Genomic DNA, 72,089 nt, shown 5'->3' on the forward strand with positions numbered 1-72,089 from the left:
TTAATTCCTGTTATGTGTTACTGACAAAAAACACCTCAATATGTATTCAACAACATCTCCTGAGTACAGTGATACCACCCATGTATAGGTGTGTTGGGTTCTCTGGGGGCTAAAATGCCTTATTTTTAGGGGGCACATTCCAGTTTTTCAACTTGGAATTTTTACATCCCATGCACCCATGTCCTATTTAGGACATTTCTAAAGCCGGACAATGTAATTTACCCTCATCAAACCATATATTTTTTAAAAGAAGACACCCTAGGGTATTTGAAATGCTGGTATTTTAACACTTTCCATGCACTAATTCAACCACCAGTCTTTGTCAAACTATTGGGCAGTAATTTTTTTGTGTTATTTTTCACACACATTGTACTTTAGGCATGGATTTTCAGCTCCTGTTATGTGTTACTGCCAAAGAAGACCCCAATATGTGTTCACCAACATCTCCTGAGTACAGTGATACCACCTATGCATAGGTTTGTTGGCTTGTTTGGGGGGTGCAATGCCAAACGCCTGACATGTGTTTGTGATTTTTTTTCACATTTATCAGATCTTCTTTGCCTATCATCTTTTTGGGGGCCTTTATACATACCCAAATGTATTTATTTGCCATGAATGTGCATATATTTGAAAAGTTGACACCCCAAGGTATTTTATATGTAGTGCTTTGATGCAACCGTTTTAGCCAAATACATTGGAGAAAGTGTATGGTGGTAATTTTTCAATTTTACACACACATTGCATTTTGACTATGATTTAGGAGAACTTGTAAGTTATTGCAAGAAAACACTCCAAGTCCTCTTGAGTACGCCCATGCAAAGGTTTGCCAGGATTTTGGGAAGGTTCAGTTACAATTGTATGACTTGTAATTTGAGTTGAAAGTGAGAGTATTTCATCTGATAGGCCTATCTTTAGTTTGGGGCCTATTGCATACCCCAGTTGTATTTATTGCCATGAAAGTGTATATATTTGAAACGTTGACACCCCAAGGTATTGTATATGGTGTGCTTTGATGCCTTTGATGCAACCGTTTTAGCCAAAAATATTGAAGAAAGTGTATGGTGGTAATTTTTAAATTTTCATTTTTACATACACATTGCTTTTTGACTATGATTTAGGAGAGCTTGTTGTAAGTTATTGCAAGAAAACACTCCAGGTCGTTTTCTGCAAGACCCCCTGAGTACACCCATGCCCCCCATGCATAGGTTTGACAGGGGTTTTGGTAAAATACAGCACCAATTTAAGAACTTATAAAAAATAGAACAGTGAAATGTAAAACTCTGGCACAGTAAAAGTAAAAAACAAACTCAGTAACAATAAACTTAACCAAACCCCCCTCCCCCCAAAAAAACCTAACAGCTGTCCAGGGCAATCAGGACAGTAAAAGGTGGTGTCCCTTATCTGCCCCCTCTTGGTATAGACTCTGCATTTTTTTTAAGTTTCTGCTTTGGAGCAGTAGGGGGATTTTAAAATAAAATGAGTAGCCCCAACTCTGCTCTCTCCCATCACCGCCCGGAGAGCAGGTGCATCTTGGTACAAAATCTCCAAAATGATCTGGAGCTGAAACAGTAAAAAAGTCAGTTTCATTCCGGGGTTTGCTTTTTTGAACAACAAAAAAACGTTGTGGGTTGCAATCTGCATTAAGTAAATTGCAACCTTTTTGTACCAGGCCGTTGTCCTCCGCATAATTAGGTAGGGCTGCAGCAGCTGATCTGCCAGATCAACCCCACCCAAATGCCGGTTATAAGCCTTGATGCACACTGGCTTCCTTATGCTCTCAGCTCTGCCATGTACAGAGACCTCCACAGTCCTCTCATTGTGGATGGTGGTAAGAAGGTACACATCCTTCTTGTCTCTGTAATTAAGTGCCAACAGCTCCTCTTGGCGCAGAGCTGAGGTCTCCCCCCTTTGTAGCCGGGTGCGTGCAAGTTGTCCTGGGAAACCTGCACGGTTCTTTTTAATTGTACTGCAAGCTACTGTATTAAAGCAATACAGTAGCTTAAACAAAAGGACACTTGTATGAAAATTATCTAAATACAAGTGGTACCCTTTGCTCATTAGGGGTAATATCAGGACCCAGACAATCTTGCCAGTGGTTCCCATATGTTCTGGGCAACCTGGAGGGTCAAAGTGGCTATCCTTCCCTCATACACCCATAAGGCCTGAATATACTCACAGAGCTTATACAACTTTACTCCATATCTGGAGCACTTGGAAGGAATATACTGCTTGAATCCCAGCCTTCCCTTATACTTCATTAGGATTCATCAACACATATATTCCTTCCAGGTGTAAAAGCCTCTGCAAAATTTGCAGCAAAGTGGGTAGTCAGGGGGCGGATTTTATACAGCCTTAGGGAGGCACAGGCTGTTGTTGCTGAAGTACATGAAATGTAGAATCATTTCATATCTCTTCCTCAACACACTCTGGGAGAAAATGGGGGTAGAGCAAATAGGGCTACTGCTACAGTAGAAGCGGATGGAGGGTTTCTTTATGAGGCCCATCAGCATAGTCAATAGCCACAATTTTTTAAGTTCTGGCACATCGATGGGGGCCCATTGCTGTTTTGCCAAAAAAGTGTCAGGCTTTGCAGCACGGAACTGTTGGGCATATAAATTAGTTTGGCCGACAATGTTCCCCAATACATCATCGCCCAGAAACACCTCCATACATTGCTGGGGGCTAAATCCTGCCACATCGACATTGATGCCAGGATTTGCTGTGAAGGGTGGGATATCTGGTCTCTGTAGATGAGGCATTACCCACCCTTCAGTAGCAATGGCAGCTGGAGCAACACGTCTCCTACTGGCAGGGGGGCAAGCAGCCACAGATACATCACTATCAGTTGAGACTGTATCTAATGATGTATCTGAGCATATGGCAGGGTCAAAATTGGGGTCTGAGTCCGACATAGAGGCATCTTACTCTGATGCAAGGATAGCATATGCTGCCTCAGCACTATATGTTCTCTGTGACATTATTTATTTTTTATCTGTCGCATAGAAAAAAATTACTACAAAAAAAATCAACACAAAATTTAAATTTAAATTAACTAAATGGTTCTGAAACGAGCCTTTGGGTTTCACAAAAAATTACTAAAAAAAATTAACCCCTAAAAAAACGCACAGAGCAAAAAAATGCTTTTGCGCAAGAGCCAGTGATTTATAGTAATCACTGGCAAGCTAGAGGTTAATTACTAAAAAAAATTAACACAAAATGTAAATTTAAATTAACTAAATGATTCAAGAGCCTTTGGGTCTCACAGAAAATTACTAAAAAAAATGAACCCCTAAAAAAATGTGCAGAGCAAAAAAGTGCTTTTGTGCAACAGCCAGTGATTTGTAGTGATCACTGGCAAGCTAGGGGTTAATGGCTCTGAAAAGAACCTTTGGGTCTCACAATTTTTAAACTAATATAAATAACTAAATCTCTCTCTCAACACAGATCTCTCTCTCCAACAAAAACGCAAGTGAGGAGAGGGAGGAAGATCCACACTGATCAGTGCCAATATTTACTAATATTGACATGATCAGACAAATGGGATATTTTATTATTATAAATTAAATTATAGAGCAAGCTCAGATTGGATGACCCCAGCCTGCACCTATGATGAGGCAGGCTAGGGACACCCCCAGAAGCCCTATGATGCACTGGGCATCACCATCTTTGAAGCCACATGGGGGAGGGGGGCTATATGGGGCTATTTTATTAAAAATACATATATTTTTATAAAAAAAAATTATGTCATGTTACTTTACTAAGTGCCTTGAACCACCGAGGCACTTAAGTACACTTACAGAGCATCAGAAGCCTGCCCGATGGCTTCTGATGCTCTTCCTGACTGCTGGGCCCCATGTGGAGTCAAACCGGAAGTGATCGCTCCGTGGGAACGATCAAAATGGAGCCCAGCAGTAAGGAACAGTATTGCAGGATGCCTCAACATCGAGGCATCACTACAATACTGTTTGAGCAGCTTCCTGTGCTCAGATGAACCCCGAATTAAAAAAATATAACACTCCATATCAAATATGTTCCATAGTGTAGCGGTCCCACCCGTTCCCGCCCCCATGCGCGCTCCCGGCGCCCCTGAACCCGATCCCGCCCCCTCTAGCATATGCCCCCTCTAGCGTATAACAGCCAACCGCCAACCCACCTCCCTGCAATGGCTCCCACCCACCAACGATCGGCACCATCGCTGGCCGATGCAGAGAGGGCCACAGAGTAGCCCTCTCTGCATCGGTGGGTAAAAAAGGTATTGCAGTGATGCCTCAATATCGAGGCATCACTGCAATACCTTAAAAGTGTCTGGAAGCGATCACAATTGCTTCCACCGCTTAAAAACCCATAGGACATGCCAGGAACGTTCTTGGTCGATAAGGGTATTTTTTGTAGGACGTTCCTGGCACGTCCTCGGTCGCGAAGGGGTTAAGAGTCAGCACTAATTGTCTGAAATGCAAATCTGTCAAAACATCTGAGATAAGGAGGCAGTCAGCAGAATCTTAGATACAAGGTAATTACAGCGGTAAAAAGTATATTTCTATAACAGTGTTGGTTATGGAAAACTGGGGAATGGTAAATAAAGGGATAATCTATCTTTTTAACAATAACATTTTTGGTGTTTACTAAGCCTTTAAATTGTAAATAACCTGTTCTGTTTTAAGAGTGGGTAACATGTTCATTTACTATGTTAACTTCATATATACATATATATATATTATTATTATTTATTTATTTATAAAGTGCCAACAAATTCTGCAGCGCTGCCCATGGGTACAAAGATAAAAGTACAGGTAGCCCTCAGTTTACGCCGGGGTTAGGTTCCAGAAGGAATGGTTGTAAATCAAAACCGTTGTAAATTGAAACCCAGTTTATAATGTAAGTCAATGGGAAGTGAGGGAGATAGGTAACAGGTCCCTCTCAAAATTGTCATAAGTAACACCTAATACATTATTTTTAAAGCTTTGAAATGAAGGCTTTAAATGCTAAACAGCATTATAAACCTTATAAAATAATCACACAACACAGAATATATAATTAAACTAAGTTAAATGAACAAAAACATTTGCTAAACAGCATTATAGGCCTAATACAATAATCACACAACACAGACTTCACTTGCATTTTTCTGCAAACAGTTATGTCTATGCATTCCAATCTGGACTGATTTATAGACAGGAAGATCTTGTTCCTTAGAAATTTGCTCGATAGCTCAGGTCTGGTTAAACTGATTAATTTCAGCTCGCTTGACTTTGCTGCAACACAAGCGGACAGCTCCACCTACTGGCTATTTTAATAAATGCACTGCTTCTCAATGCTTTTCAATAGCAGTCACATGACTGGAAAAAAAGGTTGTTATTCTGAAACTGTGTAAATTGAACCATTGTAAAACGAGGGCCACCTGTACAGCACAATACGATATAAAAGACACCAAAGTTTAACAAATAAATACAGGGGGAATTGAGGGCCCTGTTCCCGTGGGAACTTACAATCTAGATTGGTAGGAGGGTGAGAAACAGGAGGTGGGAACTGCAAAGGTGAGAATGATATTAGTGTGGAGTTAGATGAGGGCAAGTGGAATTCATTTGTTACTGATTTGGAGATAGGCTTCCCTGAACAAAAAGGTCTTTAGGGAGCGTTTGAAGGAGGAAAGGTTATATATATATATATATACACACACACACACTTTTTTTTTTTTTTTTTACCCATTTCCACCCCCCCCCCATGTATCTGTCCAGTATTTTTGTGGCAGACACCTGGCAGCCCTAGCAGTTGTACTCAGCAGTTTAATGTCCCTTTAATTTATGATTTGTGAGATATTTTGGTGGCTTCAGATTTTTTTCTTTTTTTAACAATAATATATGGGTAAATATATTATTGAATTAAAGGGATACTAAACCCATTTTTTTTTTCTTTCGTGATTCAGATAGAAAGTTGCTTAAAATTGCATGCACTAATGTACTCCTATTATCAATTTTTCTTTGCTCTCTTGCTATCTTTATTTAAAAAGCAGGAATATAAAGCTTAGGAGCCGGCCCAATTTAGGTTCAGCACCCTGGATAGTGCTTGCTTATTGGTTGCTACATTTAAGCCACCAATAAGCAAGCATAACCCAGGTTCTGAACCAAAAATGGACCGGCTCCTAAGCTTTTCATTCCTCCTTTTTAAATAAAGATAGCAGGAGAACGAAGAAAAATTGATAATAGGAGTAAATTAAAAAGTTGCCTAAAATTGCATGTTCTATCTGAATCATAAAATAATATAGGAAAAATGTGGGAAATCCTCTTCTAATATGCAATATATAGGTGCAAGTGCAAGGTGCATACAGGTGAATACTGTTGTGTCCGGGACTTACCCTTAAGGAGCCTAACCGCCCCCGGAATCTGTGTATGCCGTGTAATACCTCAGACAGGAACTCAAGGATGCCGGGGGACCTCCGCGGTCAAACCGAAATCGATTCGGTGGGCTGTCTGCTCCAAACCAGCCGGCGTGATGTGAGAAACTCCAGCAGCGCTTCAGGCTAAACACAGGTGCGCTGCGATGTCTGTTTGTGACGTTGCAGGATCTCCTGTAAGGGGGGCGGTGCTCTTGCTTCACCCGGATTTTACAACAGTATGCTTCGTATGTAAGGGCTTTGAGCTGATCCAAGCTGGTGCGATAAAGGCAATCAAAGAAGTAGGATAGGATCCAGCTTTATGCAAATAAAATCCATCTTTATTGGCAAAGTTAAAACGCCAAGAGTGGCTCAGCGAACAGCATACATTGATAGTAAGCAAAAACCAGTGTGTGAGCGTGACACCACGGCTTACATGTTTCGGCGCTCAGCCGTAATCATAGCCATAGGTGTCATGCAGGTGAATGCAGGTTTAAAAAACTGTGTTACAATTGTGATTGGTTAAAAACAATAGATACAAAACACGCCCACACCAGGTAAAGGGTAATTTGATTAACCCTTAGTATCCAAACTACGCTACAGCAAGAGTACACACACTACAGTATATATAAGATAAGATAATTCCTTAGAGATATGAACAAATTTCTAAAATAGAAGACTACTAAGACTAATATGAGAACATTGAGGAAAAATTGCCCTAACTTTCACAAATTATTTCTGCGCTAAATATCATTATAGTTAGCAAGCACTAAAGCATCATATTTATATTTGCAGAATTCTCAAATGGCATAGTTTAAACTTGGGTTGAGTAATAATAATATCAGTTAACTGAAATAGGTTCTCTTACAGTATTATCTCTCCATGGTATGTACCCCATAAAGGATGTAGTTATGTGCGCGCATGTATAAATATACATACACTAATACAAGCGATATACGTATATATGTTCATACAGTTTGCGGGGCAGGCTTAGAGTGTAACCCTCAATACGTATGGAAGGATTGTTCAGAGTGATATTTAGAGTGCGAAACACATCTAAAATACATCTAGAAGTGCCGAAAAAATGGGACAAAGGGATGGAATATAACAGAATAACAATACCCTTAGGTGAATAATATGTATATATGTATATGAAGTGGTTTGAATATGAATGTTAATATTGATATTTTGAAGTTATTTTGAAGTTATTCCCAGAAGTTGATCAAATCATATCTTGAGTTTAAACCCAATGGTAATCTGGTTTTTAGGGTGTATATCCAATATACTTCCCTTTTGGCAAGTATGTTATCCAGATTACCACCTCTCTTGGGCACTTTAGCTTGTTCTATTGCTGCCCATTTAAATGAGTTTAGGCTACTATGATGTTTTGTGGCAAAATGTTGCACAAGTGGTGTGCTAGATGTACCCTTTGTAATAGTCGAAAAGTGTTCTCTAATACGGGAATTTATATCCCTAGAGGTTAACCCTATGTATTGAATATTACATAGGGTACATGTAATGATATATATAACGTTAGTGCTTTGACAATTTAAGCAAGATTTAATGGGATATGTCTGTCCTGTTATTGCTGAAGTGAATTCTTTAATAACCCATGCAAAATCACATGGTTTGCATTTCTTATGGCCACACTTAAACATGCCCAGATGATGTAACCATGAGCTAGTATGACTTGGAATCTGTTTTAGTTCTGTGGGAGACAAAATGGAAGCCAAAGTAGGGCTCTTCTTGTAAGAACACCTAACACCTTGTTTTACAGTTTCAACCAACTTCTCGTCAGCTGCTAATAGCGGGAAATGTTTCCTGACTATGTCGCAGATTTGGGAATATTGTGTGCTAAAAGTTGTTACAAAATGAACACCTGAAAAATCCCTATGTGTATTAGCAGGTTTGAATCTGAATCATTACAGAAAAAAATGGGGTTTAGAATCCCTTTAAAAGAACAGTCTAGTCACAATTAAACTTTCATGACTCAGATAGCGCATGCAATTTTAAAGAACTTTCCAATTCACTTTTATCATCAAATTTTTCTTTTTTTGAATGCTAAACCTAGGTAGGCTCAAACTGATTTCTAAACCATTGAAAACCTCCTCTTATCTAGTGTATTTTGACAGTTTTCAGACTTAGACACTGCTAGTTCATGTGTTTCATATAGACAGCAGTGTGCTCACTCCCATTGAGTTATTTAGGAGTCAGCACTAATTGGCTAAAATGCATGTCTGTCAAAAGCACAGGGCAGTCTGCAGAGACTTAGATACAAGATAATCACAGAGGTACAAAGTCATACCCCCCAACTGTCCTGATTTTCGTGGGACAGTCCCGATTTTAGGGGTCTGTCCCCCTGTCCCGGGTTGCTAGCCATCTGTCCCGATTTGACCCAGGCATTAAAAAAAAATTTTTTTTATTTTTTTTTTAATTCTGTTAGGCCCATACTCAGAAGCAGCTGACTTTGCTCTGACAGGGTTAGATACCTGTTAGATTCACTGTGGAAAAGGAATGGTGTGTGGGTTAAGCAGGAGTAAGAAGGCTGTATACACTCTGATCACAGGTAATGGTAACCTCTCTAACCTACCTCTGGTAGTGATGATGTCTAACCCCTGGTGATAATACTAGCATGCCTTCAGTTTTATACAATGAACAGTGCTAATACCAGGGTAACGAACAGTGGCAGCCGCAGACTGCCAGCTAATGTGCTTGCCAACCCCAGGACCCCATACAATGAATTACAGATACTCATATATTATGTAGTGTGTGTGTCTATCTGTATCCATAACTGTGTGTGTGTGTGTGTGTGTGTGTGTGTGTATCTGTATCATGTATAAGTTTATGCTATGTAGTGTGTGTGTGTCTGCATGTATAAATGTAAGCTATGCAGTGTGTGTATGTGTATATGCATGTATAAGTGTGTATCTGCATGTATAAGTGTATGCTATGTAGTATGTGTGTGTGTGTCTGCATGTATAAGTGTATACTATATAGTGTCTGTTTATCTGCATGTATATGTGTGCTGCCTGTATAAGTGTATGCCATGTAGTGTGTGTGTATCTTCGTGTGTAAGTGTATGCTATGTAGTGTGTGTATCTTCGTGTGTAAGTGTATGCTATGTAGTGTGTGTGTATCTTCATGTGTAAGTGTATGCTATGTAGTGTGTGTGTATCTTCATGTGTAAGTGTATGCTATGTAGTGTGTGTGCATCTGCATGTATAAGTGTATGCTATGTAGTGTGTGTGTGTGTATCTGCATGTATAAGTGTATGCTATGTAGTGTGTGTGTGTGTATCTGCATGTATAAGTGTATGCTATGTAGTGTAGTGTGTGTGTGTCATGACATATGCAGGACACAGCAATGATGGTACAACTCTATTTTATTGCAGAGCATAGCAATACACATCTATTCAGGTTGATTGTACTAAACTAACTGCAACACAGACACCGGACCTAAGCCCCGCCCCCAAACTAGTGACATCACATCCTGCTCTCATCACATCTTCCCCTTTTTCAAAGGCGAAGCATACATTTGCATATAACAAATAACAAGGTACACAAACAGGGTATACCACAACATTTTTGTTTTTGAACATTATATAAACAAATAGGTTAGAAAACATGAACAAATAAATTACATCCTGACTTGGACATCGGGGTAGACTACCCTAGTCCACAGTGACCATGGGATTATTCTGCCCATACTTCCAGTCACTGTTCTAGCTAAAGTCAGTCCCTATATCGGGCCGGAAGTTTCACCACTCTTCCGCTTGATGTAACTTTGCATGAACTGTCCTCTGATACAGAAGATGGTGAACAAGAGTCCGCTGGAGGCAAAGATATATCTTAGAACAGGGGATCCCACCGACGGTGGTACTGAGGCATCCAGTTCCAGACTGAAGATGTCTTCGGTTACGGCGTGTAACCGTCCCTCCCTCCGTAAGGACTGTATAAGACCTTGGTTCTGGAGAGCGGCCAACTACCGTAGCAGGCGTCTTCCATTTCTTCTCATCATCCAGTTTAATTCTGACACTTTGGCCCGCTTTCAGTTCCTGTAAGGGCCTGGCAGAATGTCTCCTGTCGTAGAAGAAACGATAACCCTTTTGGCCTCTTCATCCCTCCTAAGGACTTCGTCCCGAGGAACAGGGCCAGGCGGCTTGAAGACACCCACTGAGGGTAAAGTGGTGCGAATCTGGCGTCCTAGCATCAGCTGTGCCGGGCTAAACCCGGTGGCTTGAATGGGCGTCGCCCTGTATGACAAGAGGGCTAGGTACGGCTCAGATTGCTTTAGAATGAATTTTGTTGTTTGAACTGCCCTTTCAGCCATTCCGTTGGCCTGCGGATAATGTGGACTTGACGTGGAATGTACAAAATCATACTCCCTGCTGAAAGCACTGAACTCTGTAGAAGCGAACTGCATACCATTATCACTCACTAGCTCCATTGGAATGCCCCAGCGGGCGAACAAGCTCTTCAAGCGAATGATAACGGCCTGACTTGTGATATCATTCAGGGGTGCAATCTCCAAATACCTGGAATAGTAGTCGATCACAACAAGGAACTTTTTCCCATGCAGTTCGCACAAATTAGCAGCTATTTTCTGCCACGGCCCCGCAGGCAGCGGAGTAGACATCAAGGGCTCTCTTCTCTGAGTAGGCCGGCGTTCCCAGCAAAAGGCACATTTAGACACGTGATTTGCAATGTAGCTGCCCTTTCTCTGCACTTTGTAATGCCTAAGTGGCATGCTGACAGGAATTACAATGCGGTCTTGGAACAGCACCAACCCCTCCAGCTCCGTGAGCTGCGACCTCTCTGGCTGGTAAGCATTTAAAGACATCCAGGCTGCCCGGCTCTCGGGCCAGCCTTCTTTTATGTACCTTATAACTTCTTGCAGATCTGTGTCCAAATATGTCTCTTTCTTTATCTCTTCCAGTTTCCTTGAAGAAATGGACTTAGAGGCCAGAACTGAATCAACATACACTTTCACATCCGATTCTGTGGAGGATTCTTCAGCAGGAGCCTGGATAGTGTATCTGCCACAACCAGTTGTTTCCCCGGCACATGCACTGCCTGAACATTGAACCTGAGCAGTCTCATTAAAAGTCTCTGGCATCTCAAGGGTGTTTTGTCAATGTCATAGGAGTTGATTAGAGGGACTAGCGGTTTGTGGTCAGTTTCCAGACTAAATTTCTCCAAACCCACTAGATAACGCTGAAAGCGCTCACAGGCCCAAACTGCAGCCAGGCACTCTTTCTCTATTTGAGCGTATTTTGACTCCGCAGCCGTCAGTGTGCGGGAACAGTAGGTGATGGGCTGTAGTTTATTCTTATTTAACTGCAGGAGTGCAGCCCCCAACCCATAACTGCTTGCATCAGCACTAACCACAGTCTTTTTTGAAGGGTCGTAGAACCCCAGCACTGGGGCAGACCCCAGCAGGGACTTGGCCTGCAGGAAAGCCTTTTCTTGTGAAGGTCCCCAGACCCAGGCAACGTTCTTCTTGAGCAACTCTGTGATAGGGTGTAAAACTGTTGATAAATCTGGAAGAAACTTGCCCACGTAATTTACAAGGCCCAATATTTGTCTCAGCTCATGTACATCAGAAGGACTTTTCATCTGTTCAATAGCACACATTTTCTCGGGGTCTGGCTTGATGCCATCCCCGTTGATGATATGCCTAAAGTAACATAATTCAGTTTTCCTAAAATGACATTTTTCTTTATTCAGCTTCAGCCCAGACTCTTTGATAGCCTGTAGCACACAACTTAAACGCTGATCATGCTCCTCCACTGTAGATCCATACACTAGAATGTCGTCCATGACGACCGCTGTGCCCACGTGGTCACTCAGGAGAGAACTCATTTCCCTTTGAAAGATTTCAGGAGCGGAGGATATCCCAAAGGGGAGTCTGCAGAAGCAGAACCGACCTACCGGTGTGATAAAGGTAGTCAGTTTGCGGCACTTTGGATCCAGGGGGATCTGCCAAAAGCCGCTAGAAGCGTCTAATGTCGGCAGCACAAATCTCTCTTCACTGCCTCATTCAACCTTTTCAGGTCCACGCAGATGCGCACCTTTCCGTTTTTCTTTGCAACTGGAACAATGGGGGCACACCAATCAGTCGCTTCAACAACCTCTTCAATAACCTCCATAGACTTCATGCGCATAAGCTCTTTCTCCACCTGAGGCATGAGCGGGAACGGAATTCTACGAGGAGTAGAAATACTGTATGGGACTGCGTCACTTTTAAGTGCTATATGGACTGGTTTGCAATTCAGTAGGCCCAACTCGCCAAACATATCTTCGGAAATCTCATTCACCCTGGCCACGAGGCCCAAGTCACAGGCTGCTTTTCTGCTCAATAAATTGTTAACACACTGACCTTGAATCACATGCACCCACATGGTGAACTTTCTTTGCTTGTACTCACAGCTGGCAAGAAATTTCCCCGCACAATCAATGCGGCCACCAGGACTATGGACATTTGTAGTAACCTTCGCCAGCTGAGGCTGTCGAGGCAGTTTCATAAATTCAGCAAAAGACATTACAGTGATATCTGCTCCTGTGTCAATCTTAAAATCAACTTTATCTCCCATTACAGTAAAAGTAACTTTCCAATCTTCCTCTGAGCTTGGCCGTTCCACAACGGACCCCACAAAAGACACTTCCTGACCCTCCTGGTCACTGTCCACCTGCATCTCCTTAATGTATTCAGTTTTACACACCACTTCAAAATGGCCCATTCTGTTACATTTTCTGCATCTTTTATCTCTGGCCGGGCATATAACACTCTGATCATGGGCCCGGTAGCACCGTGTGCATCGGGCATGTTGCGCCCATCCACTTCTAGGCCTTTCCAGTACTTTCGATCTACCGCTCACACTGTGCCTTTCACTAGCAGTTTTCCTAGACTGTTGCACTTCATCCACAATACTCTCAGACCTCAGATCAGCACTTTGCTTTTTCACCAGTTCACTCTGGCGGGCCATCCTAATAGCCCCATCTTATGTTAAATCAGGCTCTAACTGCAGCTTCAGTGAGACTTCAGCATCTGCAATTCCAATAACTATTCTGTATCTGATTTGCTCTTCTTTAGCAACACCAAACTCACAGAATTCAGCTAATTCATACAGGCTGCGCACAAATGACTCCACAGATTCTCCCACACGCTGATTACGTTTGTGAAAACAAGCTCTCTCATGAATCACATTTCTTTTGGGCACAGAGTGGGCACTGAGTTTATCCATAACTATATCAAAGTTAAATTCTTCCCCTTCTTGGAAAGTAAAAGCATTGAACACTGGCTCCACATCTTTCCCCATAGAGTATAAAAGAGAATTAACTTGTACATCACCACTCTCCTTGTTCAGTTTGGAAGCAAATCTGAAGCGCTGAAACCGCTGACGCCATTTGGGCCAAGCTGCAGGCTGAGAGAAGTCAAAAGGCTCAGGTGGGGTAAACTTTGACATTGCAATCGATCAGGAACAGAAGCGCAGTCCAGAACTTCTGACACCATGCCATGAGATGCAGGACATATGCAGGACACAGCAATGATGGTACAACTCTATTTTATTGCAGAGCATAGCAATACACATCTAGTCAGGTTGATTGTACTAAACTAACTGCGACACAGACACCAGACCTAAGCCCCGCCCCCAAACCAGTGACATCACATCCTGCTCTCATCACAGTGTGTATTTGCATGTGTATGCTATGTAGTGTGTGTGTGTGTATCTGCATGTGTATGCTATGTAGTGTGTGTGTATCTGCATGTATAAGTGTATACTATGTAGTGTGTGTGTGTATCTGCATGTATAAGTGTATGCTATGTAGTGTGTGTGTATCTGCATGTGTAAGTGTATGCTATGTAGTGTGTGTGTATCTGCATGTGTAAGTGTATGCTATGTAGTGTGTGTGTGTATCTGCATGTATAAGTGTATACTATGTAGTGTGTGTGTGTATCTGCATGTATAAGTGTATACTATGTAGTGTGTGTGTATCTGCATGTATAAGTGTATGCTATGTAGTGTGTGTATATCTGCATGTATAAGTGTATGCTATGTAGTGTGTGTGTATCTGCATGTATAAGTGTATGCTATGTAGTGTGTGTATCTGCATGTGTAAGTGTATGCTATGTAGTGTGTGTGTATGTGCATGTGTAAGTGTATGCTATGTAGTGTGCTACTGTGCATTTTTGCTGACTTTAAAGACCAGAATCTAGAATATTAATGGGGAATGCAGAGAGCAGTTTTAAAGAATCTATTATTAAATGTCCAATTAAGATAAAAAATTTTAGCAATGTCTTTGCAAAGGCTTATTAAATACATAGCTCACATAGCCATACCAGTGGTTTGAGCTTGTGTTTGATTTGCTGCCTGTGTATTAAAATATATGACTTTATTTAGAATTTTATTTATATTACTTTGGGCTTATGATTTTTTTAAGCCCCGCCCACCACATTTCAATTTTTTGCCGCGGGGGGGGGGGGGTGTCCCTCTTTTGAATTTTGAAATGTTGGGAGGTATGCAAAGTGTATTAATATAACTGTTGGTTATGCAAAACTGGGGAATGGGTAATAAAGGGATTATCTATCTTTTTAAAGTGAAAGTAAACTTTACTTTGCTGTTAACCGTAATTTAATTTTAGCTTTAAAATCAATAGGACTTTCATTCATGAAATTGTTGTTCCTTGTGTTAAAATCAAGTTTTACCTGTAATAAACTAGTACTTTTTTTCGTCGCTAAAAACAACCCTTTTTTTCTCTGATTATTTTCTTCCTGATCACGTTTTTATGTGGGCCAATTGAAATTCTGGCCGATAGGCGGCCGTGCAGCAACGTCATCGCCTTATTCTTGCATCTGCGCATGCGTTACACATACTATCTTTTGTTTAGGCTTAAATGCGCGGGGCTGATTCGCGCATAACATTTTTGCCTGAGTGATCATATACGTCATCTGCAGACGTATTGCAATGCAAGTGCCTCCGTCCGTGTGCAAGCCTAAACCAACGATTTTATTTTATACGAATATTGGCTTGTTCTTATTTTCACAATTGTAGAAGTAGACGCATGCGCTCGAGACCGGGCAGAGTGACAATCGCATGCGCAATGCGGTTATAGTGTTTGAATCGCGCATGCGCAATAGTAAGGGTCTTTGGGAACGCTCTATACGTAAACAGTCAAAATGATAGGAAGTAGAAGATGGGAGGAGTTAGGAGCAGAACGGAACAACAATAAAGTAATCAAATAAATAACTAAATCAATAATTTTATTAAAAAAAAATATAGCGGTTTTGTTGTTAGACATATAGACAATGCAGTAGTGTGTTGAAAAGGTACACAATTTACTTTCACTTTAAACAATAACAGTTTTTAAGTAGACTGTCCCTTTAATAGCAGTAAAGATGCAATGCCACTGACATTAACTCTGCTATTTATATTATTACAATGTGAGTTCAGATATACAGAGCGTAGTGAAATAAATATCTCTTTTCAGCACAAATGGTCGCCCGTGATGCATTTTTTAAGAATATGCAATATTTGTTTTCCTTGCCAGCCACGCATCTTCACTAAAGAAATATAATATTGTCTTTCCATAATATATCCAATGAGTTGCGTCACTAACCTAAAACCCTTACTAGGGTACGGCACGTTTTATTATTAGTTGTGCAACCTCACTTGGTTATTAAAAAATGATAAATAAAAGTAGTAAATCAGGTGATATAACTGTCCTGCACCACACAGTAGCATATCTGTAACATAACAACACAAGCAGTGGATTAGAATTGTAGCACTTCTAACAAAATACTCTGAAATTATAGCAGAAGCGCCTTGCGAGCGATAGAAATAAAGCAACTGACGTGTCCTTTAACTAATTCGTTACCAGTGCGGGCTGCCTGTACTTTAATGATAGCTGGAAACCAAGGGTTAAAATCAGAGAAGCCAACTGTTTGGTTTATCCATTCATCCTCTTCTCCTCCTCAATAAACATTCAGCAAACCACGTTGTCAGGGGAGGGGAATACTATCTCCGCCTATGTACACAGGCACTTCCCGGTTAGCTGGCAGCTTCCGTGTCGGGTATAATGGAGAAGACCGGTTTGTGGGCCTTGCTAGAGCGAGCAGTGAGTGCACCGGTGACCATCTGATTGCATTAGTGGTCTTATTGTAGAGCGGGGTATTAAGGGTGCGGGTCTGATTGTTTGTAAGTGTATGCTCAGTGTGCAATGTGGTTGTTGTCAGTGCCATTTCCATGTATTTTAATCCGTTTATTAAAAAAACAAACACGTGATAACCAAATACAGGTAGAAACCAATGATACTGTATCATCATATAGGGGTTCATACAATGACATTTTTGTTTTTTTAGCCCATAGATTGGACGGAACCATGGCTGATTGGACTTATTTTATTTCACATACTGTGCATCATTATTACTTGTATCTCCTTTAAGTTTTACAAGCTACAGATCTGCCACTTCTTATTAATGGGTAAGTCAGATTTAAACATTTCCCCCCTTATTTTTAATCTGTAGACTAAATCTTGTCAAGATGAGATATTGCCTTTTAAATGCGTTTTGTTGGTTTTGCCACAAAAATGTCAGAACACTAATGGTGACATTCATTGTCTATAAGGATTTAGTTTTAAAACTGCAATTATTATTATTATTATTATTATTATTATTATTATTATTATTTTCTTTATTTTTAAAGTGCCTACAGATTCTGCAGCACTGACCATGGGTACTGCAAATATAAAAGTACAACAGAGAAAAACAGAAACTTCTGCCATGTAATATTTGAGACATATATATGTAAATGCAACACACACACCCTTGGTGCAAAAATGTTTTTTACCCCTCTGATGGTAACTCAGTAATAAGCAATAGTAATAATATATATGCTTCTCTGTATAATGATTTTGAGTGTGTAACTTACATATGTGCATTCCTTTTTTTCGTTCCCTAACGAATGCAGAACTAGGCGGCTGAAAGCTGCATTCGGCTCTTTTCGGAGCTGTAATTATTCATGTGAGGTGCAACACACTGATTCACACTTGATGTGTCTTTCGGCCCCCTACATACGAAAAAAACTAATGCAGCACATATCTAGTGTGTGTGTATGTGGACTGTGAAAAAAATAATAATATATATATATATATATATATATATATATATATATATATATATATATATATATATACACACAAACTTACACTGTTACTGAGCATGCTGCACTTAATAATAATACATATATACACTGGTTGTGAGAGCACTGTGCTGTATAATGATACAGATTTTTATTCACAATACCTTGATGAGTAAACTGCTCTGTATAAATATGAGTATGTATACTGTGAAGAATATGCTGTGCTGTATAATGACAGAATATCTATACAGTACAGTGAACACACAGCACCGAATAATGATGTTTCTATACGCTGATGTGTATGCTGCACAGTATAATGATGAGTATCTATACACAGATAATGCCTGAATGCTATGCCCCCCCACACAGCACTTGCGCCCTGGTGTCACTGCACTCCTCATAACTACATTTATATAATAATATTGTACATGGTTGGAATTCCCTGAGACTGTAGGCTCGTTGGTATCCTCGCCCCTCTTAATAGCAGAGCTCAGATTTCCACCTTTTTGAAAGTGTGTACAAATTGTTTTTTTTGTTGTTGTTGTTGTTGTTGTTGTTTTTTTTTAATTATTAACAATCCTCATGCAAACGCTATGGCTTTAGATTTGGACAGTATGGCAGAAGTACAAAGCCAGCACAACATTTGTCACTTTGGGCAATCATGCCAAGGTTTGCCACCCCCGGATTAGTTAGAGCAATATGTATTTGCATGTAAGGTTTGTCTAGACTTGGAGTTCAGGGTCTGCGAACCATTTTAGCAAGCCATATATACAAGAAGATGCAGATATTTGACTCTACAAACAGAATATTTGTAAAGTTAGAGTTTAGGAACTCATAAGTTTTAAATGTTATTTTATTTTGCTTTTTACCATTTAAAGGGATAGGAAACCCCAAAATGATTTTCCATGATTTGATAGAACATACAATTTTAAACAACTTTTTCCAGTTTGCTTCAATAATCAAATTTGCTTTGTTCTCTTGTTATCCTTTGCTGAAGGAACACCATTAGACTACTGGCAGCAAGATGAACACATCTAGTCAGCCAATCATAAAAGACAAATATGTTCAGACACCAATTGGCAGCAGCTCCCACTAGTGTAGGATATATGCATATTCTTTTTCAACAAGGGATACCAAGAGAACAATATTTGAAAATAGAACTGAATTCAAAAGTGTCTTAAAATTGCATGCTCTATCGGAATCATGCAAGTTTAATTTTCCTATCCCTTTAAGTTTATTGGTTTTGTACTCTGCCAGGGTCCATCAATTTTATCTAAATTCACTAAGATATGTTTGAGCTAAACCATTCCTATTACTTATTACTATTCGCATTAAAGGGAACTTATGGTGTCAAAATTACATACTCTTATTTATTAGAGAATGCCATTGTAACACTAGCGACTCTTCAGTTCTATGGGCCTCAAGCTAAAACTTGCCTTTATACATTTCTGAGAGATCTTGTAGTACTGACAAGACTTCTTGATAATCTTGCCAGAGTTGTAGATCATCAGGTCGTATGTATTTAACCCCCACAAATGGTTTAAACTCACAGTTAAAGTACCTTTCTGGAGCTGCAGAAAACATGAAACTTAGCCATTAAGCAGCAGTAGTCACACAAACCAGCTGTGAGAATGACGCTGCTATTTGGCTCTCCAGCCTTTTCCACCTGGGACCAGCAGTTCTTTGAGGCTTCCTATTTACTTTACTATGCTTAGGGGTTAAACACATAGTTGCAGGGTAGCTAATGAAATAGTGCATGTCATTTTTCCACTACAATGGCCCTTTAAATACTAATTTGTGTAGACTTTTTAACAAAACCTAAATGCAGCAAGCTCATCAGTGTTATAGGAAGGAATATAATAAAAAAAAATAGATGTCAAATGAAACAAATGTGTTGATGTAATACTAAAATATGCTCATTGTTTCCCTACAGTTGTATTGGTGAGCTGTGCAGAATATATAAATGAATTTGCTGCTTCACACTGGAGGTAATTTTTATTTACACGTTATAATAAAAAATAATTATTGTAGACAGACCTGCAGCGGATGCAATAACCTACCTGATTTTCTAACATCCCAGTGATATTTACAGAAGATCCATTCCTATTCAGTAGCATTTTAAAGTGATGGTAAACTTTACGTTTAAAAATCAGATCCAGAATCTAAGCAATATTTAATAAAATGTAATCACTTCTGATAAAATTTTGAGTTCTAACTTGGTTTTAGTCTAGCAGTGTCATTATAATACCAACTTTAAAACTCATATTTTTTTGTGAGCTAATGGTTTGAACTGCTCTCCAATTAGCACACTAGCCGTACAGCACTTTTTTTTTTTTTTGTAGCTAGAGCGCCGTTTGGAGAACAATTTCAAACCGTTAGCTGAGTTTTGAAGTGGGCAGCGGGAGCGTGGGGTATTAGAATGGCACAGCTAGATTAAAAAGTAAGTTACAGCACATTTTCATTAGAAGTGATCAATTAACCCTTTGGCTGCTAAGCCATTTCCCACCTGTGTGCTAAGCTGGTTTTAAACTTTTTGCTGCAGTTCACGTTTAAACAATTTTAAAATTAAAGTTTGTGTGAATAAACTATACAAACTATATATTGGGTTTTTTTTTCAGCAGACCTAGCAGATTCAAAATATAACATTATTATATGTGTATGTATCATCAGGTTTAAAAAATAGCGCGTAAAATGTGTAAAACGTGTTGTTTTTTTACTCCTGACTCAATATATAAAAGTATGCAATTTTATTTTTCTAAGCTCTATCATCAAAACCTGTGTGAACAAATATTTGTAGTAGGTAACCTTTCTAAAATAAGCAGAAATTAAGAACATTGCACTGTTTTTTCCCCCCACTGTTTTATTGCAGGCATGTCATTTTGGTAAATTATCAAAAACAGCATCTTACAATTTACTGTACTGTTTTCAGCAATTAAACAGTTCTAGCCACATGAGGAATTAAAATGGGGTACACAAAGCACACATTTGCAGAAAGTACACCCCTTGGTGCATCGAATGAGGGGCTACAAGTATTTCTAGCATGAATTTGGGGTACGTAGCCATTGATGGAATAAGTTACATTGTTTAAACAAAAAAAAAAAATTCTTATCAAAGAGCCATATTCCACTCATTATTACATTGTCTATTTTTGTGCTAGCAATACATGTAGCCCCTTATTTAGTGCACCAAGGGGTGTACTTTCCTAAAATGTGTTGATTTTTTTTTTTTTTTTTTTTTAAAGGATATAAAGATTGCCATGTCTGCAATTAAACAGTTCTAGCCACATGGAAAATTAAAATATGGTACACAAAGCACACATTTGTAGAAAGTACACCCTTTGGCGTATCAAATGAGGGGCTACATGTATCTCTAGCACATAATTTAGGTGCGCAACAATTAATGGAATATGGTGCTTTGCATAAAAAATATATATATTTTCTTTTTTTTTAGCAAAGAGCCATATTCCACTTATTATTCCAATGTCTATTTTTGTGCTAGCAATTCATGTGGCCCCTTATTTGATGCGGCTTGATGTGTACTTTCTAGAAATATTTATTTTATATACCATATGCATCATCAGTGAATGAATCGGAGTCTGAGTTCATAGAGAACTCAGCTGCTTCCTCAGCGCTGAAACACTTTAGCCATAATTCTCTTTACAAAATAAAGATATTTTTAAAGGAATTATGTCGCTAGAAAATATATCATTTTTATTGCAAAACATAAGCTTCTTTGCAGTAAAAATACCAAAGTTTTGAAATATGGAGAGAACTGTGTAAAGAGGGACTTTTACTCCTCTTCCACGCACGCTAAAAGACTGATTTATAAAAATATTATTTGGTGGGGGTTTTTTTTAATAGCTTTCCTCTACCATTTAGAGCTGCAACAACTAATCATCATAATCGATAATAATCGATTATGAAAATAGTTGTCAACGAATCCCATAATCAATTAGTTGGTCTGTGCACAACACCAGCTGCTTCACTCCAATGAACTCCTGCATGTGTTATAGAGCTGCGCATCTTCACCTGTCTCACGATTCGATTCGATTACGATTATCATCGTAACGATTCGATACGATTCGATTCTACGATGCATCGCGATGCATCACGATTACTGCACTATTTCTGCCCAATTTTTAAATTTTTCAGAAAAAAAAATTCAAGAAGTCAAAGTATTGAAATAAACTCTTTTTTTATTTTATTAGCTCAAAAAAGGACACTCTTCCTGTGGCAAAGTCTGAACACAGCAGACAACAACAGTTTATAGAACAGTAAATACTAAATGGCAATTGTTGTATTGGTTTGGAAACAATATTATGGCATCAAACTGTAGTTACAGAGTACGTAGTGTAAAAAGTGCAGTGCTCACAGTGTACTTCTTCAGTAAAAGAAAATATTTAAATGTATATATTATATATTAGTAAGTAGTACACTATACACTTGTAAAGAAACATGAACAACAAATAAATGTCTAACCTATCTATGTTGGTTTTAATTTAATTTCTTTACTTACTTAGTAATAATAATATAATAGACATTAAATTAAAACCCAAATAGATAGGTTAAGCTTAAGTTACCACCATAATACCTTATTTGTGTGAAAATTGTCCTCAGAAAACAAAACATAAATCCCTTATAGGTACAAAATTACAGGTGCAGTCCACTGTGCCTTCATGACTGTCAATTTGTGGCAAACAAACATCACGTGAAGAATCTGGAACACAACACAAAAGCACAGAGTGTGCACACAACACACATGTGATTGTGACATATACAATTAGTTTACACAGTTACAGACTTACAATAGTACTAGAGACTGAGAGAGAGACATTTAAAACAAGTAGCATTGAACTGAACTACTATAACTACAGTTTCTTCTTGATGATTATATTATCTTTATGGGATCACAAATATAATTAGTTAGTTATTAGTTACTGTTAAAGCAGTACTACACACAACTGAATAGTGACTGAGTCTGTCACTGAACAGTACACAGCAGTCACACACAAACAAACAATACATAAAAAAGGACACAGACATCAAGGAGTAAATCATGGTGAAGAAAGGGTGGCACGCCACTCACCTGAGGTGTGTGTGCTTTATTTTTGTATTGTGCTGTTGTGTGTGGCACTGTGTGTGTGCTGTACTGTCTGTAGTGTACAGTATATTTGTGATCCAATAAAGATTTACTCAAGGTTTACTCAAGGCTTTTCCTTCCCCTATAGTGGGGTTTGGCTTCAGTCTCACTCTCTGCATAGTGCACTCATAGACAGTTAGACAGTCACACTCACTAGACACTCAGACACTAGAGACACAGTGGGACACACACACAAACAAAAACATTCAATGGCACCACAGTCAGCCACAGTCACACTCACACTCATAGACACTTAGACAGTGACACTGGGACAGACACACAATCACATACAAACAAAAAAATTCAAAGGCAGTTAATACACTCATCTCACACACACTCATAGAGAATGAGATACATACAAACTTTTCAAACTGGCACTCACTCACAGACACACTCACACACTCATAAAGAGACAGTTAGACACTGCAGTACACACATTGTTATTGTTAACTGGTTGGTTATATTCGGTTAACCCCTACAGATCTGCCTGGGAGTGGGTGGGATGGCATTTGGGATTGGGAATTGGGATCATAAACAAAAACATATGATATCTTTCTTAAAGGGTCTATTTAAAATAGACAATTTTTTAGTGTGAATGAATAATATTAATAATCCCTTATGCAGTGTGCACTATGCACTCACTGCATTGCAAACAATACAGGGGTGTGCTGTAACAATAGCACAACATCTACAAAACAGAGCACTTCCTGATTGGCAAACATCACAGTAACACTAGAAGTAGTAATAGACATTAAACAAGAAGTAGCATTGAACTACTAGATTTACTAACTTTGATTATCAATATCTTTATGGGATCACAAATATATTGTTACACAACACACACACAGTCACAGTCACACACAGTCAAACAATACCAAAAAAAACACACATAATAAAAAGAGTGAATCATGGTGAAGGGTGACACTGACTGACACGCACACATGAGGTGTGTGCAGTTGTGTGTTGTTTCTTTTGTATTGTGTGTGTGTGTGTGTGACTGTGACAGAGTGACGTGGTCGGTCGTGTCGTGTAGTGTACTAGTATATTTTGTGATCCAACAAAGATTTACTCAAGGTTTTAAGCTTCATTTTTCAAAAAGCTATAAGCTATATAACAGTAACAAATATAAAATAACTTAACAGTAGTCTGCACTGGGCAGTGGGGCACACAGCACTTTCTTCTGGATGTGCCAAAAAACATTAAATATTAATATTATAAACCTGAATCACTACTCAGAATTATGGAATATGTAGGTTTTTCTGTAAGAACACTAGTTGATCCACATGCTCTGGTTTGAGGGTGCTTCTTTTAGCCGTTACCACATCTCCTGCAGTGGAGAAAACCCGCTCTGCAGACACGCTTGTACCTGGGATACACAAGTATCGCTTTGACAAATGAGAGAGGAGGGGAAATATGACCTCATGTACATGCCACCATTTCAAAGGGTCTTCAGTGAGAGGCAGAGATGGGGCTTTACAATATTTCTCTATTTCCTCTTCAGCCTTGGCATAGGGGGTCTTGGGTTCTATTGTACCTTCAGTGTCAGTGAAAGACTGTCCCAGCAAAGTCATGAGAAGCGATGTGGACTTTCTTTTGGGAGGAGAAGGGTTATCCTCCTCGATGGCTGATTCTTCTTCCAGAGTTTCTTTTCCCTCAGGCAGTGGCACTTCATCCACGTTTGTCCTCCTAGATGTAACTGTACTAGTACACTCAATCTGTGTTTGAACAAAAGAATAGAAAAAATAGCATTCATTATTACCTCGAGCAGCCAGCCAGCTAATGCTATGTGTGTGCTCAGAGAGACAGTAATGCATAAATAAATGCATACAACAGCTCACATCTATTCAAGAAACATGATGCAATTAAAATTACCTCCAAGGATGCAGCCTCCTCAGTCACTCCTCTGTATATCTCCAATCTCTCCTCCTCTGTGAGAATAAAAGGCAGTCCCTTAAAACGAGGATCCAGGGCAGAGGCTGTATAAAGTATCTTCTTCTCTGCCTCACTGCTGTACCTCTTCAGGAGATCTGTTTTGATGGCATTCTTGATCTCATGGATCATGGGTGTGTCTCCCATGGTGTCTGTCATGTTCTGGAGCAGTTGTGCATTTAGAGGGGCAATGAGAGAAACAGTTGGATTGCGCTCTTCTGACATCAGTGTGGTTGCATCTTTCATTGGCTTTAATGCACTCACAGCATCCTCTGCATTTGACACATCTGTTTCGTTGAGAGTGCAGAGATCTGACTCACTTTTTCTGACTTCTGGAGACAACAATGTGGCACAGATTGCAGGTTGCTGTTCTAGGAACCTCTCGACCATGTCATATGAGCTGTTCCACCTTGTTGTCACATCAGTTATTAGCTTATGATTCTTCAGGCCAAGACATTTCTGTTTTTCTTTCAGACAGTGGTTTGCTGTAGTGCTGCGGTGAAAAAATGTTGATATTCGTCGCACTCTGCCTAAAAGCCTGGAGAGCGTGGCCACTTTCAGCGCCCGCTGGGATGCGAGATTCAGTGTATGGGCGAAGCATTTTACATGAGGGAATTTTCCAACTTGAGCAGCAACAATCATGTTCGAAGCATTGTCGGTCACAAGCACTACAGATTTATCGGACAGCTGCCATTCTTCCACGACACGAGACAGTAGCTCCGCCAGATGAGAACCCGTGTGAGACTCATAAACTGCTCTCGTTTGCAGCACATGCGACAAGATCTTCCAGTCCTTGCTAATGTAATGTGCAGTTACTGTTACATAAGACTCCGTCGTGACTGAAGTCCATGAATCACACGTTAGTGCGACTCGACTGGCTTGGCTCATTGATGCAATTACCTGAGCTTTTGTTTCTTGGTAGAGTGCAGGTATAACGTTTTCTGTTAAGTGATTGCGTGACGGGATCTTATAACGTGGCTCTAGTGTCTTCAACAGGTTGCGAAACCCAAGGTTTTCCACAACAGAGTAAGGCCGTAGGTCCTTCGCTATGAAAGTTGCCACAGCTTTGGTTATTCTCTTCCCTTTTTCAGAGTTGGGTGGCAAAGTTGACAGCATTGCATCAATTCTTGGCTGATGAGCTTCAGCTAGTCTTGTTATTTCCTTGGCAGTGGCACTGGCGACAGCGGCAGGGGTTAGCATCTCAGAGTGAAAACGTCTAACGTGATTTCTCAAGTTAGTAGTATTCCCTAGGTATTTAATTTTTGTGTGACAGGCTTTACAAACCGCGTGTGTCTTGTCCAATTCGTGCTTTCCAGTATGTTCATAAAATCCAAAATGTGCCCAGATGCTTGCTTTTAAAATGCTAGGTGCATTTTTTATCTCTCTATCTTTTTTGTCTCCCTCTGTCATTTTAGCATGACATGTACATATGTGACGGATGATGTTGTTGTCAACGTCAAACTCTGTCAGTGTTAAAAAAAAAAGAAAATACACTAAGTTCCAGTTGTCAAAATGTCAAGCCGCAAATGTAAAATCAACAAGTACTAGTAACTTCAACTACTTTGCCAATGCCATACATTTTGCGAACATAAATTTTAAAACAAATTGCATTGTGATAATTGCAGGGGACATCACTCACTCACTGACACAGTTACTGTAATATATTACACACTTAAAGGTGCAAAAACCCAAACATTTACTTTCATGATTCAGATAGAGAATACAATTTTAAATAAACATCATAACTAACTCTTCTATTATTTAATTTGCTTCATACTTCTCAGATATCGTTTGTTGATGACATATTAGCAATGCATTGCACAGCACACACATTACTTACTATAAGTATATAATACTTTGTGCACAAGGAGGAGGCTATGCATTTCAACAAAGGATAAGCAAATTATATAATAGGGAAAGTTGTTTAAAATTGCATGCACTTTCTTGAATTAATATATTATTAAAATATTAGAACTTCAGACCAGGCCATCCATCCATGTGAAAAACATGTAGATAATAGATACAGATTAGACTAATAGAGACATTATTAGACAATAATAGTATACTATATTTATTTATAATACATTTTTTATATATGCAATATTATTCAATAATGCAGCAATTAATTATGCAGCAGCCTGAGCCTCAGTCAGCTCAGCATACTACGTTAAGTAAATAAGGCAAGTATTTAATTGTTACCCCTTATTGTGTAATAAATGTGATTGTGTACCCCTTATTGATTTGCTCTTACCTATTGGCAAGTAGTAGGCAGTTGAGGCAATAGGCAGGCATGGCAATGGCAATTATGGCATGGCATTGGCAAAATGTACAACGTTTTGGTAACTATTAACTAAACAAACAGTTAGTTAGTCTAATTCTCACCATAGGTCTCCTCCTCTGTCTCCCACAAAATAAAAATGAGCCCGCCGTGTAGCTGTAGTATACCGCCGTGTACCATCATCAATCTCAGGCAACAAACTCCTGCTTTGCTGCTTTGCTCCTACTGCGTAACTTCGGCACTTCAAGAGACCGCCCATGAGCGCCCATGTTGCTTTATTGGGTGACGTGACGTCAGTGACGTCAAAACGATGTACCGCGCACTTTCGCGCACTTTCTTTTACGTTTCCTGGAGGCTGGTCACGTGGGTAACGTTAATCGATTATCGCGTCTCAGCGCATCGATGCAGAATCGTTTCATGCCGCATCGCGATGCATCGTCAAAACGATTATTTTTGACAGGCCTAATGTGTTATGGTTCTGTCCTCAGCCTAAAGGACGTCTACTTTTCACTTTTTCAGGACAGTATACGTTTACAACTACCCCTGGCTTATCTGCAACCCAGATATAAAATAGTCATCATTTGGATTTTTTATATTAAATCTTGTGATTTGGAACTATGCTTTTCATGATATAGTGCCAAGCTTGTTGTTTACACTTTGCCCCTAGATTGATGGGAGTTATTTAAATTGATGTGCACTATTATCTGTTTGCACAATTATTAGCGTATTGCTTGATATTGCTGATTATATGTACAGTATAAATAAATGTGTAAGGCTAGGTCCTGTTATTGATATACAGTCCTTAGCGCTTTTGATCTTGTTTTTTTATATTTTTAATAAATTGTGATAATATGTACCAGATTCAACCTCAATAATTCTTTATTTTTAGAGCGGACTAGATATTTCCCCTAACCTTATAGCTGGTTATTTACCATTGCTTATAGATATTCAAGATATTTTTATGTTAGAATGAAGTCATGGGTTACTTTATTAAGAGGTCCCTTGCCAAGGTAGAAAACACTTAGCATTGGTGAAGAGATAACAAAGATAAATATCCCACTTTGGTGAAATTGGCAAAACCCTACTTATACACCTCAACAGCCTTTTCTCTGCTGCAGGAAATATAGCTACAAACAGAGAACCAGCCTTAGCCAGAAGCATGTGGACATGTTGAGATTTTTGCATTTCAATGCAAAGTTTCTGAAAGAGTGAATAACAGAATGTTATTAACAGTGATAGTCTAACTCTTTCTAGTTCTACCTCTTTTCAAACAGTTTGTGGTTTTGTTTAGTATAATTATAAAACTGTGCTCTGCTGCTTAAAAATTGAAGAAACAGTTGTGTTAATGTAAAGTTTTAGTCTGAAGTTTATATTTGTAACACTCATTATGTGGATTTTATTTAAAACATAGAAAACTATTATTGATTCTCTTTTTATCCGATTAGTTGATTAATCGAAAAAATAATCGGCCGATTAATAGATTATGAAAATAATCGTTAGTTGCAGCCCTACTACCATTTTATTAATTTGTAATCACATCCAGGTGATCATGGAATTACAAATATAATATTGGTCCATATTGTAAAAGGGAATGCAACATTTCTCAGATAGGTGATTACTGCGGTAGCGCTGGTTACCACAGTGATCTTTTAGCTATAATACTTAAACCGATATTTATTGTTTTATATAAATTTTGTTTATTTTTAAATTTATTTTGGGGGTCTCTAGGCAATTTTGATCTTTATTTATGTGCCCTTAGAGACCCAAATCTAGTCGATTACCTTTCCAATGGTGAGTCTGGTGGGTCTTGGGAGTCTGTAGCTGCTTAGATGCTTAAGATACAGGCATCTAAGCAGCATGCCCCCATCTCCCTATAACTGACAAGTGTCAGTTTTAAATAAAGTTGCTCAATGACGTCATTGCGCGTGACGTCACCGCAAGGGAAGGGAAGCCCTGGCGATGCCTGTGAGTATCTAGGCCAGATCGCCGTGTAGGAGTGGATGGGGGTCCTCAGACCTCCATCAAGGTGGGGGAGTGCTAGCGATGGCTCAGAGCCGTCGTTATCGCCTGAGTGGGAAAATTTGCGACGGCTCAGAGCCGTTGTTAGCACTGAAAGGGTTAAAGTCCATCTAAAATATCACTTATATTCCGGGCATGATTTTAAAACATTTAAAGTTTATCATCCCTTTAAATAAAAAGTTCTAAATGTAATACCAACTAGCAGGAAATGTTAATTATCTGGCAAGGTAAACTAATAATTAGGATTTTTTTTATTCAGTTTCTACAATTTTTTTATTTTAATAATGTTTATTTCAACTTCTATTGCTTCAACAGCCTTTACATTCCTGTGAAATGTATCTAACATACCCAGTGTGCACTCAGTGGACTTTAATACTTTATTTTTATTATAACGGTGGTGTTTCGAAACAGCACAGTGTCTTCCTCAGATAGTGTCTGAAGAACATACACTGAGCTTTCTAGAAAATGTCACTGTTATAATAAAGTATTGAAATTGACTAAAGTAGACTGAATGCTTATTGTGTGTGTATATACTACCGCACCCTGACAGTTACAAGATGGTAAAAGTTCATAATCCAAATGAATGTATATCTCTTAATAATGCTGCAAGGACTATATTAGAGTGACATATTGCCTTGTATGAAAAATACATATGTCAGGGTTTTTGTAACGGAACATTTTTCAAAACATTCCTTATGCCCCAGACATATGTAAATGTTATCCCTTAAAGTAGCAATATGGCAACCCTAATTAATACCCTTATCTTGGCCCCCCGTGGTAATGATTACCAGTGAGAAACCCTCTTCCAAAGGGGTGTGGACTTAAATGACCACTCCCCTGATTACCTATAAAGGTAATCTGGACCAATTCCCCCTATCCTCCTAGTTCTGTCCAGCCTACAAGGTGGACAGGACTAGGAGACCCTCTCCGATCCTGGCCAGTGGTAGGCTGCAAGACTTACCATGGTGCGTTTGCTTCCCCTGCAGCGGATGGATTCTGGCAGGTGAAAGCGACTGTATAGGTCTTCTCTAGAGAGTCCTTTAGTGAGAGCTGCCATGTTCTGTGATGTCATTAGAAGTTACAACACAGGGGTTCCGTCTAAGGATCCTCTAAAGCATGTGCACTTCACATTGATCTCGGCATGGGCCTAGCTGTGCTGTTGCCATTTCGTTCCTTGAAGATTTCAGATATTCCAGGCTATTATTCTCCTACCCCACTGTGAGTACCTGGCTATATGCCGGTTGTGCTGTTCCAGTATTCAAGCACTTTGGTATGCTCTTTCAATATTGGGCTCTTCATCATGGACATTACCCAGTGAGTTGCAGTTATTTTAAAAAGCTATGTTTAGCTGTTTTCAGAATGTGGTTTTTTTTCTTATTTTAAAAAAACAAAAACAAAAACATTTTTTTTCTTATGGGGCTTTTTTTTATTATAGGACTGAGCCCAAGCCTGCCTATGCATTATGTGATAAGTCATGTTGGCAAGATAAGAAAATATGTAAAGATTGCCTTTTTCAACTTTTTGGTGGAAGTGCTACTGAGGGTGTTCAACTATCTAACACTGATAAGGCTTCTTCAATACTTTCAAAAGATCCTGCTGCTACTGCTGTATTTGATACTGCTACATTTTGTGAATTTATTACATGCATCAAAGAGACTTTAGTTTCTCAAGATGGAGCATAATCTTAAGAAACTAATGAGTTTGAGCGGCTCGGTACTAACTTGCAAGTTATTGTCACCACTCGCCTCCCTATAGCGCTGCTATTACAGGTTTGCAAAAACCAGGCTTTGCAGGCAATATTGCAGCGTAAAGCTCCATTGAGCTCCATACCGCACCCAAATACCAGCGCTGCTTTGAGCTGGTTTTACGTGCTTGTGCACGATTTCCTCATAGACATCAATGGGGAGAGCTGGCTAAAAGAAGCCAAACGCCTGCAATAAAGGAGCGTAAAGCTCAGTAACGCAGCCCCATTGATTCCTATGGGGAAAGAAAAGTTATGTTTACACCTAACACCCTAACATGAACCCTGAGTCTAAACACCCCTAATCTGCCACCCCCGACATCGCCGCCACCTATATTATACTTATTAACCCCTAATCTGCCACCCCAATGTCGCTGCCACCTACCTACACTTATTAACCCCTAATCTGCCGCCCCAACGTAGCCGCCACTATACTAAAGTTATTAACCCCTTAACCTAACCCTAACACCCACTAACTTTAACATAATTAAAATAAATCTAAATAAAAATTACTATCATTAACTAAATAATTCCTATTTAAAACTAAACTTACCTATAAAATAAACCATAAGCTTGCTACAATATAACTAATAGTTACATTGTAGCTAGCTTAGGTTTTATTTTTATTTCACAGGTAAGTTTCTATTTATTTTAACTATTTTCTAGCTACCTAGTTAAAATAAATACAAATATACCTGTAAAATAAAACCTAACCTGTCTTACACTAACACCTAACCTTACACTACAATTAAATAAATTACATTAATTAAATCCAATTAAATTACAAAAAAAACCCCACTAAATTACACAAAATAAAAAAGAAATGATCAAATATTTAAACTAATTACACCTAATCTAATAGCCCTATCAAAATAAAAAAAGTCCCCCCCCCAAAAAATATAAAAAAAAAACCCTAGCCTAAACTTAAATGCCAATAGCCCTTAAAAAGGCCTTTTGCGGGGCATAGCCCCAAAGAAATCCGCTCTTTTACCTGTAAAAAAAAAAAAAAAAAACCACAACAGTAAAACCCACCACCTACACAACCACTACCCCCCCCAAATAAAATCCCATCAAAATAGACCTAAGCTCCCCATTGCCCTGAAAAGGGCATTTGGATGGGCATTGCCCTTAAATGGGCATTTAGCTCTTTTTCAGCCAAAACCCTAATCTAAAAATAAAACCCACCCAATAAACCCTTAAAAAAACCTAACACTAACCCCCGAAGATCCACTTACAGTTTTTGAAGACCGGACATCCATCCTCAACGAAGCCGGGAGAAGTCTTCATCCAAGCGGCAAGAAGTGGTCCTCCAGGCGGGCAGAAGTCTTCATCCAGACGGCATTTTCTATCTTCATCCTTCCGACGTGGAGCAGCTCCATCTTTGAGACATCCAGCGCGGAGCATCCTCTTCTTTCGACGGCTAACTAAGAATGAAGGTTCCTTTAAGGGACGTCATCCAAGATGGCGTCCCTTGAATTCCAATTGGCTGATAGAATTTTATTTAGATTTTAATTATGTTAAAGTTAGTGGGTGTTAGGGTAAGGTTTAGGGGTTAATAACTTTAGTATAGTGGCGGCGATTTTAGGGGCAGCAGATTAGGGGTTTATAACAGTAATGTAGGTTGCGGCGATGTTAGGGGCAGCAAATTAGAGGTTAATAATATTTAACCATATCTAACTATTGTTCGCGATGCGGGCGGTTTAGGGGTTAATATGTTTATTATAGTGGCGACTATGTCTGGAGCGGCCGATTAGGGGTTAATAATTTTATTGTTTCGATGCGGGAGGGCCTCGGTTTAGTGTTTATTAGGTAGTTTTTGGGGTGTTGGTATACTTTGTAACACTTTAGTTATGAGTTTTAGGCTACAGCTTTGTAGCGCAAAACCCATAACTACTGACTTTCAGTTTACGGTATGGATCTTGTAGTTTATAGACTGTACCGCTCACTTTTTGGACGGACAGGCAAACTTGTAATACCGGCGCTATAGAAGTCCCATTGAAAAAGGACTTTTTAAAAGCTGCGGTAGTTACGTTGCGTTACGGCCAAAAAAGTGTGCGGTACAGATATATCTGCACCAATACTGGATACTGAACCAACATGATTCCGATAGAGCATGCAATTTTAAGCAACTTTCTAATTTACTCCTATTATCAATTTTTCTTCGTTCTCTTGCTATCTTTATTTGAAAAAGCCATCTTAGCTTTTTTTTGTTTCAACTCTGGACAGCAATTTTTTATTGCTTGATGAATTTATCCACCAATTAGCAAGAACAACCCAGGTTGTTCACCAAAAATGGGCCGGCATCTAAACTTACATTCTTGCATTTCAAATAAAGATAGCAAGAGAATGAAGAAAATTTGATAATAGGAGTAAATTAGAAAGTTGCTTAAAATATGCTCTATCTGAATCACGAAAGAAAAAAATTGGGTTCAGTGTCCCTTTACGATGTGCAAACATTTATGCCTTTTATTTCAGATTTAAAAAAAAGCTTTTACCTTCTCATTATCTGCTGAGATGCTACATTTAACAGCCAGATCCATGGATACAGCTAACGTGGTAAGAAGGGCCTTAGGCTTAGTCACTGGAAGGCTGATCCCAGCTCCAAGATTAAAGTGAATGTCCATTTCAACTTATAAGTGCCCGTTTTTAAAAAATACTATTATAAATAGGGGCATTTTTATTCATTAAACTTTTTACATTGAATCTTTTTAATAAAAAATACTTTATCTTTTTCATTAGGAAAACCAGACCAGCGATCCGCAGCTTCCTCCAATTGTTGCGTGCACCTCAAGGCATCAAGCTCATGAGGTCATGCAACGAATGGAGAAAGCCAGATCCATCATCGATATGCTAAGTACAGCAGGAGAAGCGGGCGGAGGATCGCTGGTATGGTTTTCCTAAAGAAAAAGGTAAGTATTTTAAAAACAATGCTTCAATGTAAAGTTTAATGAATGAAAGTGCCCCCCTGTTTATAATAGTATTTTTAAAAAACGGGCACTTTATTCATTACAATTTACATTCACTTTAATTTTATTGGGCCTACCATTTGAAGGTAACATACTATTTGGTAAAGAACTTGATACTCCAATTTCTAAACGTTCAGGAGGGAAAAGTTATTTTTTTCCCCAGGCACCAAAGTTTAACAAATCTTTTTCTCATGCCCATAGACCACTGGTTTTCAAACCTGTCCTCAAGCCTCCCCAACCGGCCAGGTTTTCTGGATTACCTTGGGTGAGAGCAGGTAAAATAAGTGTTTACTATAATCGGCTGATTATTTCACCTGTGCTCCAGTTCAGATATCCTCAATATGTGTCCTGTTAGGGAGGCCTAAGGACAGGTTTGAAAGCCAATGCCATAGACAGAGAAATCAATATCAGAATGTTAAGACCTCTTTCAGAAGGAATTCCTTTTGCCTTCCAGATTAGAAAACGCAGGTACAAGCAAGAGGTAGAGGTCGTACCAGGGCGGCAAATTTTCGATGGAATAAAAAAACAAGGAAGGTACGCCTATCCAGATGCCTTTGGATGGAAGGCTCTTCAGGTTCAGATACATCTTGACAGAGGTAATTTCGGACAAATGGGTCTTACAGATTTTCAGGAGAGGTTATACACTGGAATTCAAGAAGAAACCTCCAATTCATAGCGTTATAATCTTCCCAGAGAAAAAAAAACTTCAAGCCATTTACCAGTTTGTACAAAAACTTCTGGAACAGGAAGTAATTTTAAGAGGTTCTGGTATGCCAGCATTTCATAGCTTCTACTCTCCTCTGTTTCTAGTAAAAAAGAACAATTATTCCTGGAGACCAGTCAAGGAATTCAAAATGGAGTCCCTCACTTCAGAAATAAACATTGTGCCTCCAGGGCTTACCTTTTATCAGTGGATTTAAAGGATGCATATTTCACATCCCTATCAAAGAGGTTCACAGGCAATTTCTAAGATTTGCAATAGGAAGACAGAACTTGAAATTCAATACTCTTCCCTTCAGCATGTTTACAGCTCCTTGAGTATTCACAAACGCCTTAGTTCCTCTTTTTGCAGAGATAAGGGTCAGGGGGTCTCTTTGTGATACATTATCTAGACAACATTCTTCTGATTTCAATGTTCAGCAGGCAGAGTGTCACAGGGCACAGTTACTTCATACTCTGTAGGAGTTCAGATGGTTGGTAAATCTCCAAAAGAGTCAGTTTCAGCCAACTCAGTCTATCACTTTCCTGGGGACGCAGTTCGATACAAAGAATGCACTACTCTGTTTACCCACAAAGAAGAAAGATTTTGATGACCTACTTCAAAAAGCCTCCAGTCTGCCAGTTCGAGTCTGGATACAAATGTTAAGTCATATGTATTTCCTCATCCACCTGGTGAAATGGTCAAGATGGAGGGTGCATCCGTTTCAAAGGTCTTTGGTGGTTTTCAAAGTCTTAGGTGGCGGACCTACCCTCTAATGAAATTTACAAAACAGTGCCCCTCCATAATGTTACTTTTATTTTTTTCTCTTCAAAGAATATTATAATATTTTAATTTTAGTTTTAATTTAGGTGATTTACACAGTGTCCAGGGTTTACACACCTCTCTCAAGAGCTGATTCTGCTTAACTAAGAGTGCTTCTCATTTCAATTTGCATTTTTGTTCCTCCTGTGTTAAACACGTTAGGGACATGGAAATCTAATTCTTTATTTCACAATTCAGATAGAGAATATAATTTTAAACAACTTTCCAATTTATTTATATTATCTAATTTGCTTCATTCTCTTGGTATCCTTTGTTGAGGCAGCAGCAATGCACTACAGGGAGCTAGCTGAACACATTGTGTGAGCCAACAACATAAGGCGCATATGTGTAGCTCCTGAGCCTTCCTAGGTAACCTTTTCAACATAGGTTGCCAAGAGAACAAAACAAATGAGGTAACATGAATACAATGTGAAGTTGTTTTAAAATCACATACTCCTATCTGAATTATAAAAGAAAAAAATTGGGTTTAATTTCCTTTTAAGACCACAAACACAACACAGTCTCTCTGATCGATTTGACCTCCGTGCTTTTCTTCCATCTGCTTCCTACCCGTTGCTTTATCCCACCTCAACATGGCAAGTGTCATTGTAATCTCTTATAAACTATTCTGTTTCTTGTCAAAGTCTATTGCTGCTTGTGGTTTCCATAGGATAGAGCTATTTTAAACACACAGTCAGTTGCAGAGCAGGTATACACTACTGAAACCAGGTGAGCTAATTTGCTGAGTCAATGGCCAAAGGAATATGTATATATTTATCTACATAATGCTTTTCCACAAATACTAAGAGAATGAATGGATAGAAATAAACTGAAGTCTCTCTTAAAATTACATGCTCTATTTCAGTGTTTTTCAACCAGTGTGCCGTGGCACACTAGTGTGCCGTGAGAGATCCTCAGGTGTGCCACGGCAGACTGACAACAGTGTGACATATTTTTTAAACTTTGCTTGTTTTTTACTCCCAGTGCAGGGGTAGTTTGTAGGAGGCATGGCATAACAGCACAATACATACAGTATGTGTATATATATATGCTGTATTAGGCTACAATGTGTGAAAAAAGGTTAAAAATCACTGCTCTATTTGATCTACAAGAATTTAATTTTGACTTGTGTTTATTTTAAAGGCAACAGTCTGTTTCCTTGTTTTAATAAAAAAAAGCACTAAGCAGTGGGTATACTTAATGCATTGCAATATGTATTAATCATCACTTAAAAAGGATTTTACCATTTTATTACTTTTTTAGCTTCAATTGTACAGGGCTCATTACTTCCTGTCACAGCCCTACAAGAAGGCTGCAGCCTTTACAGGAAGGCAGAATAGGAGGTTTTTTTTCTTTTAGTGTTGCTAGGAGACACCTAGCTGCAATTAGTTTATTGCCCCTGTTCAGCTTAGGACATCTGCTGCAAAAATAATTTGACTGTGTAACCTACGTTCTGTAATGGTAGCTCTCTTATTTAGCTGTGTGAGAATTTCTAAGTGCTCATTTAGCAAGAAAACAAGTTATTTGCTGTTTGGCAATTACTTTCTATGTTTACTTTGATTTAACATTTATTTTTACTAAAGGAGCAGTGCTTAATATCCCTTTAAGATTACATTATTTTGTTTTTCAGAGAGTTTTCAAAACAGCAATATTTTGATTCCTCTGGGATGTTCATTTCTTTAGTATTTTCAGCACCTTTATTGTGTAACTCCATAATCATTGTGGTAAGTATTGTCTTCTGTAAATAGTTTTTACCTTTTTCATTTTAATTTGCTTATTAAAGCGCTATTTGAAGTGCAAAAATCACATGCTTTAATTTGTTAGAGTATGTCTATCTTAGCACTAGCGATTCTACAAGGGGTTAAACGCATATTTGAAGAATCACTTGGTATCCACAGAGAACTGTTGGTCCTTAGAAGAAACTGCCAGTGAGCCTATCAGGAGTGGCATTCTCAGCTGGGTTGTGCAACTGCCATTGCTGATTTGCTAATCAGCCTTTTTTGCTCAGTATACCAGCAGTTCTCTGCTGTTCCTGACCTGTACTTCAACTACAATTGTGCAACCGTTTGCAGGAGTAAAAATCATAGACTGTGCAAATCCAGACCTTAGTGTGTTGCACTTTCACAAAAATAAATCCAGTTCTGAAAATTCCCAAATGGCTTGCAGCCCCATGTTCGTCATTTGGATGGGCCCGAAATAGACTAATTCCTATGCCTAGTAATTTTTGCACTTCAGTGACCTTATTTATTTGCAATTGTATGTTATCTGTAATGTAATCATTGGGTCGGAAACAAAATGTGGGGTAATGCTTTAATGCCTGTTAAAATGTGTATACTACTGGTATAAATATATATATCCATAATGTCACTGACACTACTAGTATAATGATACATCTATAATGTCACTGACACTACTAGTATAATGATACATCTGTAATGTCACTGACACTACTAGTATAATGATACATCTGTAATGTCACTGAATCTACTAGTATAATGATACATCTGTAATGTCACTGACACTACTAGTATAATGATACATCTATAATGTCACTGACACTACTAGTATAATGATACATCTATAATGTCACTGACACTACTAGTATAATGATACATCTATAATGTCACTGACACTACTAGTATAATGATACATCTATAATGTCACTGACACTACTAGTATAATGATACATCTGTAATGTCACTGACACTACTAGTATAATGATACATCTGTAATGTCACTGAATCTACTAGTATAATGATACATCTGTAATGTCACTGACACTACTAGTATAATGATACATCTATAATGTCACTGACACTACTAGTATAATGATACATCTATAATGTCACTGACACTACTAGTATAATGATACATCTATAATGTCACTGACACTACTAGTATAATGATACATCTATAATGTCACTGACACTACTAGTATAATGATACATCTGTAATGTCACTGACACTACTAGTATAATGATACATCTGTAATGTCACTGAATCTACTAGTATAATGATACATCTGTAATGTCACTGACACTACTAGTATAATGATACATCTATAATGTCACTGACACTACTAGTATAATGATACATCTATAATGTCACTGACACTACTAGTATAATGATACATCTATAATGTCACTGACACTACTAGTATAATGATACATCTGTAATGTCACTGACACTACTAGTATAATGATACATCTATAATGTCACTGACACTACTAGTATAATGATACATCTGTAATGTCACTGACACTACTAGTATAATGATACATCTGTAATGTCACTGAATCTACTAGTATAATGATACATCTATAATGTCACTGACACTACTAGTATAATGATACATCTGTAATGTCACTGACACTACTAGTATAATGATACATCTGTAATGTCACTGAATCTACTAGTATAATGATACAATGATATGTCACTGACACTACTAGTATAATGATACATCTATAATGTCACTGACACTACTAGTATAATGATACAATGATATGTCACTGACACTACTTTTATAATGATATGTCACTGACACTACTGGTATAAGCATACACAAATAACCTATCTATAGATAGGTATACAGAGAAAATGCTGTAAGCACAAGGAACATACAGTGTATATTAAAATTTTACTTTTATTCAGTTATTAAAGGGACATAATACTCATATGCTAAATCACTTGAAAGTGATGCAGCATAGCTGTAAAAAGCTGATTAGAAAATATCACCTGAACATCTCTATGTAAAAGAGAAAGATATTTTACCTCAAAAGTTCCTCAGTAGCCACCTCCCATTGTAAAGGATTTCTAAGCAGCATTTTAGTGTGTTTGTCCTGGGACATCTGAAGGGACTAGCATCGTGAACTCTCATATTATTTCACCAATCAGGTAAAGGAAGCTTACTATGAAATCTCATGAGAGTTAAGTCAAATCTCATGAGATCACAGTAAGAGTTCATGACCTCAGCACTGCTGATGCTGATTGGCTGCTGTTCATTTCTTCATTTTTTTTAATTTTTTTACCTGCAGCTGGGAGCAGGTGAAGTATAACTTTTTACACATAACTGACTCTGCTGAGCTGAGGAGATTGTGAGGTAAAATATCTTCCTTTTTTACATAGAGATGCTCAGGTGATATTTTCCTGTCAGCTTTTTACAGTTATACTGCATCAGTTTCAAGTGATTTAGCATATGAGTATTATGTCCCTTTAAGTAAAAGACAGCTTTATTATACTCAGAAAAATGCTGTCATGAGACAATTAAAGAGACTTCTCTGCCGGGCAGCCAACAATTATTTACTAAGATGCTTGTTCTACTACTGAATAAAGGTTATAACTGGATAGATTTGTATAGTAAGCGGTGGCGCAATGTTGTTTGTGAAAGTCACTGCAGGGTCAAATTACGATTTAGTAACAATAATACGTTTAAACTATCGTCTTATATTAATATAATTGCTGAGCGGTGATAAATCACTATCAAATAGCCCCATAGGCAGATATCTTAAATCCCATAACCCATTTTTGGACAAACAAACATATAATTTAAGGCTGGACACAGACCGAGCAGAAAGCTTATTAAAATACACACACACAAAACCCCTGACGCAGTCGCGTTTCACATTACGCTTCCTCAGAGGGGGAGTGCTGTGCCACAAATTGACGATATTTATTTAAAGGGACACTGAACCCAAATTTTTTCTTTTCTGATTCAGATAGAGCATGCAATTTTAAGCAACTTTCTAATTTACTCCTATTATCACATTTTCTTCATTCTCTTGGTATGTTTATTTGAAAAGCAAGAATGTAAGTTTAGATGCCGGCCCATTTTTGGTGAACAACCTTGGTTGTCCTTGCTGATTGGACAGCACCAATTGCTTTCCATGGTCTTGAACCAAACATTTGCTGGATCCTTAGCTTAGATGCCTTCTTTTTCAAATAAAGATAGCAAGAGAACGAAGAAAAAATGATAATATAAGTAAATTAGAAAGTTGCTTAAAATTGCATGCTCTATCTGAATCATGAAAGAAAAAAATTTGGGTTCAGTGTCCCTTTAAACACGCCTACTTGGAGGTCAATAATACACATGATCTAAATCCCACTTTTAACTTAATTCTAGCTACTTACCTAGCTCTATTTTTCTCAATCACGCACAATTTATTCATACACAACATTCCATCAAATTTTATTACCTATTCCATAGCACTTATTGATAATTTTTTCCTTTTTTTATCAGCAATTTTTGCTTCACTTTCTTAGTCACTTGGTTTATTCTATTCTCTCCTACATAGATGAGCTATTTACTTATTTTAATTCATTTTATTTCACTTTAGTTGATACGAGTAAGTCACATAAGATAAGGCTTATTATGAATAACATGAAAAGACCCCGACGCATGTATAACTATATATTCGCTATATCTATCATCATATAGAGCATTTAAGATATCACGTCAAGCTTATCATTTCAAGATTTGTAATCAAACATGTCGCTTTTACATTACCAATACAAATGCTTTGCTAGACAAGCAAGCAGCTAGTCTGGGGCATTCTTTACTATGAATCTTTGTATCATTCTGATACTTAAATCTAATCTTCCATATTTTTTACCTAAAGAATAGCGAAACGGAATAGATATTGCCAGCAATTATCAATACAGCTCAATATGTCAAATAAGACACAATCATACACAGTCTCTCTCTGTTCTAAAGAAAACAATACATCTAAGTTTGTTTGAATTCTCTCAATTTATCATGACAGGTATGCAAGAAAGTTTCCCCTGCATGAGCCATGGCACTAGCATGTGGAGGCAAATCTTAATATAACTGGATTGAATACAACTATACATCAAATTCTTATCATATAATATAATAGCAAACTGGCAACTGTATTGTATATAAACATCGTTATTAGATGTGATAATCCTTCATATTCTAATAGCCAATCCAAATCGTTCTCCAGTCACATCACAACAGGTGTGTACGTTTTTCCCACATCAATACTACACATGACGATAACAGCAGTAAATCTTTGATTGGTAGAATACAATATGATAGAAGCCAATCATAGCTCTGGGTACGTTCTGACCCCCAAGTAGGCTTGTTTCTAACTTGCATAAATATCGTCAATTTGCGGCCCGGCACACCCCCTCTGAGGAAACGTAATTTTAAACGTGACCGCATCAGGGTTTTTGTGTGTGTGTATTTTAATCAACTCTCTGCTCGGTCTGTGTCCAGCCTTAAATCATATGTTTGTTCGTCCAAAAATGGGTTATGGGATTTAAGATATCTGCCTAAGGGGCTATTTGATAGTGATTTATCACCGCTCAGCAATTATATTAATATAAGACAATAGTCTAAACTTATTATTGTTACTCAATCATTGTAATTTGAGCCTGCAGGGACTTTCACAAACATCATTGCCCCTGCTTACTATATAAATCTATCCCTAGTTATAACCTTTATTCAGTAGTAGAAAAAGAATCTTAGTAAATAATTGTTGGCTGCTCGGCAGAGAAGTGTTTTTAATTGTCTCATGGCAGCATTTTTCTGAGTATAATAAAGCTGTCTTTTACTTAATAACTGAATAAAAGTTACATTTTAATATACACTGTATGTTCCTTGTGCTTACAGCATTTTCTCAGTGTGTACATATCTATAAATAGTGTATTTGTGTATGCTTATACAAAAATTATGCTTTAGCACACTTTTGGATGTTGACTCCTTAAATACATAAGATAATTCAGACAAACAAGTCTGCCCAAAATAGATAAAAATCAGTGTTTCCCAGGACCATTTTTCTCTTTACTGCTGGTATAATGATACAATGATATGTCACTGACACTACTGGTGTAATGATACAATGATATAATGTCACTGACACTACTGGTATAATGATACATCCGTAATGTTATTCACACTGCTGGTATAATGATACAATGATATAATGTCACTGACACTGCTGGTATAATGATACAATTATATAATGTCACTGACACTACTGGTGTAATGATACAATGATATGTTACTTACACTACTGGTGTAATGATACAATGATATGTCACTGACACTACTGGTGTAATGATACAATGATATAATGTCACTGACACTACTGGTATAATGATACATCCGTAATGTTATTCACACTGCTGGTATAAAGATACAATGATATAATGTCACTGACACTACTGGTATAATGATACATTCGTAATGTTATTCACACTGCTGGTATAATGATACAATGATATAATGTCACTGACACTGCTGGTATAATGATACAATTATATAATGCCACTGACACTACTGGTGTAATGATACAATGATATGTTACTTACACTACTGGTGTAATGATACAATGATATGTCACTGACACTACTGGTGTAATGATACAATGATATAATGTCACTGACACTACTGGTATAATGATACATCCGTAATGTTATTCACACTGCTGGTATAAAGATACAATGATATAATGTCACTGACACTGCTGGTATAATGATACAATTATATAATGTCACTGACACTACTGGTGTAATGATACAATGATATGTTACTTACACTACTGGTGTAATGATACAATGATATGTCACTGTCACTACTGGTATAATGATACAATGATATGTTACTTACACTACTGGTGTAATGATATAATGTTACTGACACTACTGGTATAATGATACATCCGTAATGTTACTGACACTACTGGTATAATGATACAATGATATGTTACTTACACTACTGGTGTAATGATACAATGATATAATGTCACTGACACTACTGGTGTAATGATATGTCACTGACACTACTGGTATAATGATATAATGCCACTGACACAAACACAGTGCAAGAGCACTTCATGTGTTCCTGTGCAAAAGTGAACATTATATACGTGTATGCATTTTGTGATTGGCTGATGGCTGTCACATGATACAAGGTAAGGGAAAATTGGATTAGCTATGAAAATATTCCACTGCCCATTTCAAATTCGAAGTGCTATTGTATTGTCTTTTTATTGTGTATTTGTTAATTATTACATTCTACTATATTTAGTGGTCTTTTAAAATATTTTAATATACATTTAGAGTTGGCATTCTATAGAGGGCTGAAGTCTATATTTTAAAGGAAAATTATCTGTGTAAAATATAAATCTATTTTGTTAGAGCTTTTTTTTCAATGTTTAACAAGTCTTTCTTTTCCACTATGTCTTTCACTCCTTCTAAAGGGTTAAAAATGTACTTATAGTTGAACTCCTGAAATACCACCATTCTGTTCAAGATAAGGGTATGGTATGTGATTGGAGCATACACAAGTATGCCGGCCCTGATTGGTTCACAAGCTTTATCATCTGTAGTTGGCACTTTGCAGGATTTAGTAAAGAAAGGAATTTGTTAAAAAATAAAATGCTCTAAATAAACTGTTTCAGAACATACAGTATCCCACAAAAGTGAGTACACCCCTCACATTTTTGTAAATATTTTATTATATCTTTTCATGTGACAACACTTAAGATATTAAACTTTTCTACAATGTAAAGTAGTGAGTGTACAGCCTGTATAACAGTGTAAATTTGCTGCCCCCTCCAAAATAACTCAACGCATAGCCATTAATGTCTAAACCGTTGGCAACAAAAGTGAGTACACCCCTAAGTGGAATACTGGAGATGTATTCACCACATAAATAATACTGTGGTCAATACATCTAGTCACAAACTGTCTGCACAAGAAATAAACATGCTAAACAAAGGCTTGTCGTTTTGCCCAATGGTTGACACTGACTTTTTCGAGCTTGATAAAGATCTACATAGATTGTACCATAATATTAAATTGAAAATATGGCATTCCCTAAAAGTTAAAGGTAGTTTCGCCCTTTTGACTACACTGAAGAGCAACAATGGTCCTTGAAAGAATTGGGTTTATATATAAAAAAAAAGAAAAAAGTTATTTTTACCCTGTTAATGACCACAGTATGAAAACATTTACTAAACTGGTAAATAAGGAAATGTGTGAATTGAAAGCTAAAGTTAAACATGACAACATTGCTGGTAAACATGGCTTAAGGGGCAATAAGAATTTTACTAAAACCGATAGACAGTCATTAATGAGTCTCAGAAAAAACACCAATATTATACTGAAGGGGGCCGATAAGGGAGGTGCCACGTTGGTACTTGATGAAGATTATTATATCTCTGAAATCACTTTACAACTTAATGACGCTGAGATTTATGAGGTTTTGTATTTGTATTTGCTGAAATACAAAAAGAAATTAAAACTGTCTTGGACAGAGGCCTAGCACAAGGGCATATAGATAAACAACTAATGGATTATTTAATTAGCAAAACCCCTAGGACACCAATATTTTATACAGTACCCAAGATTCATAAAGATGTTGAAAGACCACCGGGTAGGCCTATAGTCTTTAATAGCGCCAAATTTTTGGATAAGGTGTTACAGCCAGAGGTTATTAAGATGTCATAATATTTAAAAGATAAAGGCTAGAAATCTACAGTTAAACTCTGATAAATGTATCCTCTATACTATGGACGTAAAAAGTCTGTACACGGCCATAAAATATGAAACAGGAATAGGCATCAAAGTAAAGAACCTTAAAATGAATAAGGGATATACTGACTCTAAGTGTGATTTCATTGAGAACCTGTTAAGATTGGTATAATGTTGGAATTTATTTTTTATTTCAAGATACCTTGTATGTTCAAAGAAAGGGTACAGCTATGGGGTCCAATGTCGGTCCATCATATGCCAATCTATAAATGAATTTGAGGAACGTGTTGTCTATGAAAATAATATCTTTAAAGAAATGGGTGCAGTTTGGTGGCGCTTCATAGATGACGTCTTTGGCATATTGTGGGGTGACATTGGATCCCATAATAAGTTTGTTAGAGAACTCGACACTGCAGTGAGGGGGTTGGAATTTTCGGTGACTTACAGCGAGGAGTCGGTGTCCTTTTTAGACACAGTAGTATACAAAAAGGGAAACGCATTTGGTCTCCATACTAAACAAACTGATAGAAATATATTGTTGCATTATGACAGCTTCCATCTCAAAAAACTCAAAGATTCACTTCCTAAAAGTCAGCTACTGAGGGTAAAAAGGATAGTGAGTGAGGAAAGTAAATAGAGCTGCAACAACTAATCGTCATAATCGATAATCGATTATGAAAATGGTTGTCAACGAATCTCATAATCGATTAGTTGGTTTGCAATTAGTTGGTCTGTACGCAACACCAGCTGCTTCACTCTGATGAGCTCCTGCACAGGGTATTGTGTTTTATGGTTATGCCCTTAGCCTAAAGGACGTCTACAGACGTTTACTTTTTCAGGACACTAAGTTTACAATTACTCCTGGCTTATGTGCAACCCAGATATAATAGTCTATCATTTGGATTGTTGCATTTCAATGCAAAGTTTCTGAAAGAGTGAATAAGAGAATGTTAAAAACAGTGATAGTCTACCTGTTTCTAGTTCTAACTCTTTTCAAACAGTTTGCGGTTTTGTTCTACTTAATTATAAAACTGTGTTCTGCTGCTTAAAAATTGGACAAACAGTTGTGTTAATGTAAAGTTTTAGAGGCCCATTTATCAAGCTCCATATGGAGCTTGTAGGCCTGTGTTTCTGGCGAGTCTTCAGACTCGCCAGAAACAGCAGTTATGAAGCAGTGGTCTAAAGACCGCTGCTCCAGCAGACGGACAGGAATCGCCACAATTCAACCTGATCGAGTACGATCAGGTTGATTGACACCTCCCTGCTCTTGAGAGCTGCTGGTACAATGCTGAATACGGAGAGCGTATTGCTCTCCGCATTCAGCGAGGTCTTGCGGACCTGATCCGCACTGTGGGATCAGGTCCGCAAGACCTTTGATACATATAGGCCTCTATGTCTGAAGTTGATATTTGTAACACTCAGTATGTGGATTTTATTTAAAATGTAGGAAACTATTATTGATTCTTTTTTTTTTTTATCCGATTAGTCGATTAATCGAAAAAAATATGAAAATAATCATTAGTTGCAGCCCTAAAAGTAAAATTGATCTCAGACTTAAAGAAATGCAACAAAAATTCATTAAGAGGGGATATCACAGGAATTTGTTGAAAGAAAAAATTGAGAGATCAACATGGGGGGGGGGGTTACACAAAAGAAAAAGGATGAAACCAAACGTATGGTGTTTGTAACACAATTTAATCCCCTCAGTCAGGAAATCCAGGGGATAGTAAATAAACATTGGAGTATACTACAGGATTGCCATGAGGACGTTCCTGAATTTAAAGCACCTCCTCTCCTAACATATAGAAGAGTAAAAAATCTGAGGGACCACCTAGTGAGTACCAATATAGGATCTAAACGTAAATTAGAAGAAACACATATTGGTAGGAAAGTGACGGGCAGCTACCCCTGCCTTAGCTGTATGAGCTCTAGCTCTATCATTAAAGGGGATTCCTTCCATCATCCCCACAATCGGAAAAAGTACACCATTAACAATTTCTTTACATGTGATTCAAAGTTCTTTATTTATTTGATCAAATGCCCTTGTTCTCTAATCTACTTAGGTGAAACTACCAGGAAATTAAGGGATAGATTGAGCCAGCACAGGTCTAACATCAGAAGCGGTAATTTAGAGGCACCACTATCAGCACATTTCATTGATAAAGGACACAATATTATAGAGATGCAATGGATACATAGATTGGAAAAACTTAGACCCAAGGGCCTTAGTAAAGATTACGATCTAACTGTATTTTTTTAATGTGGTATGAGTTTTTACTATAGGCCTTAATATCCAGAATTTATTCCTCTTTAGAGCAAATGTCCAACAGTATATGCTTTTGTTTGGATTGTGTTTTGTTTTTAAATGTGTATAAATATCTTTTACATATTTTGTTAATTGGCTATAGAAGTAAATGTGGAAAGGAATTTACATTGCAAGGCATAAAGATAGATGTCGTGTATTGCCATAGTTACTTATAGAATCCAGTAGATGGCAGTAGATACTAAGAAGTAGAGTATCTGGCACCAAAATGCCTTTAAAAGTTGTTTGTAAAAGATTGCACAAATTGTATGATTAAGGGGGTAACCCCCGAAACGTCACCATTTCGTTTTACACTGTTCCTAATAAAGTGAACTTTTACTATAGTGCTGTGGACCATCCATTGATTGATTGATTATCTGTTAGGGAAGCTAGGCAACAACCCCAGGTCTTCACGAGCACATTAAAATCCACCAGTGGCTGTATCATTAGGGGAATTACTAAATTCCAAGATGGCGGCGCCCAGTGTGAAGGTGCAGTGCTTCACTAATAGCTAAAATAAGATAGTGGCTTTAAAGAGAGCTGCAGTCTAAAGAGGAAAAACAATAGCATGGTAAGCACTAACTGTGCTACTGTAGTTATACCTAGCAATTTAAAGTTTGCAAGGTTTTGGAGAGAAAAAAGCTGCCAAGAAATAATAAATATTAACCTTTTATTTAATTTCAATCATTTGGAACGGTAGAATTTAAGTTTCTATTAAACACAATTGCCAATAGGTGATTGTTGCTTCAGAGGCAGAGATCTGTGACTACTATTTATAATGCTAGTAGTTTGCAATACGTCCCTACGTGCGGCATAAAAACAGTACAACATTTAAACAACATCAATAACATATTTTAAATATTCCTAATGAGCAAACTATGATAAATGTTTTAAATGTTATTCTTTACTTATTTTTACTCTCTCTTATGGTTTAGAAAACCTTCACCAACTGTTTATGACTAAAAGAGATAGTGATGTAATGATTCAGATAGAGCATGCCATTTTAAACAACTTAATGTTCTTCTATTATCTAATTTTATTTCTTCACGTGGTATCTTTTGTTGAAAAGCATACCTAGGTACGTTTAATAGCAGTACTGTCTTTATATGCCTCTTGTCATTGGCTCACTCAATGTGTTTAGATAGCTCCCAGTTATGCATTGCTGCTCTTTGAACAAAGGATACCAAGAGAATAAAGCAAATTTGATAAGTTGGAAATTTGTTTAAAACTGTATGCGCTATCTGAATTATAAAAAGAAAATAATTTGATTTCATGTCCACGTGATGCCCAGTTTAGTTTTTCTTTGACTCATTGGCAATTATTAAGAGTAAATGTATATATATATTTTTTACTTTAACTTCAGTTGTGCTAATATTTTTGTCTTGTGTATAGGTTCACTGGGTGTATAAAACTTTGTCAGTGATGACAGAACTCAAAACCCTACAGAAGAAGCGAAAAGATGCCAGGGAGAAGCGTCTGAAAAAAGAATAGACTACCAAAAATGAGATGTATGCGAAGACTTATAATCTAACGTCAAATGTTTGTGTCCTCCCTTGTACTTCATGGCAGGAAACGGGTCTTAAAGGGAAAACTACATTTTTCTTTCATAATTCAGATAAAGCATGCAATTTTACAAATTTACTGATATCAAATTTTCTTTAACGTGGTATTCGGTGTTGAAAAACAGCGCCATAAGCTCAGGAGCGTGCACGTGTCTGGAGCACTATATGGCAGCTATTTCGAAAGAATGTTATCCATTTACAAAAGCTCTAGTTGACAGCACTATTTCCTGCCATGTAGTTCTCCAGGTGCCTACCTAGGTATCTCATCAACAAAGAATGCCATGGGAACGAAGCAAATTTGCTAATAGAAGTAAATTGGAAACTTTTAAAAATTGTTTGCTCTGTCTGATTCACAAAATAAACAGTTTGTGTTTGATATCGCTTTAAAGCAGTGTTTCTCAACCGCGGTCCTCAAGTACCCCCAACAGGCCATGTTTTCATTGTAGCTGAACTTGAGCACAGGTGTGATAAGATGATCCGTAACCATGGTTACTAACCTGCTTCACCCATCAGCTGATTATTTCACCTCTGCTCTCTTTCAGCTATAATGAAAACCTGGCCTGTTGGGGTATTTGAGGACCACGGTTGAGAAGCACTTCTCTAAAGGAACTTTATTACATTTTCAGAGTACTATGCTGAAATTTAGCTCATCAGCCTTAGTGTAAGGTTACCAGTCAAATAAACTGGCAAGATGTGTTCAGCACAGTGGTATGTTTAATGTCCTGGTGGGTATTCTGTTTTATAAAGAAGAAAACAATAATACTATTGTTTTTTCATTTATTTTTTAATTTAGCGATACAGTTTACATCTTTTATTAGTTTGACTATCTTGTTTACCTTTCAAAGTAAAATTAGTAAACCTCCGTTTTACAAAACAATCTCTTTTTTTCATTTAACTGCTTTTTTATATACAGTGTGTGTGTATACTGTGTGTGTGTGTGTATATATGTGTATATATATATATATATATATATATATATATATACACACACACACATATATACACACACATGTTTTTATCCTGTTAGTATAGTTTTTATATTTAAAAAAAAAAAAATTGCACCTACGCATGTCAAATACATTTTGCCATTGTTTGAAGGAATGTTGTACATGTTTCATTTTTTACGAATAAAGTACGAGTGTGCACTGCTTATTTATAAAAAAATGTTTGCTTTTCTTTCAAATCTGCTGCCATGGCTTTTGAAGATTTAGTCCAGGTTCTTTTTCTCAAACGTTCACAAGGTGAGGATTTTATATTTTCTCTAAAATCTGTTTGTTCGACATTGTATTTTTGTGAAGAAGAAATATTCTGCAAGTGGTTTAGTTCTATTGTATTATTTAAACAAAATGTTTGTCAAGGTAAAATAGTTCTATACTGTATTTTAAAATAAAAAGCAGTATGTAAGATAAAAGGGTTACTAAATGATCTCCCAGGCAGGCTGATCTTCTCAGACTGCAGTGTAGAGGATTAGAATATGAGACTTTTTAGACTTTTTTTTTTTTTTTTTTAAACAGGCAGCAGATATTTTTTTATAAACATTTTTTAGTTAGTAATGAAATAACTATATAAAATAAATAAAGGATAGAGGTGTAAATACTACTATGTTTCACGGTGCAGTCCTCAAAGCTAAATATAATAATAGACAAAAAATGAGAGACTCAAAGGATATACAATACTACCCTTTGAAAGAGAGGATATACAGCACTCTTAAAAAGAACAAAAATATATATATATATCACCTTCTGCAATATAGCAGAACCAGTGAGCATACAAACACTCGACATATTAACCTGTTTAAAATATAAGAGACAAAACGGTACCGCTGTCACTAATAAACTAAAGCCGTAAATACATTGCCTATTGAAAAATACAGTGTATACAGGTATGAACAATCAAACAAAACACATAGAAAACACTTTGCTGTTATTTCACAAGAGTAACAGTCCAGAACAAAAGTCCCAGAAAGAAAATGACTGCAGCAGATAGCTGCACACTAGATCAGTTACTCACATAACCCATCCATTCCACTTCAGGATTCCTTTCAGATGGCACCGCTCACAGTGAATTCCGATCACGTGACCGACGTCGCTGAAGAGGATCGGCTAGCCTCAGGGATTTGGTGAAGAAACGATGTGCTGTTATGAACTTGCCATAGGTTAAAACGGTCACATCTCTTCTGCTGATAGGATCTCCATTATAATGATAAGCTGTTTCCAAACTTTACGAAAAGGCAAATGCCACAAATACAAGCGGCAAGATCCAGTAAGCATCAAACATCAGGGATCATCATCTCCTAAGCACAATTCTTCATCTGTACTGTGTGTTCAGAAAACTCCTTTTCAGTAGCATAGGTTTACACTTTATCAGCTTCAAAGATGTATATACACATACAATAGGGCTGTTGGGTCATCTCACAAAACTTATCCTTTCTAGAGCCGCATATATCTTACATCACTGCATGCATCTAGGGACCATCTATCTACACCACAGATATTTCGTAGCTTGTCCCAACCTTTGTAGAACAACAGTTCTCCTGTAGATAATGTAGTGGTAAATCAGAAATGTCCTTAAGATAACAAAACACTACTCAGATGTCCATAGTGTAAGTACAGAAGTGCACATCATGCCAACGTACGTTTCACCTCACCAACAACTTGTGCATACAGGGGCCTCATCAGGGCATAACTTCTATCCAGTGATCTCCACCTTTTATAGCACCTGGATAATGCTTCAGGTTAATTATGCACCTGCTAATTAGTGTGGAACATTCCACCTTTAATTATTTCAATACAAGTATCAGCATTTTACTGTCACTTTTATTACAATATGTCAGAGGAGATTGGCAAATCCACCCCACCTTTAGAATGACCTAGGCTTAACTACTATAGTCAGAGCATTCTCTAGTTTTTATATATCTCGAAAAAATCTATATATCTGAGAAAAATATATATTACAGAAAAGATGCAAATTTGAATTTGTCATTTAGACCATTGGGGATTCTGGTAACAAGTCTAAAAATCCATCTCGCTTTTCCAAAAGGATTCCATTATTGTCACCACCTCTACTTGATGTGATGCCTTTGTCAATAGCGATGAATTTTAAAGAGTGTACCTCACTATTGTGAAATCGGGCAAAATGTCTGGCGACATTTGTGTCTCTAGCATATAAAATGTCGTCCCTGTGTTCTTGTATTCAATCTTTGTTTTTTCAACATAGAAAGTTTGGCAGGAACAACTTAACAAATGACGACTCCTGACTGAAAATTAAAGAAAAACCTTATATCGTAGAATTTTGACCCATCAACAGAGAATCTTTTGGTGCTATCTATAAATGTGCAATAGACACGCTGGCCACAAGGAAAGCTGCCTATTATTCCCTTATTTTTTTCTAAGTCAATCTGCTTCAGACGGCCCTTTAATAAACTGACTTTTAACTAGTTTATCTTTTAGGTTCTGGGCTTTTCTGGCTGCCATTTGGGGTCTATTTCTGCCAGCCTGTTTAATTCGGTCATCCATAGTTAAAAGATGCCAGTTTCTATTCAGAATCATGTGTAATCCATCCCATTGGCTATTAAAGGTAGAAATTAACCTAATTGGTCCTTTCTCTTTCTCCTTTTTTTTGTCATAAAGAATTGTATCTCTGGGCATACCTCTTGCTCTGTATATTCCCCTTTTGATACATCTTTTGGAGTATCCTCTTTTGAGGAATCTCTCCGCCATTTGGGCCGCATGAATATCAAATTTTGCCAGAGAGGAACAATTTCTCCTTAACCTAAGAAATTTTCCATAAGGGATCCCCCTAATCAGATGTTCAGGATGAATGCTTTGGGCATGCAAGATATTATTTGTTGCATTAGGTTCTCTAAAGTTCTCAGTCACGATACATTGGCCCTCTTTTTTTTTAATATCTTTTTCATTTGTTTCAAAAGTTAAAATTTTTTTTATCGGTTTTATTCAGGATTGAGACAAAATTGCTGAATTCTTCAGATGTGCCATCCCACAGGATGAGCACATCATCCACATATCGAATCCATAACTGAACATGGTCTTCCTTTATGTCACTATCATTACCGAAAACATCTAAAAGCTCCCATGCTACCAAATGTAAGCAGGCATAGGTGGGGGCACAAACTGCCCCCATCGCAGTTCCTCTCACTTGGCGGTAAAATCTACCGTCAAAGGAGAAAACATTCGCCTAGATTTAGAGTTCTGCGTTAGGGTTAAAAAGCAGCGTTAAGGGGTCCTAACGCTGCTTTTTAATGCCCGCAGGTATTTAGAGTCAGTCAGGAAAGGGTCTACCGTTCACTTTCTTTCCGCGACTCGAGGCTACCGCAGATCCGCTTACGTCAACTGTGTATCCTATCTTTTCTATGGGATTTGCCTAACGCTGGTATTACGAGTCTTGGAAGAAGTGAGCGGTACAGCCTCTACCGACAAGACTCCAACCGCAAAAAAAAGTCTGTAGTTAAGAGTTTTATGGGCTAACCCGGGAACATAAAGCTCTTAACTACTGTGCTATAAAGTACACTAACACCCATAAACTACCTATGAACCCCTAAACCGAGGCCCCCCCACATCTCAAACCCTATAATAATTTTTTTAACCCCTAAACTCCCGCTCCGGACACCGCCTCGACCTACATTATACCTATGAACCCCTAATCTGCTGCCCCTAACATCGCCGACACCTACATTATATTTATTACCCCCTAATCTGCCCCCCCCCCACGTCGCCGCCACCTACCTACACTTATTAACCACTAATCTGCCGACCGGACCTTGCCGCCACTATAATAAATGTATTAACCCCTAAACCGCTGCACTCCCGCCTGACAAACACTATAATAAAAACTAGGTACAATAGCTATTAAATAGTTATTAACTATTTAATAGCTACCTAGTTAAAATAATTACAAAATTACCTGTAAAATAAATCCTTACCTAAGTTACAATTACACCTAACACTACACTATCAATAAATTAATTAAATAAATTACCTACAATTATCTAAACTAAAATACAATTAAATAAACTAAACTATAGTACAAAAAATAACAAACACTAAATTACAAAAAAGACAAAAGAATTACAAGAAGTTTAAACTTATACCTAATCTAAGCCCCCTAATAAAATAAAAAAGCCCCCCAAAATAATAAAATGCCCTGCCCTATCCTAAATTAAAAAAGTAATCAGCTCTTTTACCAGCCCTTAAAAGGGCTTTTTGCGGGGAATTGCCCCAAAGTAATCAGTTTTTACCTGTAAATAAAAATACAACCCCCCAACATTAAAACCCACCACCCACATACCCCTACTCTAACCCACCCAAACCTCCCTTAAATAAACCTAACACTAACCCCCTGAAGATCTCCCTACCTTGAGTCGTCTTCACCCAGCCGAGCCGAATTCTTCATCCAAGCGGAGCAAGAAGAGGTCCTCCATCCGGTAGAAGTCTTCATCCAAGCGGGGCAGAAGAGGTCTTCCATCCGATTGAAGTGTTTATCCAAGCGGCATCTTCTATCTTCATCCATCCGGAGCGGCAGAATCCTGAAGACCTCTGACACGGAACATCCATCCTGGCCGACGACTGAACGACGAATGACTGTTCCTTTAAATGACGTCATCCAAGATGGCGTCCCTCAAATTCCGATTGGCTGATAGGATTGTATCAGCCAATCGGAATTAAGGTAGGAAAATTCTGATTGGCTGATTCAATCAGTCAATCAGATTGAAGTTCAATCCAATAGGCTGATCCAATCAGCCAATCGGATTGACCTCGCATTCTATTGGCTGTTCCGATCAGCCAATAGAATGCGAGGTCAATCCGATTGGCTGATTGAATCAGCCAATCAGAATTTTCCTACCTTAATTCAGATTGGCTGATAGAATCTTATCAGCCAATAGGAATTCGAGTGACTCCATCTTTGAACGACGAATGACGGTTCCTTTAAATGACGTCATCCGTCGTTGACCAGGATGGATGTTCCGCATCGGAGGTCTTCAGGATGCTGCCGCTCCGCTCCGGATGGATGAAGATAGAAGATGCCGCTTGGATAAACACTTCAATCGGATGGAAGACCTCTTCTGCCCCGCTTGGATGAAGACTTCTACCGGATGGAGGACCTCTTCTTGCTCCGCTTGGACAAAGAATTCGGCTCGGCTGGGTGAAGGTAGGGAGATCTTCAGGGGGTTAGTGTTTAGGTTTATTTAAGGGGGGTTTGGGTGGGTTAGAGTAGGGGTATGTGGGTGGTGGGTTTTAATGTTGGGGGGGTTGTATTTTTATTTACAGGTAAAAGAGCTGATTACTTTGGGGTAATGCCCCGCAAAAAGCCCTTTTAAGGGCTGGTAAAAGAGCTGATTACTTTTTTAATTTAGGATAGGGTAGGGCAATTTATTTTGGGGGGCTTTTTTATTTTATTAGGGGGCTTAGATTAGGTATAATTAGTTTAAACTTCTTGTAATTCTTTTTTATTTTTTGTAATTTAGTGTTTGTTATTTTTTGTACTATAGTTTAGTTTATTTAATTGTATTTTAGTTTAGATAATTGTAGGTAATTTATTGATAGTGTAGTGTTAGGTGTAATTGTAACTTAGGTAAGGATTTATTTTACAGGTAATTTTGTAATTATTTTAACTAGGTAGCTATTAAATAGTTATTAACTATTTAATAGCTATTGTACCTAGTTAAAATAAATACAAAGTTGCCTGTAAAATAAATATAAATCCTAAAATAGCTACAATGTAACTATTAGTTATATTGTAGCTATATTAGGGTTTATTTTATAGGTAAGTATTTAGTTTTAAATAGGAATAATTTATTTAATTATAGTAAATTTATTTAGATTAATTTAAATTATATTTAAGTTAGGGGGGTGTTAGGGTTAGACTTAGGTTTAGGGGTTAATAACTTTATTATAATAGCGGCGACGTTGGGGGCGGGAGATTAGGGGTTAATAATTGTAGGTAGGTGGCGGCGATGTTAAGAAGGGCAGATTAGGGGTTAATACAATTTATTATAGTGTTTGCTATTAGTTATATTGTAGCTATATTAGGGTTTATTTTATAGGTAAGTATTTAGTTTTAAATAGGAATAATTTATTTAATTATAGTAAATGTATTTAGATTAATTTAAATTATATTTAAGTTAGGGGGGTGTTAGGGTTAGACTTAGGTTTAGGGGTTAATAACTTTATTATAATAGCGGCGACGTTGGGGGCGGGAGATTAGGGGTTAATAATTGTAGGTAGGTGGCGGCGATGTTAAGAAGGGCAGATTAGGGGTTAATACAATTTATTATAGTGTTTGCTATTAGTTATATTGTAGCTATATTAGGGTTTATTTTATAGGTAAGTATTTAGTTTTAAATAGGAATAATTTATTTAAAGGGACACTGTAACCAAATTTTTTCCTTCTTGATTCAGATTGAGCATGAAATTTTAAGCAACTTTCTAATTTACTCCTATTTTCAATTTTTCTTCGTTCTCTTGCTATCATTATTTGAAAAAGAAGGTATCTAAGCTTTTTTTTAGTTTCAGTACTCCGGACAGCACTTTTTTATTGGTGGATGAATTTATCCACCAATCAGCAAGGACAACCCAGGTTGTTCACCAAAAATGGGCCGGCATCTAAACTTACATTCTTGCATTTCAAATAAAGATACCAAGAGAATGAAGAAAATTTGCTAATAGGAGTAAATTAGAAAGATGCTTAAAATGTCATGCTCAATCTGAATCACAAAAGAAATTATTTGGTTACATTGTCCCTTTAATTATAGTAAATTTATTTAGATTAATTTAAATTATATTTAAATTAGGGGGGATTAGGGTTAGGATTAGGGGTTAATAACTTTATTATAGTAGCGGCGACGTTGGGGGCGGGAGATTAGGGGTTAATAATTGTAGGTAGGTGGCGCGATGTTAGTGAGGGCAGATTAGGGGTTAATACAATTTATTATAGTGTTTGCCAGGCGGGAGTGCGGCGGTTTAGGGGTTAATACATTTATTATACTGGCGGCGAGGTCCGGTCGGCAGATTAGGAGTTTAATAATAAGTGTAGGCAGGTGGCTGCGACGTTGGGGGGGACAGATTAGGGGTTAATAAATATAATATAGGTGTCGGAAATGTTAGGGGCAGTAGATTAGGGGTTCATAGCTATAATGTAGGTAGTGGCGGTGTACGGAGTGGCAGATTAGGGGTTAATAATATAATGTAGGTGTCAGCAATAGCGGGAGCAGCAAATTAGAGGTTAATAAGTGTAAGGTTAGGGGTGTTTAGACGCGGGGTTCATGTTAGGGTGTTAGGTGCAGACTTAGAAACTGTTTCCCCATAGGAAACAATGGGGCTGCGTTAGGAGCTAAACGCTGCTTTTTTGCAGGTGTTAGGTTTTTTTTCAGCCAGCTCAGCCCCATTGTTTCCTATGGGGATATCGTGCACGAGCACGTTTTTCCAGCTTACAGCTACAGTAGGCAACGCTGGTATTGAGGGTTGAAGTGGAACTAAGTTATACTCAACGCTCCCTTTGTTGTCTTTAGGGTGCGCTGCAAAAAAAAGGAGCGTTAGCACCGCGGGTCTTTACCGACAAAACTCTAAATCTAGGCGATTGTTTTCTAAGATAAATTTCAAAAGTGACCGAATTAAATATGAATACTCTTTGAATTCAGCACCTTTTGTCTCTAAAAATCCCTCAATTGCTTTTAAACCAGTATAATGAGTGATAGAAGAGTATAAGCTTTCCACATTTAATGAATCTAAGATGGTAGTTTCTTTCACAGTTAACCCATCTAGCTTTCTAAGTAAGTCTGCAGTATTTTCCCCATAGGATGGTAGGGTATCCAAAAAGGGATGTAGGTGTTGATTTACATAAAAACCTATCTTTTTCCAATTCCAGAGACTATAGGTCTCCCTGGAGGACATTTTATGTTTTTGTGGAGTTTGGGTAGTACATAAAAGACCAGCATAGTGGGGTATTCAGTAAACAGAAATTGCAGCTCCTTGGCAGTAATGATGCCGTTGCTTTATGCTTCATTCAGCAATCTAAACAGGGAATTTTGAATCTGGTTGAGAAGGTTAGAGTCTAATTTCTCATATTGATTTTTATCATTAAGTTGTCTTTTAACTTCATTGAGATCATGAGGCCAATTTAACAAATGTCTTGCGGACCTGATCCGACAGTGCGGATCAGGTCCTCAAGACATCGCTGAATGCGGAGAGCAATACGCTCTCCGTATTCAGCATTGCACCAGCAGCTCACAAGAGCTGCTGGTGCAACGCCGCCCCCTGCAAACTCGCGGCCAATGGGCCGCCAGCAGGGAGGTGTCAACCCGATCGTACTTGATCAGGTTGAATTCCGGCGATTCCTGTCCGCCTCATCAGAGCAGGCGGACAGAGTTATGGAGCAGCAGTCTTTGTGACCACTGCTCCATAACTTGTGTTTCTGGCGAGTCTGAAGACTCGCCAGAAACATGGGCCTTCAAGCTCCGTTCGGAGCTTGATAGATAGGCCCCAAAGACTCTCTTCCATCAAAACCAAATTTCTGCCTTTATCCGCTGCCTAGATTACTAGACTTTTAGCATTACTTAACTCGGAGCCTTTCATCCAAACCCAAGTTGTCTTCACCAACTACTCTTTCTTTTAAGGATTCAATCTCTCCACCTTTTTGACAAAGAGATTCACTGCCGGAAGAGAGCATGTAATGTGATTTAGGTTTAAAGCTTAATTTATTGGTCGCAGATGAGTCCCTCCCCTCCTCATTATCATCCAGGAGAGACTCAAGTGCAAGCAAAGCTGTTTCTTCATCTATGCCCTCTATCTGTTCTCTAGGTTGCATTATTTGAGATAAAACCACCTTTCTTACAAACAAGTGTACATCTTTTATTGCCTCAAATCTGCTCAAATCTGATTTAGGGCAAAAAGACAAGCCCTTTAGCAGTTTTATGAGACAGGTTGAGCGTAAATGAGGACAGATTCACAATTTGCAGTCCATCACTCACTGGAGGGGCTAGTAACCCCTCCGATTCCCTCTCCTCGGTCTCCCTCGATTTTGGTTGTACTGATAACCTCTCACTTGTCTCACAGGATAACATCTTTCCCTCATAGGTAAACTTGAAAAGTATTTTCCTTTTACCCCCTCTCCATCTCCTACTCCTTTCAAACCCACCCCAGAACTGTTTTTTTAGTCATATCCAATTCTGAGTCTGACGCATCTGTCCCAGAATCATATGACCCTTTCTGTGATTTATACACATATATCTTCTTGTTTTTGTAATCATCCTGATCCCTTCTTAACTTACAACATTTTCTAGCCTTAATTTAATTTTTAAGTCTTGCTATATTGTTACTTGTTTCTTCATTAAGTTTTGCAAAGTTTTTATCATCCTCAAATTTATTAACCTTTTCCAATGCTAAATCACAAAAAATAATAAAGAACAGGAGCGCTATAGCTGAAGGTGGATAAAACTGTGTCAGTTCAAATAAGTGACTAGTGCATATAATTAATGAAAGTGACCAAGCATAAATTAAATATAAATGGAAAATTAATAGTAATATTTACTGATAATAAGTATCAGGTGTGGGGAATAACAAACCCCAAATTAATGCATGTAGTGTGATTCAAAAAATAATAAATAAGTCATTCATAAAACAATGAAAAAATGAGATAAATAAGTCAGTGACTAGTGAGGATAGTGATTAATAGTGGCTATGCCACAATTTAATAAACACATATAAAGTAATAAAAACACAAATGATAAAAATTCTAGCAATACTTCATAGAACGGACGTCTTCGTTATATTAAATAGAGGTTGCCATCACATAAAGATATAAAATGTAATTAAGAAACTTCACGGGATAAAACCAATACGATAGTCTTAGTCTCTAGACAGTGTCTAAATGAATCCACAGTAGGAATCCAAATGAATGGATATGCGCTCAAGCGGCAAGCTTACCCCCAGGCTGTACACACTCTGTTGTCTCTGCGAGTGAGATTACAGCCGTCGCGGGATGACGTCACTTATGAGGGCGCTGTCCTTGAGGAGCAATCTGATTGGTCCTTTTTCGGAACAGTAGAAGGAATGCGGCTGCCCTAATTCACAACACAGAGTAACTGCACTTGAGGCCTTTCAGCACGCACGATACTCTTAAGTAGTGTGGTGTGGAATAGGCAGATAGAAGTATATTCAGTCTTTCAAAAGTAAAGGGACAATGATCTTACTGCAAACTGGATTGTTTGTATCTAAGGTATACCAGACGTCCACTTTGTCTTTATAGCTCTTGAAACCAAACTGGCTTTGAAAGCAATTGTCCCAATTTTCCAGGCAGGGTTTTCCAACCAGTATCGGTTTGTAAAAGCCCTGTATAGGGAGAAACGCGTTGATTTAGTTGCAACTTAAAGAACTTATTTATTCCTTGTGTAGCTGGAGCTACAACTTTTATCTTTATTACTTTGGGACTCTGATATTTGTGATTACTGTCTACAAACCGATAAAAACTCAAGTGCAGTTACTCTGTGTTGTGAATTAGGGCAGCCACATTCCTTCTACTGTTCCGAAAAAGGACCAATCGGATTGCTCCTCAAGGACAGCGCCCTCATAAGTGACGTCATCCCGCGACGGCTGTAATCTCACTCGCAGAGACAACAGAGTGTGTACAGCCTGGGGGTAAGCTTGCCGCTTGAGCGCATATCCATTCATTTGGATTCCTACTGTGGATTCATTTAGACACTGTCTAGAGCAGTGATTTTTAACCTTTTTTTTTGCCGTGGCACACTTTTTTACATTAAAAAATCCTGTGGCACACCACCATCCCAAAATTTAAAAAAAATCACACATTGTAGCCTAATACAGCATATATGTATACACATACACACAAACAAACACATACTGTATGTATTGTGCTGTTATGCCATGCCTCCTACAAACTACCCCTGCACTGGGAGTAAAAACAAGCAAAGTTTAAAAAATATGTCACACTGTTGTCAGTCTGCCGTGGCACACCTGAGGATCTCTCACGGCACACTAGTGTGCCACGGCACACTGGTTGAAAAACACTGGTCTAGAGACTAAGACTATCGTATTGGTTTTATCCCGTGAAGTTTCTTAATTACATTTTATATATTTATGTGGTGGCAACCTCTATTTAATATAACGGAGACATCCGTTCTATGAAGTTCTATGCTAGCAATTTTATCATTTGTGTTTTTATTACTTTATATGTGTTTATTAAATTGTGGCATAGCCACTATTAATCACTATCCTCACTAGTCACTGACTTATTTATCTCATTTTTTCATTGTTTTATGAATTACTTATTTATTATTTTTTGAATCACACTACATGCATTAAGTTGGGGTTTGTTATTCCCCACACCTGATACTTATTATCAGTAAATATTACTATTCATTTTCCATTGTATATTTCATTTATGCTTGGTCACTTTCATTATTTATATGCACTAGTCACTTATTTGAACTGACACAGTTTTATCCACCTTCAGCTATAGCGCTCCTGTTCTTTATTATTTTTTGTGTTTTATGTATGACCTATGATAGGGACTCCTAGGTTATTTCAGGAGCTTGGTGGCTTTACTCTGCGCTCATTAGATATATTTAATCAATGCTAAATCCCCTTCTATTTTAAATTCATCAAGGCGTTTGTTATTTCATTTAATTATCATGTCCATTAGATCCAATGAACATGATGATAATTTTTCATTCCATTCCTCAGTGATGTATCCCACCTTCATTCTCTCTGGTGTTAGCTCCTGGGTCTAATAACAATCTTAAACCTTTAGGGACTATTTTTTCTTATCAATATAGTTTAGAAGGCTGGTATTTTCTGCTTTAATTTTAAGTTGTCTGTTCAAATAATATCTGTACTTCCTAAATGCACTAAATACATTCTCATCATCATCATCATCATTAGTTTGTTCCCCCTCATTACTATGTGCTAAGGAATCCTTCAATTCTGCTTCCCATAGGTCATCTACTAGGGTGAAAGCCATCTCCAAAGTGAATCTATGCTCACCAGTTGCAAACTGTCAGAAAGGCACGTATTGTATCCAATTCAAAAAATGAATTAAAGAATTGTTAAGTAGTCACCTACCATCTCCGGAAAAAGGGAAATACAGAGAAACCTATAATACACCTTTATACAGAACTATGTTCCAAAATGTTTCACGGTGCAGTCCTCAAAGCTAAATATAATAATAGACAAAAAAGAGAGAAGCAAAGCATATACAATACTACCCTTTGAAAGAGAGGATATACAGCACTCGTAAATAGCACAAAAAATATATTTATTTCACCTTCTGCAATATAGCAGAACCAGTGAGCATACAAACAATCAACATATTAACCTGTTTAAACTATAAAAGACAAAGCGGTAACGCTGTCACTAATAAACTTGCATAAGCTTAAAGACGTAAATGCATTGCCTATTGAAAAATACAGTGTATACAGGTATGAACAATCAAACAAAACACATAGAAAACACTTTGCTGTTATTTCACAAGAGTAACAGTCCAGAACAAAAGTCCCAGAAAAAAAATGACTGCAGCGGATAGCTGCACACTAGGTCAGTTACTCACATAACCCATCCATTCCACTTCAGGATTCCTTTCAGACGGCACTGCTCACAGTGAATTCCGATCATGTGACTAAAGATGTCACTGAAGAGGATGGGCTAGCCTCAGGGATTTGGTGAAGAAACGATGTGCTGTTATGAACTTGCCATAGGTTAAAACGGTCACCTCTCTTCTGCTGATAGGATCTCCATTATAACGAAAAGCTGTTTCCAAACTTTACGAAAAGGCAAATGCCACAAATACAAGCGACAAGATCCAGTAAGCATCAAACATCAGGGATCATCATCTCCTAAGCACAATGCTTCATCTGTACTGTGTTTAGAAAACTTTTCAGCAGCATAGGTTTACACTTTATCAACTTCAGAGATGTATATACACATACAATAGGGCTGTTGGGTCATCTCACAAAATGTATCCTTTTTAGAGCCGCATATATATGAAATAACTATGTTTATGTCAATATACTTTCATTATTAATTGTTCCTTTTATGTAATTAAAGGGACATAAAACTCAAAATATTTTATTTCATGATTCAGATAGAACGTACACTTTTAAACAACTTTCCAATATACTTCTATTCTATTATCACATTTTCTTGTTATCCTTTGTTGAAAAGCAGGCAGGTAAGTTCAGGAGTGTGCACGTGTCTGCAGCACTATATGGCAGCGGTTTTTCAACAATTTTATACATTAGGGAAACCAGTATATGGCAGCACTATTTCCTGTCATATAATGCTTCAGACGTGCATGCAACCTATTTTAGATATCGCTTCAACAAAGAATAACATTAGACCAAAGCTAACCTGATAATAGGAGTAAATTGGAAACATTTTTAAATTGTATTTGCTATCTGAATCATGAAATAAACATTTCGCGTTTTCATGTCTGTTGATGATCTTCTAATTCTCAGAACTTAAAATGCACCCTGCTGACTTATCAAGGCTTACCCTGCTACTTATATTTCTTAAGTCCACGGATCATCATCATCAATTACTGTTGAGAATATCACTCCTGGCCAGCAGGAGGAGGCAAAGAGCACCACAGCAAAGCTGTTAAGTATCACTTCCCTTCCCACAAACCCCAGCCATTCTCTTTGCCTGCGGTGCAATGAGGAGGTGAAGTTTTCTCCATTCAAGATTGTATTATTTTAAAGCAGAGTAGGTTTGCTCTGATCTTTCCTGGGGTCTAGCCATAGCCCACGTCAGTCTCTTTAGTAGGGCAGTGGTTGCTTTTAAGCAACTGGGAACTTGTGAGGTACAATCCTCCCTGCGCTTTCTCAAACAGTTTTGCTGCCCTAATCAGAAAGCCTGAGTACACTTACTCAGTTCTTTCCTTTCCACAGATCCATGTGAGGAATGACTCCCTATCAAACTAGGTGAGCTGTCCTGCTGCCGGACAGATTGACATTCAGGTAAGTGCCATGTATATTTTTTCTTTAATGGAAAGGAAAATCTGGCACTTCAGTAGCTGGATGCTGTTAAAAATGGGACTTTTTATATCATTGACCCTGTTAAGGGTTAATCATATAGGCAGTTAGCAGGCACTGGGGACAAGAGGAGGTGTTACGTTAATTTTATTGATGGCTCAGTTTGTGTCTTTAGCTCCGGTTTAGATCCGGACAAGGACTATGTGAGTATGTGGGCTGTTTTATATACACTTTAGTACGGCCATGCATTATTCCTAGAACGTAACTCTGTATTAATGGCCGCCAGGACCGCTCCAGGATGGGTAGTTCCCTTTCAGAGGCGACACTTCCGGAGTGGTGACGCAGATGGTATTGGCTACTCTACTATAGAGATAATTGCACAGCCGACGGATATCACAGTCCGGAGTAAAAGCCGGATCGTTTGGGTAGAGGTATCGATCTCAGGCAGCAGGACAGTAGGCACCTCAGCAAAACTGGTGAGGTGTAGAGGGTTGCCTGGGGATTGTTGCAGGATCTTTGCTCTGTTTTTTGCTTTTTTTTCCAATAAAAATAATTTAAAGGCACAGTACCAATTTTCTAGTGTTCACATTTAAAGGGGAAATAAAAGCTGTTTTTATTTTTTACCTTCTTGTTTGTAAAGATGGATCAAGAGGCTTTGCATATTGTTGTATGCAAACTATGTTTTGACTCCCAGGTGGAACCACCAGTACCTTTTTGTTCTTCATGAATTGAGAGAACTTTGTGTTACAGAGAGAGACTTTTTGATCATGAGCCACTATTAGCTAAGGTTGATGCTGTTCAGGTGTCTCCTGTATCAGATATGCTGCAGCTTTCTCCTCAAGCGTCCCAATCTTTTTTGTCTACAAATGCAGTGCCCTGCGTTTCCGCTCACAATCCGGTAGGATTTTATTTGCAAGACATTGCTACCCAGGTATCCTCTGCGGTATTTGAGACGCTGTCTGCTTTTCCCATACTTCAGGAAAACCGCAAGAGAAAATTTAAAGAATCAGTGAGTAAGGTTTCTGATCAGGTTGTGGCTAGCCAGGGTGCTCCTTCTCAAAATTATGAGGAGGAGGACACTTTGGTAGCGTCTGAGAGTGAAGTCTCAGACTCAGACAGTATAATCCCTTCTTCTGATGCTGAAGTTGTATCCTTCAGATTTAAGCTGGAACACCTCTATCTGTTACTTAAGGAGGTTTTGGCTAACTTGGACGACTCTGATATGACTGTCGTATTAAACCCTAAGAATTCTAGTAAACTAAACAAGTACTTTGATGTTCCCTCTGCAGTGGAGGTTTTCCCTGTACCAGACCGTGCTACAGAGATTATTGCACGGGAGTGGGAAAGACCTGGAATTCCTTTTTCTCCATCTCCAATTTTCAAGAAAATGTTTCCAATAGCTTACTCCATTAAGGAGTCGTGGCAGACGGTTCCTAAGGTGGAGGGAGCGATCTCCACTTTGGCCAAGAGATCACTATTCCCATAGAGGATAGCTGTTCCTTTAAGAATCCAATGGATAAGAAGTTGGAAGCCTTGCTAAAGAAGATGTATGTTTACCAGAGACTCCAATGGCAGCCTGCGGTGTGCATTGCCACTGTCACCAGTGCGGCAGCCTACTGGTTTGATGCGTTGTCTGATTCTATTTAGACAGATACTCCTCTTGAGGAGATCCAGGACAGGATTAAGGCTCTTAAGTTAGCCAATTCCTATATCACGGATGCTTCCTTACAAGTCATTAAGTTGGGAGGAAAAAATGTCTGGTTTTGCTGTACTGGCTCGCAGAGCCTTATGGTTGAAATCCTGGTCTGCGGATGTTTCATCTAAGTCCAAGCTCTTGGTGATCCCCTACAAGGGTAAGACCTTGTTTGGGCCTGGCTTGGCTGAAATTATTTCAGATATTACAGGAGGAAAAGGGTCCTTCCTCCCACAGGATAAGAGGAATAAGCAGAAAGGACATCAGAGTAATTTTCGTTCCTTTCGAAACTTTAGAGGTACGCCTTCCCCTCCCTCTTCCAAGCAGGAACAGTCCAAACCTTCTTAGAAGCCCAATCAGTCTTGGAACAAGGGGAAGCAATCTAAGAAGCCTACAACTGATTCAAAATCAGCATGAAGGGTCTGCCCCCGATCCGGGAACGAATGCAGTAGGGGCCAGACTTTCCCATTTCGCTCAAGCTTGGATACGAGATGTCCCAGATCCTTAGGCAGTGGACATCATATCTCTGGGGTACAAGTTAGAATTCAAGACTGTTCCTCCCAGGGGCAGGTTCCTCCTCTCAAAATTATCTGTAGACCAGATAAAAAAGAGAGGCGTTCTTAAATTGAGTTCAGGATCTCTCTGCTCTGGGAGTGATAGTTCCTTTTCCAAGACAGGAGCAGGGTCTGGGATTCTACTCCAATCTTTTCGTGGTTCCCAAAAAATAGGACACTTTCAGACCAATTTTAGACCTAAAATGTCTAAACAAGTTCCTCAGAGTACTGTCCTTCAAGATGGAAACTATGCGTTTCATTCTTCCTTTGGTCCAAGAGGGTCAGTTCATGACAACCATAGACATAAAGGATGCATACCTTTATGTTCTCATTCACAAGGATCATCACAGGTTTCTGAGGTTTGCCTTCTTGGACAATCACTTTCAGTTTGTAGCTCTTCCGTTTGGCCTTGCCACAGCTCCCAGAATTTTCTCAAAGGTTCTGGGGGCTCTGCTGGCAGTGGTCTGGTCTCGGGGAATTGCAGTGGCACCATATCAGGACAACATTCTGGTTCAGGTGCCGTCTTTTCAACAAGCACACTCTCATACAGAGATCTTGTTGTCTTTTCTTCATTGCCATGGATGGAAGGTGAATCTGGGCAAAAGTTTGCTGGTTCCAGCTACAAGGGTAGTGTTCTTAGGGACCATAATAGACTCCATATTGATGAAGATATTTCTGAGAGAGGGCAGAAAATAAAAGCTTTTCGACTCTTGCCTTGCCCTTCAGTCCTCGCCTCTGCCGTCAGTGGCTCAATGAATGGAGGTAATTGGTCTGATGGTAGCTTCCATGGACATCATCCCGTTCGCTCGGTTCCATCTCAGAGCTCTGCAGTTATGCATGCTAAGAAAATGGAACGGGGGCTATGCGGATCTGTCTCCTCGAATAGATCTGGATCAGGCGACAAGAGACTTGCTTCCGTGGTGGTTGTCTCAGGAACACCTCTCCCAGGGAACTTGCTTCCGCATACCTTCCTGGGTGATTGTGACCATGGATGCCAGCCTCCTGGGCTGGGGAGCAGTCTGGGGCTCGTTGAAGGCTCAGGGTCTATGGACTCAGGAGGAGTCAGCTCTCCCCATAAACATCCTAGAGCTGAGAGTGATCTTCAATGCTCTACTGGCCTGGCCTCAGTTAGCTTCAGCCCGGTTTATTAGGTTTCAGTCAGACAACATAACATCAGTGGCTTGCATCAACCACCAGGGATGAACTCTGAGTTCCTTGACGGAGGTAACCTGAATTATTCAGTGGGCGGAGACCCACAACTGCTGTCTATCTGCGATCCACATTCCAGGAGTGGACAATTGGGAAGCGGATTTTCTGAGCAGACAGACCTTTCATCCCGGGGAGCGTGAAACTCCATCCGGAGGTGTTTTCCAATCTGATCCTCAAATGGGGGCTACCGGAGCTGGATCTCATGGCATCTCGGCAGAATGCCAAGCTCCCGAGGTGCAGTTGGAGGTCAAGGGATTCACAGGCCGTTCTGATAGATGCTCTGGCAGTCCCGTGGAATTTCAGTCTAGCATACCTGTTTCCTCCGTTCTCGCTCTTTCCACAAGTTATTTTTTGGATCAAGCAGGAGAGGGCGTCGGTGATTCTCATAGCACCGGCGTGGCCTTGCAGGATCTGATATGCATACCTAGTGGAAATGTCATCTCTTCCACCTTGGAGACTACCTCTGAGGAAGGCCCTTCTACTTTAGGGTCCCTTCCTTCATTCAAATCTTGTTTCTCTGAAGCTGACTGCTTGGAGATTGAACGCTTGATTTGATCTAAGCGTGGGTTTTCTGAGTCGGTCATTGAGACCTTGATCCAGGCTTGCAAGCCTGTGACAAGAAAGATTTACCATAAGATATCTCGTAAATATCTGTATTGGTGTGAATCTAAAGGCTACTCTTGGAGTAGAGTCAGGATTCCTAGGATTTCGTCTTTTCTCCAGGAGGGTCTGGAAAAGGGTTTGTCAGCTAGTACTCTGAAGGGTCAGATTTCTGCATTGTCTATTTTGTTGCATAAGCGTCTGGCGGATGTGCCAGACGTGCAATCTTTTTGTCAGGCCTTGGTCAGAATTAGGCATGTGTTTAAGAAGCTTGTTCTTAAAAATTTAAAGCAGGCCCCATTTGAGCCTATGCATTCCTTAGATATGAAGAAGTTATCTTGGAAGGTTTTGTTTCTTGTTGCTATTTCTTCTACTCGGAGAGTCTCGGCGTTGCAGTGTGATTCCCCTTATCTTATCTTTCATTCTGATAATGTGGTTCTGCGTACTAAGTTAGGTTTCTGCTTTGTTTGTCTGTTTCTCTGGGAAACGCAAGGGTCAGAAAGCTACGGCTACTTCTCTTTTGCTTTGGCTGAAGAGTATAATTCGTTTGGCTTATGAGACGGCTGGACAGCAGCCTCCTGAGAGAATCACAGCTCATTCCATGAGGGCTGTTTCTTCTTCCTGGGCCTTCAAAAATTAAGCTTCTGTGGAACAGATTTGCAAGGCTGCAACTTGGTCCTCTCTGCATACTTTTTCTAAATTTGATACTTTTGCCTTGGCTGAGGCATCTTTTGGGAGAAAGGTTCTTCAAGCGGTGGTGCCTTCTGTTTAGGTTACCTGTCTTGTCCCTCCCTTATCATCTGTGTCCTCTAGCTTGGGTATTGATTCCTAACGGTAATTAATGATGATCCGTAGACTCACCATGTCTTAAGAAAGAAAACAAAATGTATGTTTCTTATAAATTTATTTATTTCTTGGCACGGTGAGTCCACGTCCCTCCCTGTTTTCAGACAGTTTTTTTTGTATAAACCTCAGGCACCTTGTGCTTTTTCCTTTCTCTCCTTTTCCTTTGGTCAAATGACTGGGGTTTGTGGGAAGGGAAGTGATACTTAACAGCTCTGCTGTGGTGCTCTTTGCCTCCTCCTGCTGGCCAGGAGTGATATTCCCAACAGTAATTGATGATGATCCGTGGACTCATTGTGTCAAGAAATAAATAAATGTATCAGGTAAACATAAATTTTGTTTCCCCTAATTGACTTTGGATGATAACAACTGCAAAACAATCTAACATTACAACTGGCTTGTTGTCTGCAAACTTAAGTTTGGATTGGTTCCTCCAAATAAGCTAAACGGTGGTGAGATTTTGCTAAACAATTGCAGTAAAAAGATGTTAATTGCTTATGTTATTTTACAGCAAAACAACAGAAATGTCTTATAATTATAAGGCGTGTACTGTCTATTTTACATCGTTTTGAAGTCATTGTTACTAAGAACACCCAAGAAAATCATGCATCCAATTTGCAGTTTTTGTGTCCGTTATGACTAGTGAAAAATGCATTTCAGATTTTTGGATTGGATAGCAGCTCCAAAAAAAGAAAAAATATTTATATGAAACAGTTATATGATAGAGCATCCACATATTTATAAGGTATTAGGTGTTGGACATCCTGGCCTGTAGATAAGGACTTTTGTAGATAAGGATTCCTTGCTAGTTTTTCCTATTCATACATTTTATTTCAAGCAAATGGTAAATAGTTTTTTTTTTTTTAGAATGAGTTTGAAAATGTTTGCTTCTGTTTAAAAAACAAACAGTTTATCTTCACTGCAGTGACATCCCCAGAAAGTAATGAGGGGGGACTTGTTGGAGACCCACTGGATTTTCAGGAACAGGACCAAGAATGACGTGGACAGGAAGGGCGGAGCCAGTAGACATTACTGCTGCCAAGTTAATGTGAATTATAATTGTATAAATATTTATTTCCATATTTTGCTATAGATTCTAATAAAATATACATACACTTTTTTTCTTATATTGTTCCTTTTTTTAGGTTAAGTAAATGTGTTTGTGTGGTTTTTATATTTATTATTATTGATATTTCAGAGAGAAAAGCTCAACCAGTGTACAAATTTGTTTTCCTGAAGACTGAAACCTGTACTTTTACACTTTAATTTGAAATTTAGATGGTTTTATGAAATATTTTGGAGGATTTATTATTAATGTAAAATTATTATTGGAGCGTGAAGTCCAGCGAGACGCAGACCGCAGTGTAAAATTATCCGGCTTCAGTGGATGTCCAGAACGATTTCTAGCTGCTCCACAGAGGTGTGAGTAACAGATACTGTTTTGATCTTAAGGTGGTTAGTACCCACATATTACCAAGTGGTGTCCAAATTTACCGATAATACGGAAACTGGTTTCACAAATATTGCTGATGTATGACATCTGACTCTCCTCTCACAAAATAACACAGCTAAAGCTCTTATCTTCGATACAAACGTAGCGACACAAACGCTAAGATTTTTACATTGTATCCATATATATTCTGCCGATGGTCTGGCTGGATACATTATTGCAGACATTCGATTTATAATTGCACTTTACATTACAAACCGGATCTCTTTGGACTTTAGTCTCAAAGCATATTTTTTTGGTGTGAACTAATTGAGAGTCACCAACATTTATACATATATTTTATTTTTTCCAAATACACTTTTAGGGTTGTATTCCAGCCATTTTTTATTTTTCATTATATTGTATTTTATATCCTATCGTATAATTACATAGGGAGACGTCCCTTATTTATTGCTTTTTATCTTTGAATTAAATCATTTTTATGTATGTCGTTTTATGATTTTTATTTATTTGACTTATCTGTTGATTGTATTTCTAGTATTCCTGATTAAGTGTGTTGGTTACCTTAGCTTGAAGCGCCCTCTCATTTATGTTTCAGTGTTCTTCATGCCACACACTTGCATACCACATCACAGTTCCTCCGGAATCAACGCTCCTATCATCTGGTGCCCAGGAATTGGAAGCCTCACCACTGCCTCCATAAAGGGTACAACATAATGACAACTTGAGCCAGTCAGGGTGAAAAAAAGTAAAAACCATATTCCTTATAATCTATTAAACCAAGGTGCAGTGTAAATAAAATAAAAACATCACTGACAGGGTTTTTTAATAAAAATGTTTTCTAGATAGTGTTTCCATTTCATAAAGATATTTCAAGGATCAGATAAGGGGGCATATTTATCAAGCTCCGTATGGAGCTTGAGGCCCCTTCTATGAAGACCGCTGATCCATAACTTGTCCACCTGCTCTGAGGCAGCGGACAGAAATCAACCCAATCGGGTTGATTGACACCTCTTTGGCCGTGAATCTGCAGGGGGTGGCATTGCACCAGCAGTTCATGTCCACGCGCACATTGATAAATATACCCCATAGTGCTCTATTTTAAAAAAAAATATCCAGTTTGGTGAGAAATTATAGTGCAGAATTATCTAAAAAAAGGTAAGGACCTGGAAGTACAGAGAGATAAGTGCTGCCTCTTATAGAAGACTCACAGAAAAGTGTCACGTTAACAGGTGAGCATGCGGCAGCAGAGATAGAAATTCTTAGTTTACAGCAAATCTGAAATGTTTTCACTACAATTTAACCTGTATTTGCTTCTAGTTTAGTATATATCATGTTTCTGCCAATTTAATAAATGTTGTGATGGCAAAAATCCTATTTTGGAGAGGGTCTGCATAATCGCATCAGGAGCATCACATTTCTGCTCGGAAATCCCTGCACATATTCTAGCAAGGCTCTCCTGGCGCTGTATGGTAAACACAGAGATAAGAAACCCTTCTATTGTGCTCTGATAACGACTTGTTATTAAGCTGCTGCTCATTTAACCTGGAGGTTATATAAGCCACCTACCTCATAGCTAGGTCTTCACACATTGTGAGACGTATCACGGCATTGACGTGCAACCTGTAAGTCCCCTTTCTGATACCATACCTCAGTAGACATTAACTATGCTATAAAGCACTCATCCATTTAGTTTTTTTAAAGTAGATAAGCATATCCATAATATATTTCTTGTATCCTAAAAACTGTATTTTTCTGAGGCACTGACGTATAAGAAAGGGACAATCCGTTCTAAAGATACATGCTGCCTGCATGATGTCTTTAGTGTGATTCACTTACTTTATTATATACACAAGGATAGACATTTTAGTAAATTTCTATATTTGTGCTGACATTCAATGAGAGATTGCTGTAATACATACCTAAGGTCCATGTGCCCCTTCCAGGATTTTACTTACGTTTGGGCTGTGGCTGATAACTAGATAATCTATATAACTCTCCAGTACTATCCTAGTTCATTTAATAATAAGTGACTTCATTGTCACTGCAACGGTTCTAAACCCTTCTACATAAGCACAACCTTCAGATTGGACTACACTTTATAATACAATCTGGTACTAACTGAATATATATTGTGAACTCTATATAAAATAGCCGATACGTGGCCTATCCTGGACCTAGAAGTTTCCACTTCTTCATACCTGGTCTCTAATACATATTGCTTGAGCCAGCAGGCTGTTTAATTTATACCTCACTCTCTCCAGCCTTATGTTCCA

General features: G+C 38.3%; 1 protein-coding gene across 1 annotated transcript; it reads left to right on the top strand.

Annotated features, from left to right (window-relative positions):
- Positions 1 to 16,377: 16,377 nt before the first annotated feature.
- On the top strand, positions 16,378 to 49,343 carry TMEM18 (transmembrane protein 18). Its single transcript, XM_053709733.1, has 5 exons — positions 16,378 to 16,485; positions 16,730 to 16,850; positions 19,441 to 19,495; positions 36,732 to 36,825; positions 48,297 to 49,343. The coding sequence occupies exons 1-5, from the start codon at positions 16,447 to 16,449 to the stop codon at positions 48,393 to 48,395; spliced, it is 408 nt and encodes a 135-aa protein (XP_053565708.1). The 5' UTR covers positions 16,378 to 16,446; the 3' UTR covers positions 48,396 to 49,343.
- Positions 49,344 to 72,089: the final 22,746 nt, after the last annotated feature.

This window comes from Bombina bombina, chromosome 4 (genome assembly GCF_027579735.1).
Source record: "Bombina bombina isolate aBomBom1 chromosome 4, aBomBom1.pri, whole genome shotgun sequence".
NCBI lineage: Eukaryota > Metazoa > Chordata > Amphibia > Anura > Bombinatoridae > Bombina > Bombina bombina.

Excerpts from the sequence above, each read along its gene's own strand:
- TMEM18 (XM_053709733.1), top strand. The coding sequence starts at position 16,447 with ATGGAGAAGACCGGTTTGTGGGCCTTGCTAGAGCGAGCA. Across the intron at positions 16,486-16,729 it reads GGGCCTTGCTAGAGCGAGCA|CCCATAGATTGGACGGAACC; the intron begins GTGAGTGCACCG and ends TTGTTTTTTTAG. Across the intron at positions 36,826-48,296 it reads GTAACTCCATAATCATTGTG|GTTCACTGGGTGTATAAAAC; the intron begins GTAAGTATTGTC and ends TCTTGTGTATAG.